We start from the raw sequence: 72,089 nt of genomic DNA on the forward strand, positions 1-72,089 counted from the left end.
TTGGACCTGTACCTCACCATACTTGTGCACATGACAATAAACTCCACTTGACTTGATTAAAACTCCGAGCAATAGCTCCATAGCACTGACCCTTAAAACCTGGATATTAAGACAGCATGAAGATGTTCGGAACCTAGCATGACAGAGGCTTGGAACTTGATACTGTATCGGGAAGGACACTGGTAAGGGGGTATTGGTACCTTGCATTAGATACAATGGGTAGAGGTTTGAGAATTATTCACAAGTGGGTTTGGTGAGTTTGAGCAATGGGGAGGAGCTGTTGAGGGAAACAACTAAGTAATGTCTACTAGTTTTTGGCTTCGGTAGCATCCAATCTTTTGATTTGGAACAACCCACTTTAGAATATGATCCTTGAATGATCTGTGTGCCATGTGGAAAGGAACCTCTTTTCACTGGTGGGATGAGACTGGAGTTAACAGCTTGGTAGAGGATCTCTGATAGATCATTGCCAAGGTTACAGAAAAAGAAATGAGTGAAATTCTTGGGACTGAATGGCCCAGTTTTCATTCTAACTAAAAGAAATAATTTGCTGAAGTTTGTGATTAAAATGTAAGCATCCTGAAAATCACTGAACGCCTACTTTATTCAAATGAATAGAAAGATTTGCATTTACATGGCATATTTCAAGCTGCAGCTCTCTCAAAGGGCTTTATAAACAGTGAAGCACCTTGAATGTCAGTACTTAACACAGCAGAAAATTTTCTCTTGGTTAAGTTATACAGACAGCAACTTAGTAGTGATGAGATATTGAGCCTGATCTTGCTGGAAAAGCAATTGAATGTAAACAACACACATCTTTGGCAATGTGCAAATTGGCTACTGACTTCAAGGTTTAAGATTAAGCGACTTACTGCGAGTTGTGAATCTCCAGAGTTCTTGGCTGATTATTGCTGTTTCCTACTCTGCAGCTCACCAGTACTCTCCCCATTATTTCCAAAGGTGGCTAGATTTATGTATTCATTTTTCTAACATTAATTCAGCACAAAAAGTTAGGGAAATTAATGGCATGTTTAATGACATTAGCAGTAAATAATACAGGTTCCTTTTTGACAATGCAACAATTGTTGCTGACTCCCATTTAATCTTTGAGACCAAAAAAGGAAATAATTTCAACCAGAGTCTCATTTCTTCAGCTGTGAATTGTTTCAGGAGGTTAAAAAAAGGGTCCTTTCCCATTGTATGGTCTGGCTATGACCTACATGAACTCTATACATGGTCTGGGTAGGATTTTGTATGGTTGTAGCATAATGTCCAACACCCTTGATCTCAAACCTCTAGAGATATAGTTTTCCTTTAGCACTTTTCTGTAACAATCCATAATATTTTATTGATCTAAGAACCTCTTTGGACCTCCACTTTTTCTAGCTTTGAATGAATTAATAAGCACTCTTTTCTGTCCTTAAATCACATTTGCCTTCATTGAAATACAACTTTCCCATTCAATTAATCTTTTTTGTGGTTTAATTCTTCCACCTACAGTGTGTGCTTTGCAATCTGGTTTGTGTCACCAGTAAACTTTGGCTCTTTATTCCCATAAGTCATTAATAAATATGATTTTTTTTTGTTGTGGCCCCAGCATGGAACCTTCAATAGGCCATCTGTCACATCTTGCCAATTATAAGCACCAGCTCTTTATTCCTACACTCTATCTTCTGCCAGTCATACATCTAAGTCAATTGCTTCTGTTCACTTCAGTGAGCTAAGAGTCTCTTCTGAGAGACCTTATCAAATGCCTTCTGGAAATCAATATAAGCAGCAACCATTGATGTTCCCTGTCCATTACTTTCATCACTTCAATGTAGGTCTTCTGACACAATCCACATGAAACCCCAATAATCAGGCACACTTGGATCTTTGGAGGTGCCAAATAGATGCATATACTGGACTACTGGAATTTACTCCTATTGATATCCAAACACACATTTAATTCCCTCTTTACAAATGTTACACAGTGCTATAATAATGATTTTTCCAGTGAATTGGGCGAATTTAAAGGAAGCATGGGAAAGAAGGCCTGGGTTAGTTTCAAGAGAATGCTGAAAATGGGGCCCCAGTGTGTTTAAAAGGGACGTGGGAACAGGGTCCAGAGAGATTAAAAGGAGAGCAAGAAACAGAACAGATGAGGCAGATGCTGAACCATTGGGATTTCCTTTGATGATATTGAGTCCTAAACTTAAGCCAAGACCTTATAGTTATAGGTGTCTATCATTACCCTCACTTTAGGGAGATTATACTGTATCACCCTATAACTCAAAGACTAATTTACTTAACTACTTTAGTCTCTTTTCTGAAGGGGTTTAGCTGTCAATAATCATTATTTTGAGTGGTGAGTCCCCTTTCCCAACCAAGGGGAAGATACTTCCAGCTAACGAAGCAGATTAAACACAGTTATTTTATTTTAATGGAACACATTTATTTTGAGGAGTAATTTCTAACAGAGATTATAATTCTACAAAGGATTTCCAAAAACGAGTACAATTTTTACAAACTAGAAAAATACTAATGAGTTGCAGACGAATAAGTGATCTGTTGCAAAAGGAAGGCTCTGGGAAGAGATCCTTTTCAGCTCGAGGCTGAGGAGTGGACTCTATATCTTCAGCTCTGTAACTCCTTCCCCCTCACCCCCCCCCCCCCACCCTCTTACGGCCTTCTAATATTTAGATCTCTTTCTGCCAGTCATCGAGTGATGACCTCATCTGCATGTGATGTTTTCACAACTGCATTGACCAGGTCAGATGGCAGAAGCCTTAGGTTAACCTGGACAATGTTGCTTCTTCTGATTAGGTTGCAGTCTCAGTTAAAGTCAACAATAAGCTTCCTGAGCCTGGACAGTAATGTTTCTCAAGAAGATGGGTAAATAGTACTTGTTGAAGATTAACAATAAACGTCTTGAGCCTTAGACAGTTTCTTCTGCTGTGCTAAAAAGCTGAGTTTAGCAAAAAGCCTCCTGACCCTGGATAGTGAATATCCATCACGTTCTGAACAATGGAAGAATGGATTATTGGATGTTTTGTTGTATTTACAAATACATATTGGTTCCTTCTGAGCAGCTGAACATTTTTAAGGTGCTTGGTCTCTCGATACCTAATTGTGGGCTGACAACAGAAAATTTCCTCTTTTCCCTCTCTTGCCTTCTTTAAATAATGGAGTGACATGTCAAACTTTCCAACTTCAAGGAACAGTTTCTGAATCAGGAGAACTTTGGAACATTACAGTTGAGTATCCTTTAAAAATCTGGGATAAACAAGGTCCATATAACATAGCAGTAAATTGATATTCACAGGCATAATAAGCTTACAGCACTTAAACCCAAAGACATGGTCCATTGATCACTTGCTGGTATCTGGACTTGTTTGAAACAACTTCCAAGACTCTGTACCATGTTAGCAGCACTCACAGACAATGGAAAGTGAAAGTTTAAATGTGCATTTCACCTCAGCAGCAGCACATCATTTCCAGATACTTTAAGCTGTCAGTTTTGGGAAAACTTCCTTTGTCACTTTTCCATTGGGTCTCATTTGTATACCAAAGGCACCTTGCAACAAAACCATCAGATCTCACAAGGCATAATATGCAATGATTCAGGAAGTCCTTATCAAACTGAGGTAGGTAATCAATAACAGTACACAATGAACGTTTTTTTTCAGTGAATGCTACTTTGACTTGTGTTGTAATTGATGTTTTTGGATTGATTGTTCTCTACCGATCCACTTTCTCACCAAACAGGATAACATTGTCGACAAGATTGTAGTGTTATTCCAGGTAAGGCAGAGGCTGGAGTTTAATGGACAGAGGAGAAAGGACTTTTATTTTGTATCTTACCTGCACTGTCCCTGACCTTGAACAGCTTTGCAGGGCAATGTAGTAGGATTTTCACTAATCCATACTCCACCTGACCTGAGATAAAGCAAGGCACTTCACTGAAGCCTTATTAAACAGAAATTGACACTGAGCAACACTAACAGATAGAAGGGCAGATGACCAATAGTTTGATTGGAGAGGTAGATATCTTAAATGAGAAAGGAGAGGTACCAAGGTGGGGACAAATTCTGTAGTTTGGGTCCTTGGCATGACTGCCAGTGATGAAGCGATTAAATCTGCAGGTGAGCTCAATGCTAAAACGTCTGGTGCAGATATCTTGGAGGGTTATAGGGAGATTACAGAGATGGGAAGGGGATGAGGGTCACAGAGTGATTTGAAAACAATGAGAATTTCATAACTGAAGCATTGCTTAATTGACGTGACCTTGAATAACACTTTGCAAAGCCAAACCAGTGCAGCACTTTCACAGTGAATGGCAGTGCCCTGGGGACTGTTGTAGAAGAGACAGACCTAGGAGTACAAGTGCATATTTCACTGAAAGTGGTAACACAGGTGGACAGGGTGGTGAAGAAGGTGTTTGGCATGCTGGCCTTCATCAGTCAGTTGCAGTTGTACAACATGACAGTGAGGCCGCACCTAGAGTATTATGTACAGTTTTGGTCACCCTGTTATAGAAAGGACGTCATTAAGCTGGAAAGAATGAAAAGAAGATTTACGAGAATGTTGCCAGGACTCGAGGTCTTGAGTCATAGGTAGAGGTTGGGCAGGCTAGGACTTTATTCCTTGGAGCGTAGAAGACTGAGGAGTGACATAATAGAGGTTTATAAAATCATGAGGCATAGAAAAGGTTAGTACAAAGTGTTTTTCCTAGGGAAAGAGAATCAAAAACTAGAGGGCATAGATTTAAGGTGAGAAGGGAAACATTTAAAAGGAACCTGAGGTGCAACTACTTCATGCAGAGAGTGGTGCGCATGTGGAACGAGCTGCCAGAGGAAGTAGTTGAGGCAGGTTACAACAAACAACATTTAAAGTACATTTGGAGAGGTACATGGATAGGAGGTGTTCAGAGGGATATTGGTCAAATACAGGCAAACGGGACTAGCTTAGATGGGCATCTTGGTCGGCATGGACCAGTTGGGCCGAAGGGCCTGTTTCTTTGCTGTATTACTCTATAACGCTAACACGCACAGTGATGGGTGACAGGATATGGGGCAAATTAGGATATTGGCAGCCGACTTCATGAAAATGGAGATTAGGACAAGGATGGCCAGCCAGGAGTAGTTGGGATAGTCAGTGTAGACAAAAACATGGGTGAGAGTTTCAGCAGTAGATGAGCAGAAGAAGGATAGAGTTGAGCCACGTTGCAGAGGTCTTAGTGGTGATGGAAATATGACATGAAGCTCAATTTTGGCTGTAGTACAACACCGGTGCAGTGAAGTGTCTGGCTTAGTTTTAGGGAGAAGTGTGAAGTTGGTGATCAGGGGATAGGGACCAGAGCCAGTGGCTTTGGTCTTCCCAATAATTAGTTGAAGGGGATTTCTGTGTGTCCAGGACACTGCTCCAGGCAATCTGGAATGAGTGGAAGGAACAAGGTGGGATGGTTTTGAAGCAGAAGTGGATGTCATCAGCGTACGTATCAAGACTGAATCTGTGCTTTTGTATGGCAAGGCAGGGTCATCTTCATTTGAATCTTTTTCTCAAGATTCCCACTTGGATAGAGCAATGGAGAGGAAGGGAAATGAATGTTAAGACCTCAGGCATCAGAGTAGACTTTGAGACCTACTGACAGATGTAGGCAGTCTCAGTTACGCAGCAGTGGTTTATGTGGAAGAAATGAGTTAACCAACTAATGTAAACTTCTGCTGGTCCTTGGCAAAAGTAGGCTTTACAAGTAGGACTTCATGCCAAGCATGCAGAGTTACCTTGATGCTGATGTCATCGTCTCCTATACATCCATCTGGTTTCTGGCTGGAACATTCAAGGTCACATGGTAGAAGTTTGAGGGAATGCCTGCAGTCACTGAAAAGCCGGTAGAACTATCCCCATCCCACAATAAATGAAAATCAGAACAAAAAACTGTGGAGGCTGAAAATCTTAAATAAAAGCAGAAGATGCTGGAGACACTCAGTAGATCAGGCAGCATCTGTGGAGAGAGCCAGTTAATATTTCCAGTCTGTAATGTTCATCATAAATGAGAAGGAGAGAAACAAGCTAGTTTAGATAGCAGAGGTGCAGGAGGGCAATGGGTAGAACAAAGGGAATTTCTCTGATGAGGTGAATTAATGTAACAGTTAAGGGGCAGTAAAGTTCATTTGTCTGTGTAACCTGTTACTAATGCTGTAACTCCCTTCATAACTCCCTGGTCCATTCTTCCATTCCCACCTACTACTTCCCATAGTCTGGCACTTTCCCTTGCAACTGCAGGCGATGCAACACTTGTCCTTTCACCTCTTCCTTTCTCACTATCCAAGGACGTAAACAATGTTTGCAGGTGAAACAGCGATTCACTTGCACCCCTTCCAACCTACTGTACTGCGTTCCGTGTTCACACTGTGGCCTCCCCTACAATGGAGAAACCAAACGCAGGCTGGGTGACTGCTAGGCGGAGCACCTGCACTCAGTCCGTAGGAGTGACCCTGCCACTTCACCATTCCACTCCTAAGGGTGTTAGGGCCCCTGATGGGACAAGGAGACATGCTGGTAGTACTTTGGTAACACACTCTTGAGGTTGGCCTGGTTGAAGTCACCTGCAATAATGGAGAGGGCCTCAGTAGTGACACAGGTAGACAGGATGGTGAAGAAGGCATTTGGCATGCTTCCCTTCATTGGTTAGGGTATTGAGTCCAGGAGTTGGGACATCATGTTGCAACTGTCCAAGCCATTGCTGAGATCACACTTGGAACATTGTACCCAGTTCTGGTCACCAAGCTATAGGAAGGGTGTCATTAAGCTGGAAAAGGTGCAGAAAAGTTTCATATTACCAGGACTAGAGGATTTGAGTTCTAAGGAGAGACTGGATATGCTGGGACTTTTTCCATGGAGTGTAGGAGACTGAGGGGTGCAGGAGGACTAGAAGTATATAAAATCATTAGGGACGTAGTCATTTTCCCCAGGGTAGGGGAGTGTAAAACTAGAGGATTTAAGGTGAGGGGGAAAAATTTAAAAGCAACAAGGGGCAAATCTTTCACACTGAGGGTGGTGGGTATATGGAACGAGCTCCCAGAGGAAGCTATGGAGGTGGGTACAATTACAATGTTTGGACAAGTACATGGATAGAAAAGGCCTAGAGGGATATGGACCAAACACAGGCAAATGGGACTGGCTCAGATAGATACCTTGGTCAGCATGGATGAGTTGGGCCGCAGGGCCTGTTTCCATGCTGTATGACTCTGCCTAAAGTCTCTCTACTCTGACCTTTCTGTCTGTGGCCTCCTGCACTGTTATAACGAGGCCCAGTGCAAACTCAAGGAATGTGACCCCCTCTTCCATCTGGGCACGTTGCAGCCTGCAGGACTCTATCTAATTCTCCTAGATAATTTGCTCTTTCTTTCTGTATGTATCAACACTGGACATTTTTGCCTGCCATCCCCTTCTTTTATCTTTTTCATTCCTTCCTATAATCTGGTTTGCTGAGCAAATCCCAGTAGGCCAGACTATACATTACCCAGATTTTACAACATTATTACACTGACAAAGAAGTTTAACTGCTCCTTTAACTGCCCCATTATTTCACCTTCTCAGAGAAATCCCCTTTGTTCCACCTAACGCCCTCCCCCACCTTCTTTGCGACCTGGACTAGCCCTCTCGCAGTTCCGATGAAGGCTCCCATGAACGTTAACTGTTTCCCTTTCCACGGATGTTGTCTGACCTGCTGAATTTTTCCAACATTTTCTGTTTATAATTTCAAACCCCCTTCCCACACTCACCAACCCATACAAACACTAGTAAATCTCTTCCTCATGTATATCACAATAGTGTAAACCGTTCACAAGATTAGAAGCCAGTGGGGACCCCTTTATGTATCAGAAATGCCTCTGAAGCAAAGAAAATCTTGGAGGGCCTATATTGTGAGAGAGTCAAACCTGCTGTGGTAATGTGCTGTGAACCTTCTCTTGATTGTTAATGGGGACTGTGGAAATAAAAATTCCCATGGCATGACTTCCATCAAGAGCAGTGGAGATGTTCCAGTCTTTTGCCAATATATATCTTCAGTTTCATTAATAGGCAGATTATCTGCTGTTTAGCACACTGTTTTTTTAAAAATTTTACAATGACTGCATTTCATAAGTATTTCATTCACTTTGACAGGTACTATATAAATGCAAGTTCTTGCATCTGAGCTTGGAGGTGCAATTTTATCTTTGCTGGCTCGCTGTACCTCAAACTGACATTGATAGTTTGTGGTCATTTTGCCAAGGATGTACACAGGAATCCAGCTGTCATGTCGTTGTTGAAGTCACTCGGGTGGCGCAGCTGGTAGAGCTGCTGCATCACAGTGCCAGAGAACCGGGTTCAATCCTGGTCTCTGGTGCTGTCCGTGTGGAGTTTGCATGGTCTCCCTATAACTACATTGGTTTCCCCTGGGTGCTCTAGTTTCTTCCCAGATCCCAAAGGCATACTCTTTGTTAGGCTACTGTAAGTTATCTCTGTTGTAGCTGTGTGGCAGGAGAACCAGGGCATGGTAATGCTAATGGGTGTGTGAGGAAGAATAGGGTATAGGGCAATAAGTGGGGTAATTAGAATGGCCTGAGTGCCAGCATGGACTCAAAGGGCTGAATGGTCTACTTCTTGGAAGCATGAGAAAATTGAGCATGCCACAAAGAGGTGGACTGTTTCCAAGCATGGTTGGCAGGCGTGAACCCAAGTCCAGCGTAGGGGGGAAGGGTGCCATTAGAATCCGGTGGACTTCAAATCGATGAGGAGCTGCACTGTACAAGGGCCATGCCTGTCTGCACTGTTACTGAGAGCCTCTGTGAGCACCATGTATCCCGTGTGTCCAGCCTCATCGTTGAAGGATGTTTGTCTAGTCCACTAAGTGGAAGCAACAGGAAAGGCACAGTGTAAACACCTGGAGCTGGTCAAAGCTACTGGGATCTTGCAAGCCAAGGGGCTAATGCATATGGCCCCTGTCATGAACACTTGAACTTGTAGATTGTACTTCCCAAGAATATAGGAGAGCCAGTGGGAAGCAATAAAACATTATGGTGGCACAGTGGCACAACAAGTAGAGCTGCTGCCTCACAACTCCAGTGACCCGGGTTCGATCCTGACTTCAGGTGCTGCCATCCACCACTGCAGGTTCTCCCTGTGACCACCACGGGTGCTCCGGTTTCCTCCCACAGCCCAAACTTGTGAAGTTGGTAGGTTATTTGGCCGCTGTAGATGAGTGGTAGAATCTGGGTGGATAAGTATGTAGAGAGAAGCTACGGTAGGATTAGTGTGATCGAGTACTTGACGGTTGGCACAGACTCAATGGGCTGAAGGACCTGATTCATGTTGTATCTCTCTGACTCTATTACCTCAGGATCAAATTGCCCAAGGGCTTCAGCCCATTTCCTAGGCTTAGCTGGAGTACTGAGTGCATACTTGTTATTGGAGGAGCCACAATTCAGATGAGGTGTTAAACTGAGGTATTTCGAGGAGCTGTGCCTCATCTCTTGGTGGATGTGAAAGATCCCAATACAATACACATAGGGAGTGGAAAGTTTTTCCGCTGTTCTGACCAATATTTCTGCAACCAAAGTCACAAACCAACCATGATTATCAGCAGACAGACAGCCCTTCACCAACGCAGACTGGTGTGCACTTCTTCTAGGGGATGATGACACACAGTAAAGGTCTTTATTTCTCCCTCTGTTTTCCACTGCTCCCTTCTTTCGTTCTCTCTCTGATAACTGTTCCTCTCTCTGGCCTCACCCTCTCTCTATTCTTTCCTTTTCTCTTTACCTCTCTTTCCTTTTTTCTTTCACTTGTCCGTCTCTGCATCTCTCTCTCTCTCTCTCTCTCTTTCTCTTTCTCACTTCCCCTACCCACCTCTCCACACTGAAGGCTGACTGGAAGGAAACAAGTCTTGTCCAGTCTGAACTCAGGCTGGGCTTTCCTGCAATCTACCCAGATAGATTATGATTCAGTGATGGAGTGGGGTCTCCATAGGAAGTACGAACACTCTCAGGCAATACAGTCACAGTGTGTCCTTAAGCACGGCTAATTACCTGTCCTCTTGATAGGTATTAACTGCCTTTCCTAGTTAGTGGCTTCAGTCAAGGATCAGGTGCAGCAGAGGAAATATTCTCTGCTTTCTGCTTCAGGAGCTTTTCTCTTTGTGCTTTCTCATACAGGAAGGATGTGTGGAAAACAAAAGCAAAATTAAATTCCTCCATCTGTCGCAATGCAAAACTCTACTGCTGCTCGATGGACTCAATGCTTCAGTGCTCTTTCTTTGTCTTCCCTCGACGGAGGTGGAAAATGTCCCCTCTTCTCAGCAACTGACCCATTCCTCTTCCTCACCAACCTCCTGAGTGCTACCTGGAACTTCTGTTCACACACACTCTCAGGAAGGAATACAACTGTTAACTCCTGAGTTCCCTTTTAAAGTAATTTATTATCTGTGAACCCATTTGGATAAGCTGCTATGGGTATTCAAGTTTGTTCTTGCCGTTACTGGACGGTAGCAGTCAGAGTGCAGAGTTTGAGGCTCACTGTTCACGGACACTGGTTGTGGGGGTTCTGATAAGGCAAGGCCCTGATTCTGGCGAGGCTCTGGAACTGTTCCCTTCCTCGACCTGTGCCTCTACTGCTCCCTGTTTGAATCTCCCCCAAGCAACTTCCCTTCTCTCTCTCGACAGAACTACCCTAAGCCTAACAAACATAGTTTGTCTTTGGAACAGTCATTATAATGCACTATCCCTCCCCTTGCTTTTGGCACACAGTTATAGAGTCATAGAGTAACACAGCACGGAAACAGGCCCTTCGGCCCAACTCGCCCTTGCTAATGAAAGTGCCCACGTAAGCATTCCTATCCATATATTTATCCAAAAGTCTTTTAAGTGTTGTTATTGTATCTGCCTCAACCAGTTCCTCTGGCAGCTTATTCCACACACGCACCACCATCTATGTGAAGAAGTTGCCCCTCAGGTCCCTTTTAAATCGTTCCCTTCTCACCTTAAACCTATGCTCTCTACTTTTTGATTCACCTTGTCTATGCCCCTCATAGCTTTATACACCTCAGTCTCCTACGTTCCATGGAATGAAGTCTAAGGAATAAAGCTGACCCCACCAGCCCCCTTCCATTGCCCAGTTTGGAGGAGTTCCCCTTGCCTCATTTTAATCATCTTATCGATCTTATCCAGTGCTGTCATGTCATGTTATGTCCAGAGCAGGCACGGTAGTGTAGCGGTTAGCATAATGCTTTACAGCGCCAGCGACCTGGGTTCAATTCCGGCCACTGTCTGTAAGGAGTTTGTACGTTCTCCCCGTGTCTGCGTGGGTTTCCTCCGGGTGCTCCAGTTTCCTCCCACATTCCAAAGATGTACAGATTAGGAAATTGTGGGCATGCTATGTTGGCACTGTAAGTGTGGCGACACTTGCGGGCTGCCCCCAGAACACTACGCAAAAAGATGTATTTCACTGTGTGTTTCGATGTACATGTGACTAATAAAGATATCTATCTACCTACCTAACTACCTACCTACCTACCTACCTTTATGGACCCTGGTTCCAGATTATGCCTCAACCAGTTCCTCTGGCAGCTTATTCCACACATCAATGAATCCAATAAGGAATTCAGGAGAAACTCCTTTATGCAATGTGCTGCCAGGATAACAAGTATGGATAGAGTTAAAAGGAAGCTAGATCAGTACATGAAAGAAGGGCATGAAAGGATATATTACCAGGGTGAGACGGAGATGTGAATAACTAACGGAAGGGTGGAAGGGTATTTAGATGGACCTGGGTCTTTTTTGGTCTGTTGGTGCAGGATTGGGCTCTTCCTTCATCAGAACCCCCACAACAGTTATCCATGAATAGTGTGCCTCCTAAGCTCATCACTCTGACTGCTACTGTCCAGTAAAAGCAAGAACAAACTAGCATATATATAGCAGCTTATCCAATATTTCAATGGGGTTCACAGATAATGAATTACTTTAAAAATGAATCTCTAATGTGGGCAAAATTTAGCAACCATTTTGTGCATTACTCAATACAATAACAGTGGGATATATAATCAATGGATAATTTTAGTTGAATGACAAATGTTGACCTGGGCATCAGGGGAACTCTTTGTTCCTCTTCAGAGTGCCTTGAGAAGCCAGACAGTGTCTTGGCCAACGGATTCTTCAGTAGGACAGGACATCCAAGATTGTGGCACCGTGTCCAAGCCTAGTTAATGCCTCTGGTTTTCAGAGCGGAGTTTGAACCCAGGGCCTTCTGCCTCACTGCCAGCAGGTGAACCATGCTGCAAAAGAAAACCCTGAACTCCCTGAGCCAGCAATGGATGTGAAGGGAGAACTAGCGGGGAAAAGGGAGAAGTATTGTGAGCCCTGCAGCCCATGTGGCTGCCACAACGTGCTGCTTTTAGCTGTGTTTATGTTAATATTGTGAGGCAGGAAGGCAGAATCTCAGGCTGAGGATACACACCTAGGATTTGTTGCATGGTGACAGCTCAGATTACTATGCATAATTGGCGACCAGAATCAAATGGAAATCTTTTGTTTTCCTACATTAAATGTCTGCTTTATAAATTGACGGCATAAGGCAGTGGCTTAAAGGACATCAGCAATGCACTGACAATGAAATCAAAATACAATGGGAAGGTTTATTGAAAATAGCAGCATACCAAAGACTTGCTACAGCCTGTGGTGCTGATAAACATCCTGCATTGCAAAGCAGTTCTTAATCTTCTCCAGCAAAAGGAATGTCAGAACACACTGGTGCTAAGTCATTGAATGTGACAAGGATGACATGTTCTCTTATCTCTGCGAATGTAGCTAGGTCGATGCTTCAAACCATTTCATGTCCAGAGTTGCAAACCTCAACTTCAAGCTAAAACTTGTCCCCCCTCCAACCTCCCCCCCCCATGTTCTAACTTGCTAGTTCAGTGCTGATGTTGCTGACCTATAAGACTAGTGATCTAGAATGCCTTGATATATAAAATGACTGCCCGTTTTCTTATGACTTACCAAGCCCTGGTGACTTCTATCACCCCCAGATCTCCAGGCCTCACCAATTCTCTGCTGTCCCCAGTTTCTTGGCTTAGCAGTTGCCATGAAGGATGTGGCTGTTAGCTCACGCTCATTCCAAATCCCCTGGTGCATGCAATGCAGGATGGTAAATGGAAGTAAAATGGAGGCACAAGAGACTGCAGATGCTGGAATCTGGAGCAACAAACAATCTGCTGGAGGAACTCAGCGGGTCACGCAGCATCTGTGGGGGTGGGGGTGGGGTGGGGGAGGGGAGGAATTGTCAACATTTCGGGTCGAAACCCTGCACCTGGACGTCACTCACCACTGCTCCCCTAATGGCTGCATCTGTCCTTGACTCCTTGACAAAGCCCCAACCTTATTGCAAGCTCCAGGCCCATGTGAATAGAACCAGTGACAGATTATGGCCCTTCTTCAATGACTCTGCATGGATGGAACACATAGGTCTCTCTAACAAGCTTCCGTTAGCACTGTCTTGATGCAAGCCCCACCTTAGTAACTCAGCCCCAAGGTGAGAGAGTTAACAATGCCAGCCATGTGACCTCCAGGGTGTGGAGCTCGCTCTCATTGTTCATGAAGAAGCCAAGAGCAAACTCAAATTCAGGTTCAAGTTCAAGCTGGATTTATTGTCATATGCACAAGTACATGCATGTATGGGTGTAATGAAAAACTTATTTGCAACAGCATCATAGGCACATAGCATCAGATACACAACATTCAAAAGAAAAACATAAACATAAATGATACAAAAGCCATACCAGAAAGAACACAATTAGAGCAAAAAATAAACAAAGTCCATTGTAGTACAAAGTGGTCATTGTTTACTCCACCGAGTTAGTGATTAGGGTTGTGTAGGTTGGTACAAGAACCAGAGGCTTGAAGGGAAGTAGCTGTTCTTGAACCTGGTGGTGTGGGACTTCAGGCTTCTGTACCTCCTGCCTCTGTTCCTGTCCCTGTTTATTAAAATATGTGCCAGTGTACACAACATATGAGACTGTAGTCTTACATAGATAAAATATACGTGTGAAAGTATACCAGCTGTACGTAAATGAATAATCTAAGAGAACACCCCTCAAAAAGAAGGCAATACGGGTGTTCCCAAACAGGAAACCATGGATAAACCGGGAGATCCACTCCCTACTGAAGGAGGGGACTGCTGCAGACATCTGGTGATCCTGATCTGTACAAGAAATCGAGGTATGATCTTCGGAAAGCTATCAGGGATGCCAAGAGGCAATACCGACTCAAAATAAAGTCCCTATTGAGCCGCCAGTTATGCCATAACAGGCTACAAGACGAAGTCAGGCTGCATAGCTAACAACAGCGCATCCCTTCCTGATGAATTTAACGCATTCTATGCGCATTTTGAACAAAAGGGAAGTGGATTGTCACCATCCACCCTGACAGCCACCAACGCAGCTGAACCTATGATCACAGTGGAGGATGTAAGGTCAGTCTTCCGGAGAGTGAACACGCGGGAAGCATCTGGCCCAGATGGTGTCCTGGGCCGTGTGCTCAGATCTTGTGCTGATCAGCTGGCATAAGTATTTGCGGACATATTCAACCTCTCCCTGCTTCAATCTCAAGTTTCCTCCTGTTTTAAGAAGACCACTATCATCCCGGTGCGAAAGAAAAGCAAGGTAACATGCCTCAATGACTACCGACCAGTGGCTCTGACATCCACCATCATGAAGTGCTTTGAGAGGTTGGTCATGGCACGCATCAACTCCAGCCTACCAGAAAACCTGGACCCATTGCAATTTGCCTATCGCCAAAACAGGTCTACAGCGGATGCCATCTCCCTGGCCCTACACTCAGCTCTGGAGCATCTGGACAGTGAAGACACATACGTTAGACTATTGTTTATTGACTACAGCTCTGCCTTCAATACAATAATCCCAAGCAAGCTTGTCACCAAACTCTGAGACCTAGGACTCAACACCTCCCTCTGTAACTGGATCCTTGACTTTCCAACCAACAGACCGCAATCAGTGAGGATAGGCAGCGATACCTCCGGCACGATTATTGTCAATACTGGTGCCCCACAAGGCTGCGTCCTCAGCCCTCTACTCTACTCCCTAAACACTCATGACTGTATGGCCAGATTCTGCTCTAACTCCATCTACAAGTTTGCAGATGATACCATTGTTGTAGGCCGTATCTCAAACAGCAATGAGTCGGAGTACAGGAAGGAGATAGAGAGCTTAGTGGAATGATGTCATGACAACAACCTTTCCCTCAATGTCAACAAAACAAAAGAGCTGGTCATTGACTTCAGGAAAGGGGGTGCTGTACATCGACGGTGCTGAGGTCGAGAGGGTTGAGAGCTTCAAGCTCCTGGGAGTGAACATCACCAACAGCCTGTCCTGGTCAAATCACGTAGGAGCCACAGCCAAGAAAGCTCACCAGCGCCTCTACTTCCTCAGGAGGCTAAAGAAATTTGGTTTGTCCCCTTTGACTCTCACCAACTTTTACTGATGCACCACAGAAAGCATCCTATCTGGTTGTATCACAGCTTGGTATAGCAACTGCTGTGCCCAGGACCGCAACAAACTGCAGAGAGTTGTGGACACAGCCCAGCGCATCACAGACACCAGCCTCCCCTTCTTGGACTCTGTCTTTACCTCTCATTGTCTTGGTGAAGCAGCCAGCATAATCAAAGACCCCAACCACCCGGGACATTCTCTCTTCTCTCCTCTTCCATCGGGTAGAAGATACAGGAGTCTGAGGGCCGTACCACCAGACTTAAGGACAGCTTCTACCCCTCTGTGATAAGACTATTGAATGGTTCCCTTATACAATGAGATGGACTCAGACCTCACGATCTACCTTGTTGTGACCTTGCACCTTATTGCACTGCACTTTCTCTGTAGCTGTGACAATTTACTCTGTACTGTTATTGTTTTTACCTGTACTACATCAATGCACTCTGTACTCACTCAATGTAACTGCACTGTGTAATGAATTGACCTGTACGATCGGTTTGTAAGACAAGCTTTTCACTGTACCTCGGTGCAATAATAAACCAATACCAATACCAATACCAAAATCTAACATAGCCAAGGCATCCTAAAGAGCCAATTTTACAATGAGCTGCTCCATTGTATATGGTCATGGCTGATCTCTGCTGGCCTCTTCTGTGCCTCCATACCCCTCTATTGGGATTCAAATTAGTTTATTGTCATATACATCAGGGTGCAATGAAGTTCCTTGCTCACATGAAGCTCACAAAGTAAACAATATACATGGTAATAACAAATGCAACAATAAATACAATGACGAGCAGAATGGTATTGGTTGGTATTGGTTTATTATTGTCACTTGTATCGAGATACAGTGACAGACTTGTCTCGCATACCGATCGTACAGGTCAATTCATTACACAATGCATTTACATTGAGTTAGTACAGAGTGCATTGAGGTAGTACAGGTAAAAACAATAACAGTACAGAGTAAGGTGTCACAGCTACAGAGAAAGTGCAGTGCAGGTAGACAATAAGGTGCAACATCACAAGGTAGATCGTGAGGTCATAGTCCATCTCATTGTATAAGGGAACCGTTCAATAGTCTTATCACAGTGGGATAGAGCAGTCCTTGAGCCTGGTGCCCTCAGGCTCCTGTATCTTCTACCTGGTGGAAGAGGAGAGAAGAGAGAATGACCCAGGTGGGTGGGGTCTTTGATTATGCTGGCTGCTACACCAAGGCAGCGAGAGGTAAAGACAGAGTCCAAGGAGGGGAGGCTGGTTTCTGTGTGCAATCTAAAATAGTGCAAAAGGAAATGCTAAAATGATAATAATGGAATAACTGAGAGATGTAGAATTAAGAGTACAGGAATGTAGCAGCACCACTAGGAAGGGGGTGTGAAAAAGTGATTGATTCAGAAGTCTGATAGCAGTGGGGAAGAAAATGTTCTTAAGTCTGGCCATCCAGGCTTTCAAGCTCCTGTATCTTTTCGCAGAATGTAGAAGAAAAGGGAATGGTCAGGGTGGCCAGCATCCTTGATGATAATCTTCCTGAAGCAACTCACTGTGAAGATTCCTCAATCTATCAAATGACTAAATATTTCTAATGATCCAGCTTCCACCACCTGCCGGGGCAGAGAATTCCAGAGATTCACCACCACAGCGAGATGTGTAAAGGTGAACATAAATGCGGGTGCTTTGTAAAGAAATAGAGATTTTTTCTAGAAAAGTTAGAATTTAATTATTTGGTGAGCAAATTCTTGCTATGTTTCAGTTTCCTGTGGTTGCATTTGAAAGTCAGTCAGGGCAATAGACTCGGTCTTTGGTTAACCTACGTCGTATTTTGCAGTGGTTGCTGGAAGTGATAGGAGAATATGCTTCCATCCTATGAATTCTGCAGTGAACAGTAACTCCATGCAGAGTTATTTGTTAGACCTGGGGCTCATTAATCCAAGCAGAACAGAGAATAAGGCTGCAATGCTCAGTAGAATTGATCTGCCTGAAGAAGCCAGCAATCCAAACCAGAGGTTGCATCGAGGTCAGAACTGAGTTAATCTCAGTTGACCTTGGTATTGGAAGAGAAATGAACTGGAGTTTCTGCTCTCAATCATCATCCATTGAAAGTGTGCTGATGTATCAGAGGAGAACTAGATTGCGTAGGGCTGACACATCCTGAGGGGGGGTTAAGTAGCATTGTAACACTCTTGTGAAGAAACAGCTTCCCAAAGGATGGCAGGGTGGTGCAGCAGTTAGTGCCCCAGGAAGCTGGGTTTCATTCGGATCTGTGCTGCCTTTGTGGAGTTTGCACGTTCTCTCCATGGGTGTCTGGGTTTCTTCCAGGTTCTCTGCATTCCTCCCATGTTTCAAAGAGGTGCTGGTAATTTAATTGCCCTTTTGTGTAGGTTAGTGACAAAGGAACTGGCACTAGCATTTGGGGTTGAGGAGTTTTAGAGGAACGTGTAAAAACCAACATGACCCAGAGTTCAGAACCAGCCAGAGATCTTGCTGTTTACAAAGCTACCTGACAAAATAATTTGCATCACACATTATCTGCATACATATGCACTCTGCATGTCCTTATGAATATTCTGAGGCAGAAGTAACAGCCAAAGATTTTATTGAACAGATGGTCTCTGAAACAACACATGAATTATCATTTAGAAGGGAAAATGACGTTTGGATAATAATAATCTGCAACATTACCTTTCACCTGTCTGAGACAGTATGGGCCAACTGGTGGCTGGCAGACAATGCTCTCCTGGGGTTAGCTGCTATCAACAGGCTGGGAACAGCCACTAATGTGTGTGGAAGGGCAAGCCTGGCATCAAGCCACCTTGCAGTGGGGAAAAGCTTGGTCGCCTTTTGGTGTTCCCAAAATAATCCTTCTGCGAGGTTCAGCACGGATCTGGATTGTGGCGGTAAGTTGGTATGTCATCCTTCGCTTATTGGAAATTACTGATCGTAACCAATCCCCTCTGCTGAAATGCGCCAGGATTCTGTACCACCCTTCCACAGTGAATTGCACTGGGAATCCTTCCCACTATACCCCTCCATTCCCTGCTGTATTGTACAGGGAATCCTTCCCACTCTCTCCCATGATTCCATGGTGTATTTTACTGAGAGTCTTTCCCACTCTGACTTACCCTTCCATGGTCCATTGGTTTGGAAATTCAACACGTTCTTATCCAGAACAAAAAACTGAATGCTGGAACAACTCAGCAGGTCAAGAGGCATCCATGGAGACAGAAGGTATAAGGATGTTTCGGGTCAAGACCCTGTATCAGGACTGAGAGAGCAGAGGAACAGTATAGTGCTGGTGGACACAAGTCAGTCAGTTTATAACTGGGGGACAAATGTGTCACTGTTTATCACTGGGGTACAGTACTGTGGGGACAGGTCTGTCCTTGTGCAACAAATGTACTGTACTGATCACTATAAGTCTGTCAGTGTTTAACACTGGGTATGGTACCTGTGGGTATAAGATCAGTCACTGTCTAACACTGAGATTTAGTAGTGTAGGGACAGGCCTATGTGTAATATTGGGGTAGCATCCTGGTGGGGCCAGGTCTGTTGGTGTATAACACTGGGGTACAGTACTGGTGGGGATAGGTCTGTCAGTGTATAACACTGGGGTACAGTACTGGCGGGGATAGGTCTGTCAGTGTATAACACTGGGGTACAGTACTGGTGGGGATAGGTCTGTCAGTGTATAACACTGGGGTACAGTACTGGCGGGGATATGTCTGTCAGTGTATAACACTGGGGTACAGTACTGGCGGGGATAGGTCTGTCAGTGGATAACAGTGGGATATAATACTGGTGAGTGCAGGTCTGTTCTTGTGTAATCCTGGGTACGGTACTTGTGATTACAAGATCTGTCGCTGACATTTAACTTGATTTTCAAATAGCTTTGTTGAAGAGCTGGTACAGGCACTCTGGGATCTAAATGTCTTTGAATACCTGCCCATCCTCCCTCCTAGGTTTTACTCTTGTTGGGGATGGTAGCTGTACGCAAGCCGGAAGGATTGCAGATAAAGCTGGTGCTGCAATGTGATGGTAATGGACGGTGGACCAGGTGGTATGTGTGCTGTTCAACTGAGGAAGTGGGTAATGTGCTCCCCTGAAAAGAAGACAAAGGTGTGAACACTTACCTTTTTTGAAAATAAACAGCTTTTAATTACTTTTTGTGAATATCTGAACATATCCTTAAAGTTTACCGTTTAACGTCAGACCCTTTATGGATTGCAATGCTTTCAAAAAAATAGTCAAAGTTCAGAACCTGAACTTCTGTACTTTTTGCCTGTCGTTGATTTAAGATAATTTTCTCTCTTGTCCTTGGACACAGGAGACACTTTGGCCCTTTGATTTTGTTCCCAATCTATGCTTCCAACAGCTAGCCTTCATACTGGCGGCTGATATGTATAAAATTCACCCATTTTTAAAAAAAATTTATTTACAGCGTGGTAACAGGCCCTTCCGGCCCAACGAGTCCGCGCCGCCCATTTTAAACCCCCAAATTAACCTACCCGTATGTCTTTAGAATGTGGGAGGAAACCGGAGCACCCGGAGGAAACCCACGCAGACACGGGAGAATGCACAAACTCCTTACAGAGAGCGATGGGAATCGAACCGATCGCTGGCGCTGTAATAGCATCGCACTAACCGCTACGCTACCGTGCCGCCTTAAATTCTGCTCCCAGGATTTTCCATTATATGTTGGAGGTTAGTACTTCCCTATCCACACATGCCTAGCCCAACAACCTCACCTTTAACTTGCCTTGTAGCTAGCAGTCACACCACGGCACAGAGTATTGGGAATCCTTCACTCTCTATCCCACCCATCCATGCTGCATTTGGAAATCTTTCATGCTGAACTCATTTGAAGCAGATGGCTTCGATGCATTTGAAAGGATATTTGGTGAGAGTGAGTAGGAAGTCAGGGGGGCTGACTGTAAGAGGCAATATCAATGTGGTGTGGAAATACAGTGACCAGTAGATTCCTGCAGCTCCTGCTTTCTACTTCATTTGTTCCTGCTACACCAATGGACTCTTTCTCCACAATCAATAATGTCCCTAAAAATGTTAAGCAGTTTCTGTTTTTTGTTCCAAGGACCATCAAAATCTCTGAGCTTTGTTTAAAGGGGACTGGTGTATGCATCGACTGCCACATCTGGCTACCAAGCAAGGACCTGAAGTAAAGGAGATTTACGAGAATGTTGTCAGGACTCGAGAGCCTGGGTTATAGGGAGAGGTTGGGCAGGCTAGGACTTGATTCCTTGGAGCATAGGAGACCAAGGGGTGACCTTATAGAGGTGTATAAGATCATGAGAGGCATAGACAGGGTGAATGCACACAGTCTTTTTCCAAGGGAAAGGGAATTAAAAATTAAAAGTCATAGGTCAAAGTCGAGTTTATTGTCATATGCACAAGTACATGTATGCATGAAAAACTTACTTGCAGCAGCTTTACAGACACGTAGGCTCAGATTTCCATATAGGTTTAAGGTGAGAGGGAAAAGATTTAAAAGGGACCCGAGGGGCAACTTCTTCACACAGAGGGTATTGTGTTTATGGAATGAGCTGCCAGAGAAGTAGTTGAGGCAGGTACAATAACGATATTTAAAAGATATTTGGACAGGTACATGGATAGGAAAGGTTCAGAGCGATATGGGTCAAACGCAGGCAAATGGGACTAGATTAGATGGGCATCTTGGTCGGCATGGACCATTTGGGCTGAAGGCTCGTTTCCATGCTGTATGACTCTGTGATTCTAATGCATAGGTCTCAGGTTTCCTCACAGAGGGGTGACAAGCCAATTTGTGAAGTCAAAACCTACTCTCAGTGAGCTGTAAGTCACCTGCCTTTCTTCATAGTGAGGTGAGGGAGTGCCCAATAAAGGTGGAAGTGATAATACAATGCCCACCTTTCCAGTTCCATTAATATTGAGTTGAAAGGGTACCCTTTGCAGCCTCTGTCACAGAAGTGTTAACAGCGCATTAACAGGTTAACTTTGCACATCTGTGCTGCCCGTAGGACGGCCAGCTGTGAAGGCATAGACTGGCAATGTAATGAAGATTATTGGGGCCTTGTGATTTGCCAGATGTTAAAAGTTTGCTCTGCTTAGTTAGCAATGAAATTAGGGGAAGAGCATCGGCTTCATCGATTGGCTAAAGCTTGCAAGTACATCATTACAGGCAGCTGTTTACATACAGGATCTACATCCTTGTTCTTTATATATCCCGTCCTTTACTTATGTGACTGCAGGGTTTTTAACCATGATTATCCTACATAGAAGTCCATTCCTCATGCCAGTCACTATGTAAGTGAAGAGTATAGGCCATCCCCAGGTAACAAACAGGTTCCGTTTTTACAGATGTCCTTGTCAAATTTGTCTGTACTTCAAAAAATGCACAAACATCACTCAATATGGTAACCATACCTCCACTGTATTGTAATGAATAGTATCAAAAACACATAAGACTGATATGAAAGAACAGTTCCCAAAAGTGGAGAGAGAGGGGAGATGGATGTATGTTCATATGTCAAAGTTTGAATTTAATAATATTATGAGAGTTCATTTGCATGTAGAGGTGTCTATAAATCAGGCGTTCATAACCTCGGGTCTGCCTGTATATGCTAGACATCTATCTTACTCTAGCCTGAATCTAAGTCTAATTAGTCTGGCAATGTGCCTGGTTTGTATACCTTTTACTGTTTTGCCTCCATTTTTAGGTGACCTCTCAGCCATAAAATATAAACAGGCCCACCCTGATATAACTGCACCAACATGTACACAATGCTCATCAAATACCTTATCCATTCCTAAACTTTACCTGAATCTCCTTCGTTATTAAAAGAATCAGACTTCCTAATTTAGATTCCAGTTTATTCCCAATTGTCCATTACTCTCTGTAAACACCCATTAAAACCCCTTTCCACCTCCCCTCTATTAGTTTCACTGTGGAGCTCAGTCCTGTGGATCCATTGATTCAGCTCATGATTTTTAACAACCTTGGCCAAAGTACCGGAAAGCTGTGGTAATCTGGCATGATCGGGATTATGGTGATACCGGACTTGGAGACTTTCCAGACAATTGGATGTTATTAATGTGCCAACACAATTTTAATGCACTTTCTTTTAAATGTTACATGGTGTTATAATAAATTTTCTAGTGAACCAGTTAAGTTGAAAGGGAGTATGGGAGGTGGGTCCCTGGTGAATGGGAAGGATGTGTGGGAGCCAGAGCCCCGGTGACTGGGAAGGCAGCTTGGAAAACATTGCATGGTGATCCAGATGCTGAACCAATGGGATTTTCAAATTGGATTATTGGACTTTTACTATGATTTGCTGCTCTTCTTTACTAAATATTCCAGTCAAATAGGGAATCAGAGGTTGGAATCCATATTTTTGCCATGCCATACATTATATTCAGGTTAAGTCCTTGATGTTTCTGCCTTCCAATAACTAGAGATGTTTTACCTGGAATTATTTGAGCCCTGACTGAAATGATCAAAATTGGCAATTGATCCAAGAAAGCCACTCACATTCACTAAAAGATCATATTTAACCAGCTCCAGTTTGCCCTGGTCTTGCTGATTTTCCTGTCTAGACAGAGGTCTGGTTGGATTCCTTTCTCCAGGTCATTGCTTATCAAAACATGGTCAGGGTAGGAGTGGAAGGCAGTGGAAAATGAGCTGATATGTTGGCTACTGTGGCCCCATGGAGCTCTCAGGCACCACACAGGGTGCCTGCTATCTCCTTTAGTGGAAGGGTACAAAGTTCCAGTGAAAGAAAGCTAGGAGCAGGTTTACACAGCTGCCCCCTCAACTAGCACGTCAGATTCAGGCATTGCGATGTGGGATCAGCCCAAAATGATTGAGGGTCAATGGTTATTGGGAAAGTAGATGAGGTGGATAATACTACCCATGTGATAGGAAAAGAAATAAAATGAAAACTGTTGGGAAAAACTCAGCAGGTCAGACAGCATCTGTGGAAAGAGAAACAGTTCATGTTTCAGAGCAGGGACGCTTTATCAGACCAGAGAAAAAGAGAAATTAGTTTGTCTGGGTAGCAGTGAAATGTGAATGAGACCAAGGGAATTTCTTGATAGAGCAAGTGCATGTGGCAGATGGGATAAGGTACAATGGTTGTGTACTTTGTGGTTGATGTGAACACTTGACTTGCCTTGGGATTTGTATGATTTGTTATCTACCATGCAGTTAACATACTGAGGTATCCTTAAAGCAGCTGGTTATCCCCTGAAACTATGAACCTGACTAGTCTTGGGCTGTTCAAGGCATATTTGTCAAAAAGCATTGAACAGCTGAGGTTTGGGTTTCTTTGTTTCAATTTAAGGTCTGTCCTGATTTAGCTGATCTCAAGTTGGCTGAAAGGCATAAGTTTACTTCCAAATTGGAACTATTTTTCAGGCTGCTCTGTTCCAGAACTGAATGAAAGAGAGCACATTTAGTTAATGTCTCATATAACACAGTGGACATCCTGTCTTGCTGGCAGATCTCAACCAGCTCTTGGGCTGAGCTAGGCAGAATCAAAGTTTTCACTGAAAATGCCTCTATATCAGATTTTCTCTTTTCTCTTTTGTCAACATTTGACTCATTTCCAAATGCGCCCAAGAGCAGTGATTGTTTTCGCTATTGTCACAGAGTCATAGAGAGAGTCAGCATAGAAACATGCCCTTCAGCCCACCGAGTTCATGCCGACCATCAACAATCCATTAACACTTATCCTATCCCATGTTATTCTCCCCACATGCCCATCAGTGCCTGCAGCTTTTACCACTTATGCACTGGAGGCAATTGACAGTGGCCAATTATCCTACCAATCCGCATGTTTGGGATTTGGGAGGAAACTGGAACATCTAGAGTAAATCAACAGTCACAGGAACAACAGGCAAACTTTACACAGACAGCACCCGAGGTTGGATTGAACCTGGGTTGCTGGAGCTACCATAAAGAGTGCCGCCTTCATGGTTGCAGCTATGTGCTGGGCCCAGGATAGGTCCTCCGAGATGATGACACCCGGGAACTTGAAGCTGCTCACCTTTTCCACTGTAGTGAGGACTGGTGCTAGTTCGTCTGACGTCCCCTTCCAAAGTCCACAATCAGTTCCTTGATTTTGCTGACATTGAGCACAAGGTTGTTGTTACAGCACCATTCAACCAGCTGACCTATTGTCAACTTCCTCTTTAAATACCCCCAATGATCCAGCCTCACAGTCCTCTAGGATGGAGAGTTCCAGAGATTCACCACCCTCTGCGAGAACAGCATTGACTATTTTTAAAATTCATCCTCGGGATGAGGCTATTGCTAGCGGGGCAGCATTCATTGAGCTTCCCTTGTTGTCCTTGCAAAGGTGGCAATGAACTGCCTTCTTGAATTGCTGCAGCTCTCGTTGTGAAGGTACTCCCACATTGCAGTAAGTAGGGAGCTACTGGATTTTGACCCAACACAGATAGAGGATATAATTCCAAGTCAGGATGAGTTTGGATATTAAGGGAATTGAGAGATATGAGGTTAATGCAGCAAAGTATTGGTATTGGTTTATTATTGTCACTTGTACCGAGGTACAGTGAAAAGCTTGTCTTGCATACCGATGGTACAGGTCAATTCATTACACAGTGCAGTTACATTGAGTTAGTACAGAGCGCAAAGTGGCACTGAGGTTAAAGATCAGACATGATCAGATTGAATGGGTGGAATAGCCAAATGCTGCTCCTAAATCTTATGTTGTTCTGCCCCTATGTGACTGGTTCTCCTGCCCTTCTGGGTGGTAAAGGTTGTCTGTTTGGGAAGTGCTTCAAAGCCTGGGTGGTTTGCTACAGGGCTCCTTAGAGTCATACAATGCAGATACAGGCCCTTCAGCCCACCCTGTCCATTCCAACTCTCAACTACCCATAATATACTAATCCCATTTGCCAGCATTTTATATAGATGGTATTGGTCTAGATATTGGTTTATTATTGTCACCTGTACTGACATACAGTGAAAAGCTTTTTCTTGCATGCCATCCAGACAGATTATTCATACATAAGTAAACAACACAGCTACAGTGTGCCAACTACTGTGGGAGTAGTTACCCTCACCTCTTATAAACTCTGCCAATACCCTTTAGTGTCAGACAGTGCTACTACTTCTAGTTTTCTGCTTGTCATTCCAGATTACAGCATCTGCAGTCTCTGTCATCTCTCTCCTTTTTCCAAGGCAGGTTCTACAGCAGTAACTTCTCCTTTACAACAAAGGCTCATTCTTTCCCATCTCAGTTTTTATCACCATTATTTTTCCTTTGGATGCAGATACCCTCCAGTTATTTTTTTCCATTGAAACTTATATTCTGATTTGACACATCTATGGTCTCCTTGACAATTATTGGTTGTATTTCTGCAGTTTGGCTGTTGTATTTGCAAAGGTATCAGCTGTGGCTCAGTTGGTAGCATCTCATTCCGAAATGATGAGATTTTAGGTTCAAATCCCACACCAGACAGTCGAGCACTTACTCAGTGCCAGTACTGTAGGAGTGCTGCACAATCTCACAGGCTGGATATTTAAATGGGAGGAGAGACTGGATAGGCTGGGTTGGTTTTCCTTGGAGAGGAAAGGGAGACCTTACAGAAGTATGTAAGATTATGAGGGAAATCAGTAAGGTAGATAGTAGGAACTTTTTTCCCATAGCAGAGGCATCAACAACTAAAAGGCATAGGGTTAGGGTAAAGGGTAAGAGGTTTAGAGAGGATATGAAGAAAACCTCTTCACCCAGTGAGTGTTTTGAATCTGGATGCACTGCTTGAGGCAGTGGTGGAGGCAGGTACTCTCACAACAGTTAAGAATCTAGATGACCACTTGAATCACCAAGGAAGAGAGGCTACGGACTAGAACATAGAACATTACAGCACAGCACAGTACAGGCCTTTCAGCCCACGATGTTGTGCCAACATTTTACCCTGCTCCAAAATCTATCTAACCCTTCCCTTCCACATAGCCCTCCATTTTTATATCATTTATGTGGCTATCTAAGAGCTCTTAAATGTCTCTAATGTATCTGCCCCCACAAACTCTGCAGGCAGTGCGTTCCATGCACCCACCACTCTCTGTAAAAAAAATTACCTCTGACATCCCCCCTACACCTTCCTCCAGTCGCCTTAAAACTATGCCCCTCATGATAGCCATTTCCGCCCAGGGAAAAAGTCTCTGGCAGTCCACTCGATCTATGCCTCTTATCATCTTGTACACCTCTATCAAGTCACCTTTCATCCTCCTTCACTCCAAAGAGAAAAGGCCCTAGCTCGCTCAACCTAGCCTCATAAGACATGATCTCCAATCCAGGCAGCATCTTGGTAAATCTCCTCTGCACTGTCTCTAAAACTTCCACATCCTTCCTACATTAAGGCGACCAGACTGAACACAATACTAACCAGAGTTTTATAGAGCTGCAACATGAACTCAATACCCCGACTAATGAACGCCAACACACCATACGCCTTTTTAACAACTTATCAACCATGAGGGATCAATGGACGTGGACCCCAAGGTCCCTCTGTTCCTCCATACTGCTAAGAGTCCTGCCATTGACCTTATATTCTGCCTTCAGATTCTATCTGACAAAGTGTATCACTTCACACTTTTCTGGGTTGAACTCCATCTGCCACTTCTCAGCCCGGCTCTGCATCCTATCAATGTCCTATTGTAACCTACAGCAACCTTCTACACTATCCACAACACCACCAACCTTCATGTCATCTGCCAACTTACTAACCCACCCTTCCACATCCTCATCCAAGTCATTTATAAAAATCACAAAGAGCAGGGGTCCCAGAACAGATCCCTGCAGAACACCACTGGTCATCGACCTCCGTGCGGAATATACTTACCACCACCCTCTGTCTTCTATGGGCGAGCCAATTCTGAATTCACACATCCATGTTTCCCTGGATCCCATGCCTCCTGACTTTCTGAATGAGCCTTCCATGAGGAACCTTATCAAATGCCTTAATAAAATCCATGTACACCACATCCACTGCTCTATCTTCATCAATGTGCTTTGTCACATCCTCAAAGAATTCAATCAGGCTCATGAAGCACAACCTACCCCTCACAGAGCCATGTTGACTGTCCCTAATCAGTCTATGCTTCTCCAAATGCCCATAAATCCTGTCTCTAAGAATCTTCTCCAGTAATTTGCCCACCACTGAAGTAATACTCACTGGTCTGTAATTCCCGGGGTTATCCCTACTCCCTTTCTTGAACAAAGGAACAACATTTGCCACCCTCCATTCATCTGGCAGTGTTTCTGTGGCCAGGGAGGAAGCAAAAATCATCGCCAAGGGTGCAGAAATCTCTTCCCTTGCTTCCCGTAATAACCTTGGATATATCCCGTCTGGCCCTGGTGACTAATCTATCCTAATACTTTTCAAAAGTTCCAGTATATCCTCTTTCTTCACGTCGACATGACCTAGTGTATCAGCCTGTCATACACCATCCTCACAAACGTCAAGGTCTCTCTCACTGGTGAATTTTGAAGCAAAGTATTCATTAAGGACCTCCCCTACCTTTTCTGACTCCAGGCACATGTTTGCTTTTTTATCCCTGATTGGTGCTACATTCACTCTAGTCATACTCGTATTCTTCACATACATGTAGAACGGCTTAGGGTTTTCCTTAATCTTACTCGCCAAGGACTTCTCATGCCCCCTTCTAGCTCTCCTAAGTCAGTTCTTAAGCTCCCTCTTGGCTACCTTGTAACTCTCCAGAGCCCCATCTGATCCTTGCTTCCTAAACCTTAGGTAGTCTTCGTTCTTTCTCTTGACAAGATATTCTACATCTCTTGTCAACCATGGTTCCTTCACTCTACCATCCTTACCCTGCCTTAATGGGGCAAACTTACCCAGAGCCCCATGCAAGTACTCCCTAAACAACCTCCACATTTCTGCTGTGCACTTCCCCAAGAACATCTGCTCCCAATTTATGCTCCTAAGTCCCTGCCTAATAGCATCATAATTCCCCCTTCCCCAATTAAATACTTTCCCATATCGTCTGCTCCTATCCCTCTCCAAGGCTGTGGTAAAGGTCAAGAAGTTATGGTCACTATCTATAAAATGCTCTCCCACCGAGAGATCTGAAACCTGATCAGGCTCATCGCCTAGTACCAGGTCCAGTATGGCCTCTCCTCTCGTCAGCCTGTCCACATACTGTGTCAGGAATCCTTCCTGTACACACCTAACAAACTCTGCCCCATCTATCCCCTTTACACTAAGGAGGTGCCAATCAATATTAGGGAAGTTGAAATCACCCATGACAACAACCCTGTTATTTTTGCACCTCTCCAAAATCTGCCTCCTGATCTGCTCTTCAGTGTCTCTGCTGCTGTTGGGGGTTCTGTAGAATACTCCCAATATTGGTATTGGTATTGGTTTATTATTGTCACTTGTACTGAGGTACAGTGAAAAACTTGTCTTACAAACCGATCTTACAGGTCAATTCATTACACAGTGCAGTTACATCAAGTTAGTACAGAGTGCATTGATGTAGTACAGGTAAAAACAATAACAGTACAGAGTAAAGTGTCACAGCTACAGAGAAAGTGCAGTGCAATAAGGTGCAAAGTCACAACAAGGTAGATCGTGAGGTCATGAGGTCATAGGTCATAGTCCATTTCATTGTATAAGGGAACTGTTCAATAGTCTTATCACAGTGGGGTAGAAGCTGTCCTTAAGTCTGGTGGTACGTGCCCTCAGGCTCCTGTATCTTCTACCCAATGGAAGAGTAGAGAAGAGAGAATGTTCTGGGTGGGTGGGGTCTTTGATTATGCTGGCTGCTTCACCAAGACAACGAGAGGTAAAGACAGAGTCCAAGGAGGGTAGACTGGTGTCCATGATGTGCTGGGCAATAGAGTGATCGCTCCCTTCCTGTTTCTGACTTCCACCCACACTGACTCAGAAGATGATCCCTCCAGGATGCTGTCCCTTTCTACAGATGTTATACTGTCCCTGATTAGCAAAGCCACTCCCCCACCTCTTTTACCTCTGTCCCTGTTCCTTTTGAAACATCTAACCCTCGGAATATCCAGCAGCCATTCCTGCCCTAATGACAGCCAAGTCTCTGTAATGGCCACCATGTCACAGTTCCATGTACTTACCCATGCTCTAAGTTCATCACCCTTGTTCCTGATACTTCTCACATTAAAGTAGACACACTTCAGCCCATCTAACTGACTGCAATTTTGCCCTTTCAACTGCCTATCCTTCTTCACAGTCTTTCTACACTCTGCATCTACTTGTACACTAAATGCACCAACCTCTGACCCATCACTTGGGTTCCTATCCCCCTGCCAAACTAGTTTAAACCTTCCCCAACAGTTCTAGCAAACCTCCCCACAAGAATATTGGTCCCCCTCCAGTTCAGGTGTAACCCATCCCTTTTGTACAGGTCATACCTTCCCCACAAATCTGAAACCCTGCCCCCTGCACCAATTTCTCAGCCACACATTCATCTGCCAAATCAACCTATTCTTATCCTCACTGGCGTGTGGCATAGGCAGGAATCCAGAGATTACTACTAAGTGCCGTAACTTGGATTCATGTAGATGGGTGCTTGATGGTTGGCATGGACATGATGGGCTGAAGGGCCTGTTTCTCTGGTGTGTGACTCCATGACTCATTATCCATCTAAGAATCTCATGACTCTATTCCTCTCACGTTTCTTGGTTCATTGTTTACTGTTTAACCAACATCAGGGAAAACAGATGATATGGTCATTATCACAGAGCTGTTTGTCGCATCGTGCTGCACACAAACTGGCTGTGTGTCCCCAAAGCAGTGCCTACACTTGCAGAATTTTATGGCTATAAAGCATTTTGGTAAGTCCTGAACATTTGAACAATGCTGCATAAATCCAGTTCTCCTCATAAAGAATAGTTTCACCAAATGAAGCTTTTAACAGATTGTAGTCTTTTTCCCTCCCAGCTCGCACAGTCCCACTGAAACTGATTGGGCTTGCACCTTTAATCAGCAAACACAGTTTTCCCCTTGATTCCTCTGCATTTCTTGTCAGTGCATCAGTCGATGAATGCCTTGCAGGTTTGATGGGCTGTCATCAATCATTATCATATTGCAACTGCACCGGCTCTAATCTCGTCTGTGATGCATCAGCTGAAAATTTCATTCACCCGAGTCTTGTCAGACTGTTTATTTGGCTTCTAATCATGGATGAGTCACAACCTCCTCCAGTTCATTCAGGTACAGAGAAAGCCAGATCTTGTATTTATAGCTTGCCTCTCAATATCTCTGGACTGCCCAAGGTTCTTTACAGACAATTAAATACTTGTGAGCAACAAACAATCTGCTGGAGGAACTCAGAGGGTCGAGTGACATCTGTGGGGGGGGGGGGGGGGTGTGGGGGGAGAGGAATTGTCGACGTTTTGGGTCGAAGCCCTGCATCGGGACTGAGAGGGGAGATGGCCAGTAGAAAGGCAGGTACTGGAGGGTGATAGGCGAGGACACAAAGGGTTACCAGTGTTGGAATCTGATAAGTAAAGGAGCTGATAATTGGAGGCGAGGTCTACTGCACTCGGGTGCTCTCCATGTGGCCTCCTCTACATCAGCAATACCAAGCACAGACTGGGTGACCATTTTGCCGAGCACCTACACTCTGTCTGCGGTGGCCATCCCAAACTCCCAGTTGGATGCCATTTCAATTCCCCTTTCCATTCCCACACAGATCTGCCCATCCTTAGCCTTCTCCACTGCCAGGATGAGGCCCAACACAAACTAGAGGAACAACACCTCATCTTCCGCCTGGGTAGTCTACAACCCAATGACATGACCGTTGAGTTTTCCAAATTTAGGTAACCCCCACTCACCCCCCCCCCCCCGTAGGTTTTTCCCACTCTTACCCCCCCTCATCTTTCTTCTTCCAAACCTCCTCTTGTCCTCCCATTTTTGTCCACTTTCCCAACCCCCCGCCCCTCAGCTCCCACTCACCCATCTTTGTCCCCCTCCCCTTCCCAGTTCCATCCAGTCACACAGTTCACCCACAGGTTTCCTTCCTCGCCTCCTTTACTTATCAGATTCCAGCACTGGAAACCCTTTGTGTTCCTGCTTATCTCCCTCCAGCAACTGTGTCCAACCTTCACTCTCCACTCCCCCCCACCTCAATCCATCTGCCTCTCCATTTTTTTTGTCTCCATCTGTCATCCACCTGCCACTTGTCTCCCAACTCTGTCCCCTTCCCCTGCCCTCCTGGCACAACCTGCCTGTCATCTTTCACCCTTCCTCAGTCCACCAGTCACTTCAGACTCCTGTCCCACTGCCCCGCCTCTCCTCTTTATACTGGACATCTCCCCTCTCCACACTGCAGGGTTTTGACCTGAAACATCGACGATTCCTTCCCCCCTTCCCCCCCGCCCCACAGATGCTGCTCAGTCTGCTGAGTTCCTTCAGCAGATTGTTGTTCCAGATTCCTGCATCTGCAGTCTCTTGTCTCCATCAGGACGTGCTGCCAACCTGCTGAGTACCCCAGCATTTACTCTTTTATTTCAAATTTCCAGCATCTGCAGTTTTATTTATTTTTTGATAAATAATCAAATCAAGTGAAGTTGGTTGCAGGCTAAAGTTTAGCCCGGGCAGTAGGACAGCTTCCTGGATCTGTGAATAGTGCTGTGGGATCTTTTTATGTCTCCATGTAGAAAAGGTACCTTACACAAACCCTTAAGTATTGCACTGAAATGTCGGTCTCCCTCGTGGGGTCAGCTTCTTTGTCTTGAAATTATAACCTTATAATTCAGAGTGGTACCATTTGTGACATTTGCCAGTACTTCACATCCAGTCACCAGCTCAACAGCTGTCAATGCTTCAATTCATATCTGCATTTAACCAGTGAATCGACCTTTCTCTCAGTCAGTGTGAATATATTAGATCAGCCAGGACTGCAATTGGTCAGAGCTAATCAGATTGAAATTGGAACCTATTTACTATCTCCCACTTTGAGCCAGGAAATTCTAAGATATGCTGATTGCTTCTGAAATATATGTGTAATATTTAATAACTGTATACTATATATAAAGATCCTCAAAGATAAATAGGCTTGGTTTTATGCAGTGGAAAATTTCCTTCAAAGCTGCATTGCATTTGCAGTTTTAAAATGTAGCTTGCATGCATTAAATAACTTAATTTAAGTATTCGAAACTATGTATTTGTGGAGCTTTCAGGATTTTGAAATATGGTGATTTGAGCTTGGAATGGTGATAAATTTTGCTTAATTAAGAATAGGTTATATTATAAACATTGCAATTACTAAGGGTTTTACCGCAGTGATGTTTGAGATACATTACTGAGTGCTGTGTGCTGTAATTCCAAAAATCAGTTTTATAGACCTGTGGTGGACTTTCCTTTGTGATAACTGGGAAGCGAGGCCGCTCCATTTGTAATTAAGCAGACACCAGCCATGGGGAAATGGGAGGAATGACAATAAACTGTCAAACAGATTAGAAAGCCCAGACTAGAGGCAATATTAAATCTTACTAAGAGAACAACATTTAGCTCCTGGTGCCTGTTCCTGCAAATTATAGTTTCATGCATGTTAGTGCTCTTTTTTATGATGATTGTGGTGCATAATAAATGTTACATCTTGTAGACGAAAGTTAATAGCTGAGCACCCCAGAAGCAGAGAGAAATTTCCTGCAGTTGTGTTAAATATTTCTCCACTGTTAATACTAACAGTAGTTTCCAGCCTCAAATGTTTCAAGAGGAGAACCTAGTTGAACTGCACAGCAGTCTGGCTAGCACCTAAGAGAGAAAATGCCTGATTCATGGTCCAGTAAAGTTTGTATTGTCGTTGGAATTGGAATTAGTTTATTATTGCTACATCTACTGAGATACAGTGAAAAACTTTTGTTTGCATGCCATCCAGACAGATTATTCCATAAGTACGACAAGGTGGTTTAAGGGAATACAGAATGCAGGGCATAGTGTTACAGTTACAGGGAAAGTGCAGTGCAGGTGGACAAATAAAGTGCTAGGGCCACATCAGGGTAAATTGGGAAATCACGAGTTCACCTTTAGGCATTGCTGCCATACTTTTATTTTTGTATTCAAGAAAGTTGGGCTGATGAATACGCAGGGAGTGCTGCACTATTGGTGATATCACCCATTCGGAGAAGGCATCAAGCTGAGCTCTTGTCTGCTCTTTCACGTGGGTGTGATGTCCCAGCGGAGTGTTTTGAAGAAGGACAGTGGAGTTATCTCTAGTAACTGGCTAATACCTACTCCTCAATTAACTTCTCTATGAATGGAAGTATCTTGGATGTTTTTTAGGAGAACTTGCTGTGCGCAATTTGGCTGCTTTGTTTTCTATACAACAACAGTGGCTACACTTCCTTGGTTGCAAATCACATTTGGATATCCTGAAAGGGAAATGAAAGGTGCTATTTAAATACAACTAAAACAGAAAATGCTAGAAAACTCATCAGGCCACGCAGCGTCCATGGATTTGGGTCTGCAACAGTTCTGGCAAAGGGTTGCAGACCCAAAACGCCAACTGTTTCTCTTTCCACAGATGCTGCCCAACCTGCTGAGTTTTTCCAGCATTTTCTGTTTTTAAGATTTCCAACATCTGCAGCTTTTTTTGATTTTCATTTAAGTGCAACTGTTTTCTTTCATTCAGTGTAACTGATCCCTCTGAGAGAGAAATGCTTTAAAGGAACAAATATATTTAATGTTATGCTTCACATGAGTTTTATCTTATTCCATCAGCGTAACCTTTGATTCCTCTCTCTATTATTCTCTGCTCTTCAATGGAAATATGAAAGTAAATAAGATCCCTTAGAAAAAAGTTCTCTGATCCTGGTAAGTACCTTTTTGACAAGTAACATGGCACTATGCAAGTGCCAGACAATGACAAGAGTGCTTAACCACCTATCCTTGATATTCAGTGACATTACTTTCTCTGAATCCCCCACCATCTGCATACTGGGGATAACCATTGACAGAAACACAATTGGATCAGCTGCCAATAGTACCATGACTACAAAAGCAGGTCAGAGGTTGAGAATCCTGCATTGAGTAACTCATCTCCTGACTCTCCAAAGCCATCCCACAAGGGACAAGTCAGGAATGTTATGGAATACTCTCCTCATACCTGGAGTGTAGCTCCAACAATACACAAGAAGCTTGACACCATCCAGAATAAAGCATCTGTTTAAATGACACTGCATCAACCACCCTAAACATTCATTCTCTCCACCACCAGTGCACTAGTGTGCCAACTACAAAATGGACTGTCATTAGTCCACTTGGCTACACCAATACCACCTCTCAAACTGGCACCCTCTACTACCAAGAAGGATCAGGGCATTAGGTGCATGGAAACACCACCACCTGCAGGTTCTCCTCCAAGTCATTGCACCATACTATCTTATTGCCAGTCCATCAGCGTTGCTGGGTTCAAATCCCAGGGATCCCTACACCAACCCCAACACAGATTGCAGCAGTTCAAAGTGGCTCACCACCACTTCCCCAAGGGCGATTATGGTTGGGCAATAAATGATGGCCTTGCAAGCAACAAGCACACCCCCTAAATGAACAAAGAAACTATAGAGTGGTGATGATGGGGGACCAGCTATAGCTGAATGTGGATTGGGTGTCGATAGTGTAAAGGGCAGCAAGGGGAAGGATTTGTGAGGCATGTTCAAGAGAAGGCGGCATTGCTGGATCTAGTTGTGGTGAACAAGGAGGGTCAAGTAGGTCAAGTGCCAGATGGAGAATATTTAAGGAACAGTGATCTTAGCAACATCAGATTTTGGTCAACTATTGCAAAGGGCAAGCAGCAATCTAGAGTGAATTACTCAACTGGAATAATGTCACTATAAGTGGATTGAAAATGAAACTGGTCAGGGCAAATCGGAATTCAAAAATTGGTAGACAAAATTGTAGTTGAATAATGGGCGGCCTTTGGAGATAAAATGGTTTGGTTACAGCTTAGAAACAATCCCACTGGGGTAACTAAAGCAGAGGTCTCTGGATGATGGAGTAAAAGGGAGAGTAAGAGGAAGCAGAAGAAGGGTGTGTATGACTGGTCAGGACAGTAATATGTGACATTAGCCAAAAATAAAAGGAGCAGAGGGGATATCTCAAAAAGAAATATAGAGATAAAGAGAAAATGAGAGTGGGCTGGCAGCTAAACATGGAAAGGAATCAAAAAGTGTTTAAAGATAAATAAGCTCTAAATGAGTTATGTAAGGAAATGTGGAGGAATTGGGGAATAAAAAAGAACCCCCCCCCCACCATGCTTCTTCTCTTCTTACCTTTCCTAGCCTCTTTTTTTCCTCTCTCTTCTTACCTTTGACCCATCCCCCGGTGGATCTGCTCTCCCCTCCTCCCCCACACCTGCCTATCACTATCTCTTACCTCCATCTACCTATCACCTCCCTGTGCCCACTCCGTCTCCCCTCTTTTGTCCACCTATCACTGCTCTGCTTTTCCCTCCTATATATTGGGCTTCCCCTTTTCCTATCTTTGGTCCTGAAGAAGGGTCCTGACCTGAAACGTTGACCGCCTGCTTTTCTCCACGGATGCTGCCTGGCCTGCTGAGTTCCTCCAGCATCATCGTGTTTTTCATCTGGATTCCAGCATCTGCAGTCCTTTGTCCCTCTAACAAGAAATAAATGTTTACACTAAGCTAGAGGGAATAGCAGAGAAAATAAGTGAGACTTTTTGACTTTCCCAGAGTCATAGTGAAAGAGGAGATAGATGATATACTAGGTAGGCTAAACATTGAAAAAAGGAGGGATTAGAAAAGTTGACTATAATTATGGCAAATAAATGACCCAAACTGGGTGGGATAAATCATTGCTGGGGGAACATAGGGTGGAAATTACATAGGTACTGTGATATACCTCATATTTCTTTACAACATAGAAGGAAGCCATTTAGCACACTGAGTATATGCTGGCATCCAACAATCCTGTTCCCCCTCACTAATTTTCCCTGTAACCTATTCTCCCCATGAATTCTACATGAATTCTACCACTCATCTACATATAATGAGCAACATTCAGTGGCCAATTAACCCACTGGCCTGCACGTTTTTGGGATGTGGAAACTGGAGCACCTGGGAGAAACCCACATGGTCACAGGGAGAACATGCCAGAGTGTTGGAGAACTGTGAACGTTGCAGCTTTGTTCCTGAAAGGAGGTAAAGATAAACCCCAAAGTACAGGTCAGTCAGTTTATCCTTGGCGATGGGCTAGCCACTGGAAGCTATAATCACAGACAACATCTGGGGCAAATTCCAGGATAGATTTGTCAACTACACTGAAGTAACTTGAGTGAGTTTCTTCCTGAGGTATCAGAGATGATTGATAGAGAAGATCATGATATTGTGAAAGTAGAGTTTCCAATACCACATGGAAAAGTATGACATCCTACTAAGTGTGTCAGCAGAATTGTAGCTGATGGAATGAAAGGGATAAAGTGGGTATAAGAACAGAGTCACGGTAACCATCTGTTTTTTGGGCTGGAGGAAGGTATCAGTGGTGTTTGCCAAGAAGCAGTGGTACTAAGACCATTGCTTTTAATAGAATGTAGAACAGTATGGCACCGGAACAGGTCCTTCGGCCCACAGTGTCTGTGCTGACCATGATGCCAAATGAATTTAATCCTACCTGTCTGCGTGTGATCCATATCCCTCCTTTCACTGCCTGTTCATGTGAATCATGTATCAATGATTTTTGTCAATGACTTGAACTTGGGTGTACAGGATACTCTTTCAAAATTTAAAGATGATGCAGAGCTCAAACATGGGATAAGCAGTGGGAAGTGTGGCGATACAGTAAGGGTGGAAGAAACTTAACGTGGAGAAGTGTGAAAGACTCAAAGTCTAGTAAAACTCCGATAATCTGGCATCCAGTTGTTCAGAAATCCTAAGAGTTCGGTATCCGATTCACTCATTAGTGTGGAGTGAGAGCCAAGAGTGTGAGCAGGCTGTGTGGCTGGAGGTAAGGGCCTGCAGTGCAGCTGGGGCCCATGTCCAGGCTGTGGGTTGGGTGTGTAGCCAGAGCTGGGAATGGGGTCTGGAACATCAGGGTCTGGAATGTCAGGGTCAGCTCCTTTTAGACTCATTGGGTTCACTGAAAAAAATTATTAAATTACTGTGTAACAAGTAAAAAGAATGAAATAAAAGTATGTTGGGGTATTAATAGGAGTGACATCCAATCATCTGGGATAATCTGCCAGTCCAGCACTATCAAAGTCCTGAGCGTGCTAGGTCGTTGGAGTTTTATCGTAAAAAGAACAAAAGTGCAGTGGGTCAGGAAGCATCTGTGGAGAGAAAAACAGAGGTAATGACATGAGTTGTCTTTCATCAAAATTGACAAAAGTTAGAAATCAAGCACTTGTTAGAAGTTGTAGAGAAGGGGGAAGGGTGCGGGTAACAAAGGGGATATCTGTAGTAGGCAGGGGAACAAGACTGAATGCCGCAAGTGGTGGTGGTGTGTGAGGCTTGCTGCTTGTGATCTGTCTAGAGAAGTGCAATTGATCAGAGATGAACTAGAAAAGAAAAGAGAGGAAGAAGAATAAAATACAGCCCGTCCCCGGGTTACAAACACCTGACTTATGGACACCCCGACCAACGAACAAGCTCCCACAGTATTATTAAATTCAAAAGTCTGATGTATGTACATATCTGCATTTCTACAAATGGCAGCACTGGCTTCCTCTCTCTCTCCACTGTTAGTAATTATTCTTTCTTATCAGCCTTATATGCCATTCATTACAATACTGTGGAGGTATTGAGTGATTTTTGTGTATTTTCCGACTTATGGACAAAATCGACTTACAGACATCTGTAAAAACAGAACCCATTTCTCACCCAGGAATGGCCTGTACTGCTGGAACTGTAAGATGTAAAAACACCGCAAGTGTCAGAAATCTGAAATCAGTTCTGACCCATTGAGTATTTCAGGCATTTGTTTTTATTTTAGATTTCCAGCATCTGCAGTGAAGTGGCACATTTTGTTCACAAGATCACAAGATCACAAGACAAGGGAGCAGAAGTAGGCCATTCGGCCCATCGAGTCTGCTCCAAAGAAAAGGAAAAAAGAAAAAGAAATGAGAAATTGGGGGGGAGGGGCAAAAAAAAGGAAGAACAAGGAATTCAAATACAAATAAAAAGTAGAATTCAAAAGGGTGTGCAGGAACAGAAGGACTTAAGATTATACGAGCACAAGTCTTTGACAGTGGAAAGACAGGTGGAGAGAGTGATTTTATGTAAACAAATCTTTCACAGACTGATATCTCTGCTGAATAAAGTTAAATGGAATCCTGGGCTTTGTGTGTTGAGGCATAAAGTACAAAAGCAAAGAGATTACGTTGAGCTTGTATTGAAAGACTAGAATGTAGCATCTAAGACTAGGGACAGCTTTTTCAGGAAGAATGTGAAGGCCCTAGAGAGGGTGAAGAAAAGATTTACTAAAGTGGTCCATAGGTGAGGAACTTCAGTTTGTGGAAAGACTGCAGGATCTGGGATGGTTCTCCTTCAGACAGAAGTTTGATTTGATGGAGTTGTTGAAGATCATGAAGGACAAAGTGTGAAAAGGAGAAGCTGTTCCCATTGGCAGAAGAATAGATTGATAAAAGAGCAAGGGTTACCTGAGGAAGAAGCTTTCTCACACTGCAAGTAGTCATGGTCTGAAAGGGATGATGGAAGGAGATTCAGTTATCATCAGAAGGGAAATGAAATTCAAAAAAACTGCGGATGCTGGAAATCTGAAATAGAAACAAGAAATGCCGGAAACGTTCAGCAATTCAAGCAGCATCTGTGGTAGGAGAAACAGTTACCATCTCAGATTGGACGCCCCTTGTCAGAACTGCTTGAGGGAGAAATAGTTACAAGAGAATGGGGAAAGAACTGAAGATTGAGACTGACTGGGCTGGAGTGCAAGCACAGGCTTGATGAGCTGAATGATCTCCTCCCATGCAGTTAGCATAATGCTACTTCAGCTCCAGCGACCCGAGTTCAATTTTGGCCATTGCCTGTAAGGAGTTTGTACGTTTGCTCCCCGTGTCTGCGTGAGGTTTCCTCCGGATGCTCTGGTTTCCTCCCACATTACAAAGATGTACTGGTTAGGAGGTTGTGGGCGGGTTATGTCGGTGCCGGAAGCATGACGACACTTGCAGGCTGCCCCCAGAACACCCTACGTGAAGGATGTATTTCACTGTATATTTCGACGTATATGTGACTAATAAAGCAATCTTATCTTATGATTCATGGTCTCATTCCATCCTGAATCTCCACATGAACCCACATGGCTGCTGCAACAGGAAAAATGAAGCATCATACTTAACATTTTAGAACCTGGAGGAAACTGGTCATTTGACTTTAATAAATAAAGAAGGGCACAAATGAGACAGGACCACTCTCTCGTGTGGATCAGTGGTAGCTCTTTATCCCCCTGGTTGGAATGTTCAGGGTTTGAGACTTCAGTGTATAATCTTGGTTGACAATCCCAGTGCAGTAATGAGGGATCCCTGCTTTGTCAGAGGTCCATTGTTAGTATTTAAAAATATGGTAAATACTTCACTTTCTTTGATAAGATGGGTGCACATCATTGGTTTTCATTTACTTCAATTATGATGCAGTTTGTGCAGAAGTGAATTTGCAATTTATGCTAATCTGCTTCCACAGAGTTCCCTCTGCCAATCAAGAAAAATACTAGACCAATTGGCAGTTCTACTATAACACTTATTTCCTTGACGCAAATTGATGATGACGTGATTGATGGATTAGGGAACACTATTTGCATTACGCAGGTCACATTGGTTTTCGTACAATTGCAATCGGAAAAACCTGCTTAAATCTGTGCTTTGAAGGCAACTACAATCTGTTCTGCTATAATGCAACTTTCTGTAACATGAGGTTCCTTAGGAAGGTAACTATCATGTTATGGCAGAACTACCTGTATTATTGACTTTAAAACTGAAGGCTGTGAGCTAACTCCCAGTGAGTACGTTATTCAAGCCAACACTCCAAGTGAAGTACAGATGGAGTGCCACCTTTCAGTTACAGGGAGTATCTCATCTGCCCACTTGGTTGATGTAAAAGATCCCATGCCAATATTTGGGGATGAGTGGGTGAGTTCTCCCTGATGTCCTGGCCAATATTTACCCCCCAGTATTTATCTGGTCATTGTCACATTACCATTTGTAGAAACATTCTGTGCACTAATTAGTGGCATTTTTTTAACAAAGCAATATTTCATTTGCTGTGTAATGTTTTTCATTGCACCTGTGCATACATGTACTTGTGCATCTGACAATAAACTCAACTTTGACTCTGCCTTTGGAAGAGATCATCATGCAAATTAGTGAATGCAGATTTTTTCTTCATTTTCTATTGCACTCTCCTGCAGTTGTCTACTGTTGGGACTGTTTCAGTCAAGCCTTCTTGCTCACTACTGTACTCTCTCACCCTCAGTTATCCTCATGGTATTTTCTCATGCATCTCCCAAAGAAAAGTAGAGTTACTGCTTCACAGTTTCAGTGTCACAGGTTCATTCCTGATCTTAGGAGCTGTGTGTCTCCCGATCACCACGTGGTGTTCTGATTTCCTCCCACGTCCCAAAAACATGCAGGCTGGTAGATTAATTGCCCCTAGTGTGTAGTGTGGGGGAGTTGATGGAACTGTGGGGAGAATAAAATGGGATTAGTGTAGGATTGGTTTAAATGGGTAGTTAATGATTGGTACGTACTGAGGGGCCTGTTTCTATAGTGTATGATTCAATGGCTCTATAAAAATGACCTTAGGGTTTTCAGGTCAAAACTGAAGCTGCCTCAGTTTTACTTGTTGCTGATACTGCTTCTACACTTAAGCTAAACGTCCAGCGTCGGTGCCTAGTGTGAATTGAATTATTGCTGTTATTAAATAAATCTGAAACTTGGTAGATATGTGGTCAATTGAAGGCTCTTTACTGGTAATTCCATTTGTATGGGCTCTTAATACACAACAATGACACTGCTTCTGGCTGAAGAGTGAAAAGAAATTATGTTTTATTTTTGCAATTTTGTCATCCATCACATCTGAAAGTAAGAAGTTTCCTTCTCAACTAGGAGTTATACATATCAGGATTCACTTGCTCAGTTCACTATGCTGAATACCTACAAGCTTCCAGTGCAAGATAAGAGAATGCTTCCTGATTTTAAATAAATAAATTCTCAAGACCAGTGAAACAATTCACTGGCTTTAATTTATAGTCATGTTCTTGGACAAGCAAGTGATACCCTGTTACATTAACATGGAAGAGGTCCTTTGGGTCAGAGGTGCAACATAAATATTCCATGGAACCAGAGCTCATGATTTGGTTACGGTTTCTGGAATAGAAAGGATGGTTGGCGGAAAGCATATGGTTTGAAGTCAACCTTCCTGAGAACCTCAGGTTCAGCGATATTATATGGCTTCAGAAATGATGAGATGTGCAGCAAATGGGATTAGCTTGAGTGGGCAACTTTGTCAGTGTGGTTGGGTTGGGCTGAAGGGCCTGTTTCCATGCTATAATTATATTTGGTCCAAATGCGTGTCAGTGGGGCAAAATCTAAGGCTGGAATTTGATCCTTTTCATACACACCAGTGTTTCCCTCACCCTTCAGTTCCAATGATTTTTTCATTGCTCATTGCCAGAAGAGCTCGCGGAGAGAAGTTGACAACAGGTCACCTGCAAGACAGCCAACCAACAGGGTCTCTCCTGCACCTGTGCAATCGAGATCAAATGGTGAAGAAAGGGTGAAAGACAGAAAGGAACCAGGGTCGGGAGGTGAAATTAGCAAATGAAGAGAACAAAAGAAATGGAAAAGTTGGAGAGAGAAGGAAACAGGCAAATATTAATATGCTTCTATGAACAAATTGCCATTTACAGCAACAAACTCAAACAGATTGAAAAAGATCACAACAGTTGTCAAATAGAAAATATTTAAGAATTACTTAAGTCCAAGACAAAAAAAAGTTAGATTAAAATTTTACATTTTTCACAGCATATTCAACCTCCCTTATAAGATATACTCTTGACTAATTGAACAGGTTTCACTGTTTTACTCCTCTAAAGTCAAGTAGCGTGACAGAAGTCCAGATACCATGTTAACCACGACAAGTGACAACTTTCTTTCTTTTGCCTCGGAAAGTTGTCGTCTTGTTCCCCTCCAGAGACCTGAGCACTAAGTGTAGGCACGACTGGAGATCCACTATTTTGGAAGAAGTATTAAATCAAGATTACTGGTTGTCCTCTCATGCAGATGTAAAGGATCCAGTGCCACTATTTTGAAGAACCGCAGAAGGAGATGTCCTTTTGGTGACCAGAACAGTGCTTGGATTGCAACTAATGTCACTAAACTATCTAATCTGATCATCATTGCAAAGTTCTAAACAATTGCTTGCTGTAGAGAATTGGTTGCCTTTTTTTTCCCACTCTACTGATACACTTAAACTACTTAGTCACCAGTAAAGCTATTCATTAGATCCTGAGTCACAGAAAAATGCTGTCTGAATAAAATTTTTTAAAAGGATAGTTTCACCAAATCGAGAATTTAACTTGTGGTTGGTTTAAAACTAAATGCAGGTCCAACACAAAATCAATATCAAATGCAAGGCCCAACACAAAATGATTGGATTGTACTTTTCAGCAACAAACACAATTCTAGTTTGATGCTGAATGTGTTATAGAAGTGATAGATTGTCATCAGTCACCAATGTGCAGCTACAGCAGGGTCAGTGATGTTCAGCCAGTATTCAGGGAGTAGTTACCCTTTAATCAAATCACAAAATTGTAATACGGTTCACTTGAATATTGTTGTTTGTGGGGGTTGTTGTTCACAAATAACCTGCCCTGTTTTTGACATTAAACTTCAGAAGTGGTTCTCTATTTGTTACCTTTGAAAATATTTTGTCAATTATTATTATGAAGTTAATAATAGATCGCAGGAGGATGTAGACTGATGAAATTGCAGACGTGATAGGTGATAGAGATTAATTGGAAGAATGAGAGACAATATAGAACAATTTTACAACAGGGGAAGGGATAGAGGCACAGCAATTCATGGACACAAAGTTTAGAAGAAGGCAGGACAAATTGAGAAAGCACTTTGAAAGGACACAGGCAATTTGTGCCTTTACATATAATTATCAGTGGATGGTACAAAAGCAAAGTCATTGTACTAAACCTTCATGAAACACTGGCTCAGCCCAGCGGAAATACTGGGTTCAATTCTGGCATTCGGAATGATGCCAAGGCCTTGGAGAGATTGTAGAGGGGCTTCACAGGAAGGTTCCAGGGATGAGGGGAGGGACTGGAGGAACTGGGGGTATTCTTGGAAAGGAGCGGGGAGATTTGATGGAGGGGTCCAAAATATGAATAGAGTAGGTAGGGAGAAAATTTTTATTAGTGGTCGATGTGTTAGAAAGGAAAGGAGATATATTTAAGATATTTGGTCAAAGATGCAATATGAAGGAAATAAGTATTGGGTTGTGGGTTGTTTTGATTCAGAATGAACTTTCAGAGGAACTTAGATAAACACTTGGAAGGACTGTAGGGAAAGAGTGGGACAAACTGGGTAGCTCTGTTGAAGAGCTGGAGTTGACATGATGGAGTTGCTGTCTTGTGAGAGGCACAGTGGCATAGCAGCTAGTACTCCTTCCTCACAGCTTGAAGGATGCAGGTTCAATACTGACCTGGGGAGTCGCTTTTGCGGAGATGGTGTGTTCTACCTGTGACAGTATGGGCTTCCCTCAGTTGCTCAGGCTACCTCCCACAAAGGTGTGCTGGTAGGTACTGTATATTACTCCTATGTAGGTAAGTGACAAAAGAATATAACAAAAGAGAGTTAATGGGCATGAGAGAGAAAGTTGCAGAGAAGTAAGGAGAGGTGTAATGGGCTAATGGGATTGCTCTACTGGAACCCAGCCTTGGCTTGATGGGCCAAATGGCTTCATCCTGTATTCCAGTAAGTAAGTATGATTACATTATAGAGACAGACCAAGGTGATAAGGGATGTACAGGTCAGCAATCACGGTAATTTCTTCCAAGTCAAAACATGTTCTACAATATGTATGAGCATCAGGCCCAATACAGCGTAAACAGAGATGCAGAGATTCCACTTGTATTGGACTGATCCCTTTTATTAAACTCAGCCGGATAACTGGAATTTGTAATGGAATACAAAGCATGACTGATAACATCTCATTTTTATCAAAAGAGAAATTTGTGGAAGGGAGCGGCAGAGATCCGAGCCCCTGGGCTGTTCACGGTTTCAGAGTAATAACATTTCTGTTGGTCTCATTCACTGGCTTCAACTCAATCATATAAATTGCATTGATACAAATAACAATTAAACATGGCCGGCCAGCTGTGAAAATGAAACAAATGTTGTTCCACTAGAGCAGGGGTGGGGGGGAATCCATACAGAATTCACCCCTGGAGACCAATAAATAAGTTAACTATTGATTTGTGTGAAGTTACTGTTTATTTCTGAATGTTGCTGTGTAATTTACAGGCAATGATATGGTGAAAACTGTTTTTGACATTTTCATCTTTTTGCGAGCTCCACGACAAGGTTAGTGCTGAAAACTGGCAAACTATACATCCTAATGGCTGTTATCAGCTTGCAAGTAATAAAAATAACCCACTGCCAAGGTCATGTGATTCAGTAAAGCTGAGCTGGACAAGGCTCTCCTCAATCGCAGTCACTCCTCGCCATGTTATTCTCCATCCAGTTATCCCTCACAAAGTTGCCTTCAATGCTTTTTCATCCCCACAGTGCCTCTGTTACTACTTGAGTTTCCTGCCATTGCTTTGCACACCCCTTGCATATATTGTTCTCCTTCACTCTTGCCTTTTGAGTAGAGTGTGTTTGATGTTGCTGTGGTCATAAGGTGCTGTGTTTCAGGGATGTTCTCGGTTTGCTGATTTCCAATGTATGTTAAGGACCCAAGACTCTATTCAGAGTGGGGAGTTTTCCCACTCCCTCTCCAACATTTGTCCCTCACCCTACGCACACAGACTTTCAAACACTCACACATGCACACACACTTGCTCAAACACTCTCAAACACTCCCTCACACACACACACACAAACTCACTAGCACACACTCACTCTCAATACATATGCATGCACACACTCTCCCACACTACAACACACACTGATTTGCACATACTCTCTCACACACACGTGCACACACATACACACGTGCATACACACACACAGACTCTCTCTCTTACACACAACCTCTCTATCTTATACAGACACAGACTCACACATAAAAAGACCTTGCTTCTAATCTTTAAAAGTAGTCAGAAAAGTACTCAAGCAGCTCAGCACTTTGATGTGGGGGTGAATTCTCAGGGTTATCAATGCACTCGCCACTGGTTCATTCAGGCATTCATAATTAATGTCACAGGACATTTCAATTAATGAAGGCCACCAGCCTGCAGATACTTTGCTGGGAGTTTTATTATTCAGCAGCTGCAGTGTTTAAACCATGTGATAAGGTGCACTTTGCTGTTAGATATAAGCAGAATAGCTTGGGTACATGGTTAAGGGGTCACATGGTGACCTCTCTGGCAAGCAAGACCTGAATTCTTCATTGTTTCATTGAATTAATTTTGAACTTCAGCCTTATTTTAATTTTTTTGTGTTTTAAAGTTAACTTTGCCTGTAATATTCTTGAAGTACATGTATCGTCTGCCTGCAGTTGGGAATGGTTCAGGGTGACATTTTCTCCTCAGAAGCAGCAGGTAATGGGTTCAAATCCCAATCTAGAAAGTTAAGCACAAAATGGCATAAAATACACAATGCCAAATATGTTTACTCAGACTTCCTCTGTGATTTAACCATGCGCTGCACTGCCTGAGGTACCTTCTTTTGCTCAGAATGTTAATCTGAGACCTCATGTTCTCTCTCGGGTAAGTTAATTTGCCACTGTAAATTACCCCCAGTGTATTTGTGAGTGGTAGAATCTGGGGGAGTTGATGGGAAGCTGGGGAAAATAAAATGAGATGAGTGTAGGATTAGTGTAACTGGGTGCTCGATGGACAGTGTGGACTCATTAGGCCAAAGGGCCTATTGCTGTGCTCTCTGGCTCAATGACTGTATGACTCTAGTTGCAAGGAATTTCTTCCTGGTATTTTGGGCCATTATTTATCTCTTAAGCAACAACACTGGAAGAGCAGATTATCTGCTCGTTGTTTTATTATCGATTGTGGAGTCTCGCAATGCTTCATCTGATTGGTGCATTCATATCTTCTTAGACAGTCCCTTGAGATTGAGGAAGTGCTTCTGCTCCAGTTCTGTGGGAATGAGGTGGCCAATAAGGCCACTGTGGGAGACAGGAGGTGCTTGATGGGATGGGTGGGTGGGTGCACACTCCAACCACCATTTATGCTGGACATGCAGTTCCTGACACCTGGACTCAAGGTTCTCAAAACCAACCTGAATGTTTCTCCTTCATTTTGATTAGTCCTTCATCCCAACTCATCTATGCATTGGACGAGTGTTTCCCTGCTGTATAACTATGTGTCTAAGACACCAGTGCTAAGCTAACTGGTCTGCAATTGCAAGAGAGGAAATTGCAGAGGCTCTGACCATCACTTTTCAATCCTCTCTGGCCACAAGAGCTGTGCCAGAGTCTTAGAAGACTGTTAATGTTGCTTGAACAGGGAGGAATGAATAAACTGGATAATTACAGGCTATTTAATTTAACTTTGGTAGATAAGTTATTTCAATCTATTCTAAGGGGCTGTATCAACCTGCATTTAAAAAGGAGTTGATTACTCGGGTAGTCAGCATGGATTTGTTAAAGGAAGGCCAGGTTTAACTAATCTGATTGAATTTCTTGAGAAGATAATGAGTAGGGTCAAAGAGGGCAACATGGGTGATGTAATCTAAATGGATTTTAGCAAGGCTTTTGACAAGGTCATAGATTCATAGAGTAATACAGCATAGAAATAGGCCTTTTGGCCCAACTCATTGTTGAGCTGAACGTCCCACATTGCAAATTGGCCAAAAAGGTTAAAAGCCCATGAAATCCAACGATGGGACAGGTTGGATCCAAAATTAGCTCAAAGGCAGGAAGCAAAGAGTAATGATTGACGGGTGCCTTTGTAACCAGAAGGCTGTTACCAGTGGAGTTCCACAGGTCTCAGTACTCAGTCCCTTGTTTTTTGTAATATATATTGATGATATAAATGTTGGGGACAAGATTGCAGATGGTACAACAGAGGGCCATGTGATTAATAGTAAGGAGGACTGCTTTAGACTGCAGGAAGCTATAGATGGTCTGGTCAGTTGGCTGAATAATGGCAATTTAATCCAGAGAAGTGTGAAGTAATGCAGTTAGGGAAGTGCAACCCGGTAGAAATATACAATAAATGGAAGGATATTGAAGAATCTGGAGGAAACAAAGGACTTGGAGAGTTTGTCCACACATCCTTAAAGATGGCAGGATAGGTCAGTTTGGTGATTAGAATGGCAGACAAGATGTTCTTCTTTGTTAGTTGAGGCATAGAATACAAGAGCGGGGAGGTTATCCTGGAACTGTGTACACCACTAGTTAGACCACAGCTTGAATACTATGTACAGTTTTGGTCAACACATTATAGGAAAGATTGCACTGGATAGCGTGCAGAGGAGATTTATAAGGATGTTGCTGGGATTGGAAATTGTAGCTATGAGGAAAGATTGGATGGGCTGGGTTTGTTTCCTTTGGAACAGAGGAGGCTGAAGGGGAAGTTAATGAGGTGTATAAGGCTATAAGGAGTTGAGACAGAGTGGATAAGGAAACACCTAGTTTCCTTGGCCAGGGGTGTAGATTTAAAGTGATTGATAGGATTAGAGGGGAGAGGAGCAAAAATCCTTTCACCCAAGGGATGGTGGGGCTCTGGGACTCACGGCCTGAAGAATGCTGGAGGCAGAAACACTCACCACATTTAAACAATGCTTGGTTTTATACTTGATAAGCTGTGATCTGCAGGTCTATGGATCAATTATTGGAAGGTGGGTTTAGCCGGGTAACCTTATCCATTGCCATGGACACAATGGATCAAATAACCTCCGTTGGTGTTGACAATTTTCTTTGATTCTTTGGCACATTAGAGTGTTGTTAACTATAAATTGTCCATAGTGTATTAAAAGTACACTAGCTGTTGGTTTGAGGTGGAACACCAAATATTTTGGTCAAGGCTCTGCCACTAGGAAGTTCTATAGCATGAGTCAATGACTCAAGAACCTTCCACTGCAGAAATAGTGCTGGTCCAGCTCTAGTGCAAGGTTTCAGAAGCCTGATGCAACTGGTGGTAGGGGAGGGGAAGAGTTGAGTGGTAGGTAGGGGATGGGGTCAGTACAGTTGGTGGGGTGGAGAGAGAAATTGATTGCAAGCTGAGGTGGTGGTGGGTGAGTCGTGCGGTGGTGGGTTGCTTCAAGTGTGGGAAGGGAGAAGTTGTTGGGTTGTCCTGAAGGAGAGTCAGGTAAGTGTCTACCTTAACAGGCATCTGCCCATCGGGTTCTGTGTCGACCTGGGATCTGCTCACAAGCCTACTTTTGCATTGAATCACCTGTCACTAAAGCTTCAATAATTTGCTATCTGGCTGTTGGTAAATCTAGATGGCTTGGCATTTGGTTAAATAGGTGACGTTTCCTGCATTCCCTTGAAACTCATGCGGCACTCGTTCTCTTGCTCCCTTTAAGGTCAACAGGGCCCCATTTCCTGTGCTCTCTTTAAACTCACCGGGGCTTCAGTCCCAGCACTCCCTTTAAACTCACCGTGTTCACTGGAAAATTTTTTTATAATACTGTATAACATCTTAAAAATAATGAATTAGATGTGTGTTGTAGTATTAATAAGAGTAACATCCAATAGGCCAGAATACCTGCTGGGCTGGCACTATCAAGGTCATGAACTTGCTGGATCCAAAATGCGAACTGAGATGGAGCTCACATGACATCCCTTGTTTTCAATTATGTTTAATTTTTCATCTAAACAGGACTGTGTAGCAAGCAAAATATGGAGCTTTGCAGTATTAATTTACAGATGGACAAACACTAACATCAGGGCACAGACAAGCTAGTGGAATTGGTGGAGGCACAACAGATGGAGACACAAGAGACTGCAGATGTGGGAATCCAGAGCAAAAAAACAAACTGCTGGAGGAACTCAGTGGGTCAGGCAGCATCCGTGCAGCCAGAGGGATGGTTGACATTTCAGGTCGAGACCTTGCATCAGGACCTGGAATCAGGATGGACTTCCTTGTTGGTGATTGTGAGGCTATCTGTTTTGGTTGAAGAACGAGGAATCACCACATGGATCATTTGATGCCTTCATTTGTATAATGGCCTTTACGCCCTTGGGGGGGCCAGTGGTGTATTTTTGGAAAGAAATACACAGTAAACTCCCACACACAACGAGATGAAAATTACCAGGTAATCTGTTTTCTAGTGCTATTGACTGAGGAATAATATTGGCCAGGACACTGGAGAGAACTCCCCTCTTCTTAAAATAAAGTCATGGGATCTTTTATATCAGCTGGGGCCTCAACTTAGCGTCTCTTCTGAAAGACAACTCTTCCAACAGTGCAGCAGTCTGTCAGCGCCGTGCTGATGAGACAGTGTGGCACTGAATGTGCTGGTGTCTGGAATGGGACTTGAATTAGGGACCAACTAAATCAGAGGCAAGAGTATTATCAACTGAGCCACCGTTGTTACAAAGAGGATGGGAGAGAGGAGAAAAAGGGCCGTGGGCGTTTCTGCACAAATCTTTGAGGTGTAGAACGAGTTAACAAAGCAGTTAACAATGGTGATGGGAGTCTAACTCCTACTTTATACACACTGGGACTACCACATGGATTGCTATGGTCTCCATCATCTTCTCAAGGGCAGTTAAAGTTGGTAATACATACTGGCCATGCCAGTAATGCCCATATCCCATGATTCTTGGATTTGTAATAGAGTGCAGAAGTTATACCAGATCTAAATAACATACTAGTGGGACTCCGGCTGTATTGTTTGGGCACCACTTGTTAAAAAGCATGAGGCTTTGGGGGGGGGGGGGGTGGTTTCAGAATGGATCGGCTCCAGGGTTCCAGTGATGAGGGATTACTGATACAGGAGAAGTTGAAAATCAACTGCTGGAGGAACTCAGCCCGTCAGGCAGCATCTGTGGAGGCAGAGGCATGGCCGATGTTTTGGGTCAAAACCCTGCATTCGGACCCTCTCGATCCCTCTGCCTCCACAGATGCTGCCTGACCGGCTGAGTTTCTCCAGCAGTTTGTTTTTCTGCTCCAGATTCCAGCATCTGCTGACCCTTGTGTCTCCAGAAGAAGTTGACTTGGGTTCTCCTTGGGATGGGAAACTGAGAGGAATTTACTAAAGGTAGTTAAAATAATGAAGAGTTTAGATAAAGACCATTCCCAGTGGCTTGATAACCAGAAGGCACAGATATAAGTTAATCAGTGAGGGCAACATTAGAAAACACTTCTTTACACAGTGAATGATTGATTTAGATTTGCAATCTTCTGCCTGATATGTTGGTGGTTACAAACTCAATAGAAGCCTCAATAGAAGAAATAAACAGTAAAATGGGAAAAGAGTGGGGGACTAACTGGACTATTGTTGAAAGGGCCAGTACAGATCTGATGGGCCAAACCTTTTTGTGATTCAATGATTCACAGGTGCTCATCGTGGCACTGGCTCCTGTGCCCACCCTAGTGGTCACCCTGAGAATGATAGGCTGAAACCCAGAAGCAAAGATATCTCCGATGCCCCTCAGGTGGATGTAGTAAACTAGGAGGGGCTAAAAAATGGTGGGTGCTGCAAGGAAAATTAGTTCTTTTGCTTAACTGAAATGAAAAACTTGTTTAATAATCCTGAAGTTTCTCAAAAAATGCAAGTAATTTGCATACTGTCAAAGTAAACTTGCAAATGTGCTATTTACAAAGGAGCTGGCTAAACGGCTTGATGGTAAGATGGGTTGAATTGTAATTTGTTAGCCCCTGAAATATGAGGTCCGGCCACGTAATGCACATATAATGCTTATTCAATTCAATTCTTTCTAAGCAACAGATCTTACAGAAGCAAGCATTATTATTTATTTTAGATAGATGAATTAGCAGTATAAAATGACGTTACATTTTTCTATGGCAGGCACGGTAGTGTAGCGGTTAGCGTAATGCTTTACAGCGCCAGCGACGCAGGTTCAAATCCGGCAACTATCTGTAAGGAGTTTGTACGTTCTCCCCGTGTCTGTGTGGGTTTCCTCCGGGTGCTCCAGTTTCCTCCCACATTCCAAAGACGTACAGGTTAGGAAGTTGTAAGCATGCTATGTTGGTGCCGGAAGCGTGGTGACACTTGCGGGCTGCCCCCTGAACATTCTATGCAAAAGATGTATTTCACTGTGTGTTTCGATGTACAAGTGACTAATAAAGATATCCTATCCTATCCTATATATTCTATCAGCATTGGGTGGTGAAACTTTGTAACATGGGAACCTAAGAATTATGTTTGATCTGGTCCATTATTCATCATACCTCAGTGCCTTTTTCCAGCACTATCCCCATATTCCTTAATTCCCATAATACCCAGAAATCTATTTAATCACTGTTCCGAATCAATGATTGAGCCTTTCAGCCTTCTGTGGTAGAGAATTCCAAAGATTCATCATCCTCTGAGTGAAGAAACTTCTCCTCATTTCAGTCTGAAACAGATCACCCCTTATTTTGTGACTGTGATTCTGACTCTAGACTCCTCAGTTAGGGGAAACATCCTCCCTTCATCCAGCCCGTCAAGTCCTTTAAGAGTTTCAATAAAATCTTCTCTCATTCTTGTAAGAATACAGGTCTCATCTACTCAATATCTCCTTGTATGGCAAACCCACCAACTGTAGAATCAGTCTAGTTAATCTTTGCTGCACTCCCCCTATAGCAAGTCAATTGTTTCAAGTGAGGGGACCAAAACTGCTTATAGTACTCCAGATGTGGCCTCACCAAGGCCCTGTTTAACTGCAGCAAGACCTCTTTACTCCTGTACTTAAATCCTCTAGTAATAAAGGCCAACGTACTGCTTGCCTTCCTAATTGCTTGTTGTACCTACATGGGCAATGATGGAGTAGTTATATATTGCTGGTCTAGTAATCCAAAGGGCTGGATTCAGTGATAAATCCTACCCGAGGAGGTTTGGGAATTTGTAATCATTTTTTTAAAAGAATATGGAAATAAAAAGTTAGTGTGAGGAAAAGTGCCCATTAATCTGTTAGGTAGGTCATTAAACCCGTGGGGAAGGTTGGTCAGGAAGCAGTGGACACAAAGCTGGAAGCAAAATAAATCCAAACAAATCCAATGCCTCAGAAATAAGTCCTAGCCTCATACAGTAAAGTGACATTAAAGACCTTTCTGTTGATGTTGTGACTGAGCATTGGGACTCAGCAGCAAACTACTCAAAGCTATATTTTAGTTTGTTAGTCATATCATACACCCTCAAGTAATCCTTTGTGACATTGCGTGGTGCTGGATTAGACCATGGCTCTGGCTATAAACATCCTAACAGATTTATGACCAATAAATGGATAAGTGAACCGGTGCACTGTAGATTTATCATTTTAACTATCCATCCTGCGTGATAGAAATTAACATGAATGTCTGCTGTCCTGAATTTCAATGCGAACCAGACGTGCAAGCTCCGGTTCCTTCTCTCCTGTGGGCCCTCCAGCATCCCCCTGTGAATATTGATGCTGCATCAGCTTAACATCTTGTTGGAGAAGCAGGACCTCTGACAGTGGAACTGGACTGAACCATTGACATAAAGTTTCTCAGCTGGGCTTTAGCTTCCAACCTCCTAATCTGGAGGTGACATTGGAACCACAAAGCATCCCCTGACCTTACTCCAACAGTTCTCTAGTTGAAGCAACAGACAGTCTGCTGGAGGAACTCAGTGGGTCGAGCAGCATCTCTGGGGGAGAAAGGAATTGTCAACGTTTGGGGTTGAAACTTTGCATCAAGCTGAAACATTGACAGTTTCTTTCCCCCCACAGATACTGCTCCATCAGTTGAGTTCTTCCAGCAGGTTGAGCGTTGCTCAAGATTCCAGCATCTGCAGTCCCTTGTGTTTCCAGTTCTGTTGCTGAGTTCTGTCTCCCAGGCTTGCACTGTGCTCTGCTGCCCATCTTATCAGAGGTCAGTTGGCAGTGGAATGCAAGCAGGGGAATGACTGGGTATCTTCCTTTTACAATGACAGCTGATGTCCAGTGAGAGTGTGCCACAATGGCATAGCTGATAGAGCCATTGCCTCACAGTTCCAGCGACTTAGGTTCGATCCTGACCTTGGGTGCTGTTTCTGTGGAATTTGCACGTTCTCCCTATGACCGTGTGGGTTTCACCCACATCCCAAAGACGGTCTGGCTGGTTAATTGGTCTCTGTAAATTGCCCCTGGTGTAGGTGGGTGACAGATGAATTAGGGGTTATTGGTTATAGGGAAAGAAGTAGGAGGAATGGCTAAATTCTGAGAGCTGGCATAGGTTCACTGGGCTGAATGGCCTCCTCCTCTGTGATAAAGTATATGAGATCATGAGTGGAGTTTTACCAACATTGCTATGGTTACTGGCTGATCCTGTCGTGTAACTGAGCAGAATGTTAGCCTTGGCTACGTTGATAGAACTCCTGCTCCTGGATTCAGTTTCCACAGTGAACTCTTGTGCCATGCAACAGGTGAGGTGCTGTCTTTCATAAGACCATAAGACAAAGGAGCAGAATTAGGCCATTCGGCCCTTCGAGTCTGCTCTGCCATTCGATCATGGCTGATTTATTTTTCCCTCTCAACTGCATTCTCCTGCCTTTTCCCCGTAACCTTTGACGCCCTTACTAATCAAGAATCTATCAACCTCTGCTTTAAATATACCCAATGACTTGGCCTCCACAACCATAGAACCATAAAAAACTACAGCACAGAAAACAGGCCCTTCTAGTCTGTGCCGATGAATTCTGTGGCAACCGTCTGTGGCAATGAATTCCGCAGATTCACCACCCTCTTGCTAAAGAAATTCCTTCTCATCTCTGTTCTAAAAGGGTGTCCTTCTATTCTGAGGCTGTGCCCTCTGTTCCTAGACTCTCCCACTATTGGAAACATTCTCTCCACATCCACTATATCCAGGCCTTTCAATATTCGGTAGGTTTCAATGAGATCCCCCCTCATCCTTCTAAACTCCAGTGAGTACAGGCCTAAAGCCATCAAACACTCCTCATATGTTAACCCTTTCATCCTCAGGATATTTCTTGTAAACCTCCTCTGGACCCTCTCCAATGCCAGCACATCCTTCCTTAGATATGGGGCCCAAAACTGCTCACAATACTTCAAATGTGGTCTGACCAACATCTTATAAAGTCTCAGCATTACATTCAGGGTTCATGTTCAGCCACTCTGGACTTTTAAGGTTGCCATAGTACCATCAAAAAACAAAAGTAGAGCAGCTCTCCATTGCCTGGTCTAACATTCAGTCCTCAAGCAGCGCAACCAGAAACATGTTATCTGAGTACATGTGAGAGCTTGGTATATGTAAATTATTCATCACTAGGAGCTAGAATTAAGACCATTTGGCGTGTCAAACCTGTGCTATCAGCTAATAAGGTCAAGGCTGATCCCGATGTAGCCTCAACTCCCAATTACCATCTATGGGCCGTCCCTGGTTTACAAACAGGTTCCGTTTTTATGGACGTCCATAAGTTGATTTTGTCAGAAAATACACAGAAGTCACTCAATGTAGTAACCACACACCCACAGTATTGTAATGAATGGCATCAAAAGTGCATAAGACTGATAAGAAAGAACAATTACTAAAAGTGGAAAGAGCTGTTTATAGGAATGAATGTATGTATGTATGTTGGACTTTTGAATTTAGTAATATTATAGGAGCTCGTTCGTATGTAGGGGTGTCCATAAGTTGGGTGTTCATACCCGGGGATGGGCTGTACCTGTGATAACCTTTCAATCCCTCTTGGTTATCAAGAATCTATCTATGTTTACATTAAAAATATTTAATGACTCTGCTTCCACTGCCCTTTGTGAAAGAGTTCCAAGGACTCACAACCTTCCAAGAAAAAGAAATTTGCCTTATCTCTATATTCGCTGTTATCTTTCTGACAAAGGATGTTCATATGTTGTAAAGTGTCCTGGGGCATCCTGATGTTGTGAAAGGCACTATAATTCTTTACAATCTTCTTGCCCTCCCTCTCTCCCATCTGTTGCTCTGAAGTGTGGTAGTTACGGCTGCTAATACACACCCATCGTGAGCACACTTCCTCCAGCAAGCTGCATCCAGTTATGGTGCAGGAGCAGGAGTAGGCTCAGGGCCCGAACAGTGAGTAGACACCTCATTGTGGTGTTTTAGCAACATAACATACAAAGTATGCTGTAAACCACATGCAGCCTTTTATACGCAGCCTGAGGTGTGAATAGCAAAGCATTGCTGCAAGTGGTGGTGTCCAAAATTGTTGATATTTTGCATACCGTGTGTGGGACTGAGATGAAAAGAAATTGTTTCTCTGATCGATGGAAGCGGAGAATAGGAAAGCTGGTTCACTTTTTCCTTATAGCTTCCCTCAAAGAGAAGTGGAATAGATTGATAAAAAAGATCTGTCCTGATGCAGGGTTTAGACCTGAAACATCAACAATTCCTTTCCCCCCACAGATGCTGCTCGACCTGCTGAGTTCCTCCAGCAGATTGTTTGTTTCTCCAGATTCCGGCACCTGCAGTCTCTTGTGCCTCCATTGTGATTAAAAAAAACACTGCTTTTGTTTGAGCTGTGAAGCACATATCCAAAGATGACAAATTTACAAATCCTAAATAGAGATTTGGCCCAACCTATCTTTATATATCCACACAAGCTTCCTTCCACCATACCGCATGTCAGCATATCAATGTACCGTACTCCTTTATCCCTCGTAATCCTGCTGAGCCCCCCTCCCTCCCTTACTGCTGTTCAGTGAGTTCCACATTCTGAAAGCTCTCAGTAAAACTTTCTCTCCCAAGTTCTTCTTTGGAAAGGATAATTATGCTTCTTTGTATCATCCATCCATAGCCCCTGGGTATCCTATGTTCTTCACCGCCACTTGAGGTTCTTTGGAGTGCAATCAGTGTTGTATTGTTGGAAACACAGCAGGCTCCCAACAACAATGTGAAAATGACAATGCGATCTGCTTCTGTGATGATGTGGGGAAAAAAATCTTGGTGCATTTCAGATAATTTCACTACTTCTTCCATCTTTTATGACTGCATTAACTCAGTTTTATATCTCATCTGAAAAACCAGCATCTCTGACAGTGCAGTACTCTCCCACTAATACACTGGAGAACCAACATAAATATTTGTCAGCAATTCTCTACACCTACAACCTTCTGGTTCAGAGTTGAGAGTCCTACCTCCTGAGCCACAGCTGACACTTCTTGGTGACTATTATATTTATAGCCTTGCATTTTGGACTTTCCATAAATGAAAACCTTTCCCTGCTTACCCTATCAATCCTTCTCATGATTTAAAAGATCTTATAGGTCCCATGCCTCCTTCTACACTCACTCCTCCTTGAGTTCTCTTTGTTTACCACCCCATAATCAGTAACTAGGATTACTCTGTGGACATATGCTCACTGTCTAACATTATAGTAATACCTGAAACAGAATAGTATCAACAGTGGGCTTGTGAACCATTGAGAATGTAGATCCCCTGCTACAGAACATTGAGCCAAATCCACAAGAACTTGGCTGAAGAACTTTATCACAACTAATAGGACCTCCTGCAGTTTAGCTTCAGCTGTAAGTTGTGCTGGTTGCCCTGGAGTTAATCATGAACTGTCAGGCCAACTCCAGGACACCAGAATCCATACTTTCTGGCCCATAGTGAGTGATGCTTTTGAATTAATTTTGGACTCTCTGGGTTCAAGCTGAATGACCAAATCAGCCAGAGAATGTTAATGGCAATCTTCCAACACCAAACATCCCACCTGGGAACTAAGTTAGTTGCCAAGGCACCCAGCCTGTATTCTTACTCTCCATCCTGGAAGTTTAGTCATGCATTGGCTATTAGGTAACTGAGATGTGTGGATCCATGCCCTTGCTGGAAGGATAGTAAAAACTAGCTAGCCTACAGCTCAATATTGATTGCTCCAACTTTAGATCACTCGCTCTCTTTCTGCTTGTATCAGGACCGCCCATTTTTGCTGCCATCTCTCTTTCATTTTTTTCTTTCATTTGTATATTCTGGCTTGCTGGATGCAGTGCAACATCACACTGACTTCACAACATCAGCAACACAAAGTCAAACAGACAAAGTCAAGTTGAATTTATCAAGTCAAGTCGAGTTTATTGTCATGTGCACAAATATGAAAAGGTACAGGTACAATGAAAAACTTACTCGCAGCAGTATCACCGGCACATAGATTCAGACAACGTACAGAATGTAAATTATACATAAATTATACAGAAAAAGACTGCAAAGCAAAACATTAGTGCAAAAAAAACACAATCAGAGACAAGTCCATGGCAGTGAAAGAGGTGTTCTGTTGCTGAGATGAGATTAGGGTTGTGCAGGTCGGTTCAAGAACCCGATGGTTGTAGCAGTGCAGCTCTTCCTGAACCTGGTTCAGGAGCTTAGCTGCCCATTTAATGACTGCACAAGGGACTGTAGATGCTGGAATTTGGAGCAACACACAAAACACTGGAGGAACTCAGTAGGCCAGGCAGCATCTGTGGAGGGAAATGGAATGGAAATCTGGAAATGAAGGGTCTCGACCTGAAACGTCAACTGTTTATTTCCCTCCATAGATGCTGCCTGACTTACTGAGTTCCTCAAGCATTTTGTGTGTTGCTCCATTTAATGACTACATTCTTTCATCCTATCACAGGGATTTGCTTTGTCCCTCCCATTGCCCTCCCCCACCCTTCTCTGCTACCTAGACGAACTTGTTTTCTCTCTTACTCAGTTCTGATGAAGGATCTTTGACCCGAAATGGTGACTGTTTCTCTTTCCACAGATGCTACCTGACCTGCTGAATTATTATCGGTCCTTTTTGTTTTATTTCTGTTTTTTAAAAACCGACCACCTCTCTTGAGCACCACAATGAACAGCTCAAGTTGCCATACAAGGACCGAGTGCATTGCCACCATTGTCCTTGATCAGAACAGACCCACACACTCTGCCCACTCAAAAGATGTTCTCCCAGTTGGCCCGGTCTCAGCAACAGTTACTTCCCACTCTGCGAGTCAGTTGTGAGCAGGCACTGCGCTCTGAAAACACAAAATCATACCCAGCCTTTGTGTAACGGCTTCTGCTTAATAATCCTTGCTTTCTCCAAGGCAGCTTGAGCATATTGATCAGTACAACATTCAGATGAACATGCATCCTATTCGCATACAAGTTTCAATGGAAACATTTAATCCTTGTCACAATTTATCTCTGAATAAGAAGCCTCACTGAAATATGTTTTTGCTTATCTTCAAAGCCCACTTAAAGGGTGATTGTGAACGCCACAGGCTATGACTAATATCTACATGGCGTGTCAGTTTGGCTTAGTTTGTCAGGTTGTAGGTTTAATCTGCACTGTGGATTTAACTATGCAATCTAAGTTAACACTTCAGTGCAGTGTTAAGGCAGCACAGCATTGTTGGAACCGGTGTGTTTCAACTGAAAGCATTAAACCTGAACAGAATCCATGAGAAAGGACAGGAAGTTTTCCTTTTGCCCTGGCCAACCTTCAATCTTCAGTCAACACAACAAAAAACAAGGCTACCTTGTCCACAAATTGCTTCTTTGTTTCTATAACAGAGATTGCATCCCTGGAGGAATCCCTTGGTTGTTCGGTTAGTGGGGAGATCAAAATAAAGTGCTTATATAGATGTTGCTTCTTTCCCTTTTGTATGATATTTTTACACATGCACATCCTGTCGTCGCACTTGAGACATCTGTCATGTTGCCAGATGCAAAATCTCTGTTGCATTTCAAAGGCAAATATAAATCAACAAAGGCACTCTCTCAGGAATGCATACAATTCTGGAGTCAGAATCTTAAGTGACATCCACAGGAATTGTTCCTTGTTTACTTCATTGAACTTAGAGCCCTCCAACAATAGAAACGTTGACTTTGTATTATATGCACGACCTTATGAAACAATGTCTCTGCAACTCCTTTCTGAGATTTATGAAGTACAAATCTGCTCTCTAATTGTATGTGTAGAGATGAAGTCCTAGCGACTAATTGCTGCGATTTTTCATCTCTTGCTCTTCTCCAGCCCATTATAGTCACATATTATGTGTGGACCAGAACAATTCTTAATGTTCAGTATGCCAGTTCTTGCCATGAAACTTTTAGAACACAGAACAGTCCAGCACAGGAAGAGGCAGTTTGTCCCATGATACCTGTGCCAAGCATGATGCTAAATTAAACTAATCCTTTCTGCCTGCCCATGGTCCCTATCCCCCTCTATTCTCTGCATATTCATGTGCCTATCTAAGAGCCTCTTGAACGCCATTATCGTGTCTGCTTCCACTACCAACCCTGCCAGCGTGTTCCAGGCACCCACCACTCTCTGTGTAGAAAAAAAACTTGCCCCACACACCCCCTTTAAACTTTCTCCCCTCACCTTAAAGCTATGCCCTCTAGTATTCAACATTTCTACTCTGGGGAAAAAAGATTCTAGCTGTCTGCCTTCTCTATGCCTCTCATAATTTTATAAACTCCTATCAGGTTAGCCTCTGACACTCCAGAGAGAACAATCTGAGTTTGACCAACCTCTCCTTATAGGTCATACCCTCTAATCCATGCAGCATCCTGGTAAACCTCTTCTGAACCCTCTCTAAAGCCTCCACATGTTTCCTGTAATGGGGCGACCGGAAGTGCACACAATACCCCATTAACGTGCATTCACTTCATTGAACCATGCTATCTGTTGTACATTAACCACTGTGTACAGTCGACGTTTATCAAGACCCTTTACCTGGACCAGAAAGAAAGGGGGAGGGAGCTGGTATAAAAAGGTGGAGGGAATGGGTGGAGCAGATCTGGCAGGTGATAAATGGATCCAGGTGAGGGGGGTGATAGGCAGATGAGGGGAGCAACTTACCCAACTTACCAACCTGCCAACTCTTGCTCCACCCCTTCCCTGCACCTTTTTTCACTGGCCATCTACTCCTTTTTTTCCAGTTCAGATGAAGGGTCTCGACCCAAAACGTCTACTGTCCATTTCCCTCCATAGATGCTGCCTGACCCGCTGAGTTCCTCCAGCGCCTTTTGTGTTGCTCCAGATTCCAGCATCTGCAGTCTCTTGTGTCTCCACTTATAGGATAGCTCAAATTTCCTCCCTCAGAGGACACAAGTCAACTAGATGAGGTTTTACAACAACTTAGTGGTTTTTCCAGAATATTAACTAAATTAAAATTCCACAGAATCCACAGCGGGATGTGAACCCGGTACCTCTAAATTATCAGCCTGGTGCATTAACCACTGTGTTGTTATTGTACCCAAAAGTTATTGTAGGTGTGTACTGTTGTAGGGAAGTGCCAGGTTTGTTCCATGTGTACTGTTACCTGAGTTCATTGTGAGGATGAAAATAGGGTTGGAGGGTGAGGGAGGGTAGTGGGAGTTGGAATGTGGTGGTAGGGTAGCGTGGAACTGATAGTTGCTGTCTATATTTTCACATGGTACGGTCCATTACTATCTAGTCACTGTTCAGTGCTGATCACTATCAGTGTTGAGCAGTTACCGAGCCATTGTGGCAGAGACCCAGTTTCATTCCTGCTCTTGGCTGCTCTCTGTGTGGAGATTGCACATTTTCCCTGTGACTGTGTGGGTTTCTTCTGGGTGCTCCAATTTTCTCCCACGTCACAAAGATGTACGGCTTGCTAGGTTAATTGGCCACTGTGAATTGTCCATAGTGTGTAGGTGAGTGGTAGAATCTGGGCTGAGTTGATGGGAATGTAGGGAAAATAAAACATGGGATTAATTTAATGTTATCCCAGAATTGATATCTCACAAGATTGAACAGCACTCTCATGCAATTTTGGCAGGGTCCCAGAAATGATACCACTGAAGTTGTACCATTGAATAAAGCAATGCCTTTTGGAGAGGAGAGTGAAAAGATCATTAATTAACAAATAAAATGGGAAGGTTTACCTCCTGGTTTATAAAACATTAATTCTAAAATATGCTTTTGCCCCTTGGTGAAATTAACATTGGAGCACCTGCACTTACTATCATCCTGAGTATTAAAACCAAATAATTATGTGATAGTTGATGGTTGCATCAGAAATTCTGCAAATGGCAAGTGAGCAAGAGTTGAAGAGAGTACGAAAGGCGGATAATTCAGGATTGGTTATGTGATGTAAAGGGTGTTTTGGTCTTTTCGAGGCCCTGCTCAAATTGTAGAGTGTTCTAGTTGGCCACACATTGAGTATTGTACCTTGTTGAGTTAGCGAGGGAGCAAATTCAGTCTGAAAGATGGTTTGTAGAAGAACCATGAGATTAAATCAAGGCAAGAGAAAGTTCAGATCCTGCCAAAGCGGCCATGAGTGTGCTGTTCAGTCTTGGGAGATTACCCGAACTGGTATGCAGAATAGTAATCGGTGTAAAGAAGATATAGCTGGAGTACTACTTCAATCCATAGCACAAGGTCAAGGGGAGGAAATAAAATCAGTATTGGGCAAGCTTAATACCAACTTTGAAAGTTCTTTCTTACACAGTTGGGGATCAATACAATAGATTACTGGGTGGATTAGGGAGGCATAAGGATGATAAAGTAGTGAGGGGGAGGAGTAATAGGGTCTTTTAGATTGCACCAACTGAGTCAAGTCAAAAGATTCTCCCCTTTATCTATCACATGATTTGTTGAAAATGGTGCAACACACAAAGTGCTGGAGGAACTCAGCAGGTCAGGCAGCATCTATGGAAGGAAATAAACAGTCAACGTTTTGGGTCGAGACCCTTCATTGGCACTCTAAAGAAGGGTTAATGTTAGTCCTGATGAAGGTCTTGACTTGAAACGTCGACTGTTTATTTCCCTCCATAGATGCTGTCTGACCTGCTGAGTTCCTCCAGCATTTTGTGTGTGTTGCTCCAGATTCCAGCATCAGCAGAATCTCTTGTGTCTTCGTTGAAAATGGTGGTTGGTCCATTGGAAGTGTTCTCAATAGGAGGGAAGGGGCAGAAATTTGGGACTGCAAAGAGATCTATTTTACTTGAGTTTTACAGTGGAAAGTGTGCATTTGTTCTGTAATAGATGATTTGCAAAATTTATCCTTATCTGTAAGTTCTGGAGCAAAATGGATTCTATTTTTGTCCTCACACCAGATGGCAATATTTTGTGCCAGATCTCGGTTTTAAGTGCCAGTGGAATAAATTGCTGTGCAGGATGACAGTGTGTGGAAGCTTGTTTCAGAGTTTGGTTGTTCTTTAGTGAGGGAAATTGGGCTGTACAATCCAAGTGTACGAATGGGTTAACAAACCCCCTCCTTAACATATCAGACACAGGGACATGCTAAGCTTTCATACACTAATTTTGCACAAAGCTGTTTCATGGCATTAGTGTTTAACAGTATATGAAGAGTATCTGTATTTGGTGTGGAAAGCTGACATCTTGTGGGTTCTAGTAGAGAAAAAACAGAGAGTAATTCGTTTTTATTTTGCAATTCACCTTGTCTGTTCTAATCATTTGAAGAGATGGTGATGGTTGCATAGATTGGAATAGATTTCCTTTAATGAAGTATGAGACAAGTCACCTATGCTTCTGTGAAACAGTATTTCATAACGCTTAATGTATAGGGAATGTTTCTCTGTAATCGAAAATGAAGGGGACATGAAAAGGCATTGGCTAGTAAGGTTAGGGAAAATCCCAAGGCCCTTTTCACCTACGTGAAGGGTAGGAGGATGGCTAGGGTAAAGGTAGGTCCGATTAAAGACAAAGGTGGGAGAATGTGCCTGGAAGCGGCGGAAGTGGGAGAAGTTCTCAATGAATACTTCTCTTCGGTATTCACTAAGGAGAGGGGTCTTGATGATGTGGAAGGGAGTGCTGGTAAGGGTAATGTTCTCGAGGTTGTAGATATCAAGAGAGAGGATGTGTTGAAGTTGTTAAATAATATCAAGACAGATAAATCTCCGGGGCCTGACGGGATTCTCCCCAGGCTGCTTCGAGAGGCGAGGGAGGAGATTGCTGAACCGCTGGTAAGGATCTTTGAGTCCTCGTTGTCCACGGGGATGGTGCCGGAGGATTGGAGGGTGACAAATATTGTCCCCTTGTTCAAAAAAGGTAGTAGGGATAGTCCAGGGAACTACAGACTGGTGAGCCTTACGTCTGTGGTGGGTAAGCTGTTAGAAAGGATTCTAAGGGATAGGATCTATGAACACCTGGAGAATCATGGACTGATTAGGGACAGCCAGCATGGATTTGTGAAGGGAAGATCTTGCCTCACAAGCCTGATAGAGTTCTTTGAGGAGGTGACCAGGAAGATTGATGAGGGTAGTGCGGTGGATGTGGTCTATATGGATTTTAGTAAGGCGTTTGATAAGGTACCTCATGGTAGGCTTCTTCAGAAGGTCAGAGGCCAAGGGATCCAGGGAAGCTTGGCTGTGTGGATTAGGAATTGGCTTGCCTGTAGAAAGCAGAGGGTTGTGGTGGAAGGAGTGCCCTCGGATTGGAGGGCAGTGACTAGTGGTGTCCCGCAGGGATCGGTTCTGGGACCTCTACTTTTTGTGATATTTATAGATGACTTAGATGAGGGGGTGGAAGGCTGGGTTAGTAAGTTTGCGGAAGACACTAAGATCGGCGGTGTTGTGGATAGTGTGGAGGGCTGTCGGAACTTACAGAGGGATATTGATAGGATGCAGAGCTGGGCTGACAAGTGGCAGATGGAATTCAATCCGGAGAAGTGTGAGGTGGTACACTTTGGAAGGACAAACTCCAGGGCAGAGTACAGGGTAAATGGCAAGGTACTTGGCAGTGTAGAGGAGCAGAGGGAACTGGGGGTTCATATTCACAGTTCACTGAAAGTTGCCTCACAGGTGGATAGAGCAGTTAAGAAGACCTATGGGATGTTAGCTTTCATAAATCGTGGGATTGAGTTTAAGAGCCGCGAAGTGATGATGTAGCTTTACAAAACTCTAGTTAGACCACACTTAGAGTACTGTGTTCAGTTTTGGTCGCAGCATTATAAGAAGGATGTGGAGGCATTGGAGAGGGTGCAGAGGAGATTTACCAGGATGCTGCCTGGATTAGAGAGTATTGAATATGAGGAGAGGCTTAAGGTGCTAGGGCTTTATTCACTGGAAAGGAGGAGGATGAGGGGAGACATGATAGAGGTATATAAAATATTGAGAAGAATAGATAGAGTAGACAGCCAGCGCCTCCTTCCCAGGGCACCAATGCTCAAGACGAGAGGGCATGGCTTTAAGGTTATGGGTGGGAGGTTCAGGGGAGATGTCAGGGGGAGGTTTTTCACCCAGAGAGTGGTTGGTGCATGAAATGCACTGCCTGGGGTGGTGGTGGAGGCAGATACATTGGACAGGTTCAAGAGTTTGTTGGATAGGCACATGGAGGAATGTGAGATAGGGGGATATGTGGGAGGAAAGGTTTAGATAGTGTGAGGGTGGTTTGATGGACGGCACAACACGGTGGGCGAAGGGCCTGTTTTGTGCTGTATGGTTCTATGGTTCTATGTTTCTATGGTTTGAAATGTAGTGTCAATTCGGTTCCTACTGGGCACAGACTGAGCAAGTAAAACTTGCCTAGGTTTCATTTCAAGTGGCACAAAGCAGGTTGTGCAGCTGCAAGGTTGATGCTGTTTTTAAAAGGGGTTAACGTTTCAAATTGGCAGACGGGCAAAATTGTAGCGTTAGAGAAGGGACAGACGCACCAGAGCCGTCGGTAAAATGGCCTTGCCTCTTCGTGTGTTCGATAAACTCATCTCAGAAAGGTTGCTGGTGCTCGACAAGTTTTGTGGAGTCTCTGTGGAAGGAAAAGGTATCTCTGCACGCCTAGAAGTCTGTGTGTTACTGGCCCAGGTGTTCCTGGAATCCGAACACCCTAGAAAAAAATGACCATGCTTATCATCAGTCAGAATTAATTAGCTGTAGAATTCTTCGGGATGTCCATAAGCTCGCTTAAGGTGTTATAAAAATGCACATTCTTTCTTTAACAGATGAAACCATCTGATGACTAGGGAACTGCAATGGAATGAAGTTTAGAGAAGGAACTTTAGGTTTTTAACATGGTTTTAATTCAGTTAATGTACCTCACTCAGTGGCACAGCACCGTTTGCTTTCAAGCAGCAATTAATTGATGCTCATCCCAAACTAATCATCTATGAGTAAGCAATTAATAGGTCCTGTAATACTTGTCAATTTAGTTTTTGAAAATTTAAAGTGGAGTGGACAGATTTGATCGATATTCATTTGTAGCTTCCAATGCTTCCACATTTCCTTCCACAGATTCACAAGAACGTTCTCCCAAAGTTAGGTGGAATTAGTGAGTATCTGAAATTGTAAGTTTTTGCCTCAGTCAGGATTTGTTAAAGATCTTATGAGCAAATTTAATGAACTTCTTTTTTGGAGAATTGACCAATAAGATTGAACATGAATATAATCCAAAGATTCTTTGCAGATGTTTGATAACATGATGCACAAGAGGTTTGTGGCCAAAGAGGGAATTGCGTAGCAAAATAGTTGTGAGGAAGTGGAGAGGATGAGTTGGAGAAAGCCTGGAAGTAATGTACCTGAGAAGTGTTGCAGAGGTACAGATCAAGTTACTTTGTATATAATGTCCCCAGGAGATCATTTAAGCCTAGTTACCCCTTAACAATCTGCAAGATCTTCCTCCTACTCTATCAACCACATTAAAATAGATTCCTAAAGCTCTGAAGAAAGGTCATTGACCTGAAACAGTAACTTCACGTTTCTCCCTCCACAGATGCTGCCTAACCTGCTGAGTATTTCCGGCTTGTTCTTTTTCTTCTCTCTGCTATCCCTTTCTCCCCTGTGTGCTTATCTTACCATTATTTAAATTTGTGTGTTATTTCCATATTCTTACAAGTCCTTGGATAATATTTTCTCCTGAAGTTTCTATTGGCTTGATTTTTACCTAAAACTCTAATTTTGGACTCCCTTGAAATTGAACAGATTTCTCCATGGATGTATCAAATCTTTCCAGAACTTTAAAGACCTTCATCAAGTCTTCCCTCAGCATTTTTAGGGAAAAGTACTTCGCCTGTTCATTTTTTCCAGCCCCTCAGTCCTAGTATCTCCTTGTGAATTTTTTAGTGCTTTCTCCTCTATCTTAATATCCCTTTAATAATATGGATACCAAAACTGTTTATGCTACCTCAACTGCCCACTTATTCTGCAAGTTTGTTATTGGCTCCCTGTAATTTGTTAACCATGCCGCCCCATAAATTTTGAGATTATGCTTTCGATTCACAATCAAAATCATTAATGTGAAGTGTGAACAAATGGTGTCCAACTGTCTTGTGTGACAGCATTTTCCCACTATCTTGTGTAATAGCACTTGCTGACAAAGGATCACTGACCTGAAAAGTTAACTGCTTCTCTTTCCACAGATGCTGCCTGACCTGCTGAGTATTTCCAGCATTTTATGATTTTATTTCAGATTTCTGTCATCTGCGGTTCTTTTTAAAATTTTCTTTCTACTTTTTTTGCCAGTTTAATCTCTCCTCTGCTTTCCTTCTCTATTATAGTCAGCTTTCTATCTATATTGCTATCTGTCCCCCGGCGCTGTGTGGTCTGACCCTGATCTTGAGTTACTAAGTAGGACCTTATTAAAGCTTCTTTGAAAATCTGTATGTATTATATTTGCTGTGATGGTTTGTCCTTTCTGTGACCTCTTCAAAGAGTTGAGTAAGCTTGGCAAAGCTTAACATTCCCACTTGAAATCTGCGCTGAGTATTCTTCAGTTTGTGAATGTTTTTCTACTACATCTTTAAGAGTCAATCTGTCAGCTTCCCTGGAACCAATATTAGGCTAATTGATCGATAGATTCAAGGCCTCCTCTTTAAATAAATGATTGAAGTGATTTGTGTGGGCCTAGGAAAGTTGGGCTATGAAATCAATTTTCAGGTTCATCAAACACTTTCACTAAGAGGGAGGAGAGCGAATAGGAGAAATATATTTTAACCCAAAGACGTTTGCAAAATGGAATGCTTTGTCATGAAGAAAAGATGCCCTTTTAAGTGGCAGCTGGACAAAGATTTGGGCTGTGGCCATGGATCAACACAGTGAGAGTTTCGAAGAGTCAGAATATAGTCTGGGTTGACTGAAACCTTCTGCACTGTATAGTACTCCCTCTGAAATGCTATTGTGATTTTAATTCATCCAAACCCATTGACTAGATTCAATCATGTAACTCACTCCCAGGCATCCATTTCTCCATGCACAAACTAAGTCCCTCAATTAGATTCCAGTCCATTACTCGCTCCAGGTACCCGCTGTTCTTTAATTAGCTTACTTTGATTTCACTCTTCTTTCCCAGTGTGATTACTGGGGAAGGTAAGGGTTTTGCTTGTATTTTGAGTGCAAGCTGAAATGGAACAGCAGATGCTGTTCTGGATGAGTTGGCTCAGCATGTGTGGGGAGTGCAAAGGTAAGGGGTGTAGGGGGTTGCATTTGCGTCTGCAGCTATCTCTGGCTGCACATTCCTGATGGACTTGGATAAGTCAGCTTGTGAATCTGGAGAATGCGGATATCGCACTGGTGATGTAACCTTTCCAATTTGCCCGGAACTGCTAAATGAGTATGGATTCCAATTATTGGGAAGGATGGCGAGGAAACCTTCTGTATCCTTGGGAGCTGCCCCAGGGAAGAAGATACTTCCTGGGTGAAAATTTAAAAAAAACTGCAGATACTGGAAATCTAAAATAAAAAAAGAAAATGCTGGAAATACTCAGCAGATCAGGCTGTATCTGTGGGAGGAGAAACATGGTTAATGTTTCAGGTCGAAGACCCTTGATTAGAACTGGGCAGGAGGCAAAAGAAGACACAAGAGGCTGCAGATGCTGGAATCTGGAGCAATACACAAGATGCTGGAGGAATTCAGCGGGTCAGGCAGCGTCTATGGAGGGAAATAGACAATCAATGTTTCAGGTTGAGACCCTTCATTCGAGACCCTTTGAATTAGGGAGAGGAGTCAGAGTCACAGAATCCTAATACACCAAAATAGGACCTTCAGCCCGATCTGTCCATGCTGATTATCAAGTACCCATCTGTACTAACCACATTTACCAGCAGTTTGTCTGTAGCCTTCCATGCCTTGGCGATTTAAGTGCTGTTCTAGATACTTTTTAAATGTAAGAATGTCTTCCTCTACCACTCTCTCAGGCAGTGCATTCCAGATTCCAACCACCCTCTGTTTGGGAAATCTTTCTTATACCCTCTCTAAACATCTTACTCCTTACCTTAAACTTATGCCTTCCTGTTCTAGACAGTTTTTCTGTGGGGAAAATTTTACAACTATCCACCATATCTATGCTTCTTTTTGTTTGATGTACCTCTGTCAGACCCTCCCTCAGCCTTCTCCACTCCAAGACTGATTACTGTTCTCAATTGTGTAAACAAGACCATATTGACTTTGGATAAGGGCAGCATTGAATTCAACTGCAGGAACCATTCTGCTAAGTCCAATAGTTTGCCAGCTATTCCAGTCTGGGCTGATAGGTGGAGAGTGCCAACTCATGGATGAATGGAACTGGTTAATTTGTACCTCAGTACGTCCAGGAGAGCAGGGGCGAAGAAAATCAGTTGTATTGTTGGTGCTGACCAAGCAAACATGAAACCTTCCAGAGATTCAACGGGCAGGTAGGCAGCCTGGAAAATAGATGTACAGGAGACAATAATTCTCCCAGGGTCTTCTCTTGTATGGGCATATAAAAATAAACATGTATATTTCTCTGCTTTCCATCAGAAAGAATTTATCAGGTGCAATTTAATTTAAATGCAAAACTGTGATATTGCCTGAGGTCAAAGCTGGGAAGATGTCACCACAGGATTTTAAAAAAATCTGTTTAGAAGGTTACAAGTTTTTGTGAAACTGCTTTTTTTCCCAGACTATGTTTCTTAATGGAGCTATGATAAATATAGATTCCAGGGGTGAACAGTGGCCCTATTTATCAAGAGCTGTGGGGTTGTTGTATGTCTATTACAGTCACCTTGTGTGAGAGATTGTTTTCTTTTGCAAGCCTTGTGTGCTGATGTGAGGGTAGATCTGGCATTGAGAAGTGATGAGTTTCAAGGCTTCAGATGGCCTGTTGAGAGGGGCTGCAGAGATCAGTGGGAATAATAATTCGCAAGTGATATTACAGTGCCCCTACTTGGCGGTGGCAGAGCTGCCTGGCTGGTTGATCCATATGCATGCTTTTGAAAGAAGCTGGAATTATTTAACATGCCAATAATGCATGATCTTGGCAAGGGATGGATCAATGGGGCCAGTATAAATATGGCATTCCAACCTAGCAGTAAAACTCCAACTATCTGCTATCTGACTATTTGTAAATCTCGATGGTTTGGCATCTGGCTCACTGTAATGTTTGCCATGATCCTTTTCAACTCACCAAGGCCCTGGTTCCTGTGCTCCCTTCCCACCTACTGGAGCCCCGGTTCCCATGCTCCCTTCCCACTCTCTGGAGCCCTGGTTCTTGCGCTCCCTTCCCACTCACTGGAGCCCCAGTTCCTGCGCTCCCTTCCCACCTACTGGAGCCCTGGTTCCTGCGCTCCCTTCCCACCTACTGGAGCCTTGGTTCCTGTGCTCCCTTCCCACTCACTGGAGCCCTGCTTCTCATGCTCCCTCCAAACCCACCTGTTTCAGTGGAAAATTTATTCTAATATTGTGTAAGATCTTTGAAAAAAAGTGAATTAAAAGTGTGTTCGGGGATCAATAGAAACATTACCCAATAGTCTGGAAAATCTGCTAGTCCTCTACCACCAGAGTCCTGAGTGTGTTTGATTGTATGAGATTTACTGTATATCTCCTGCACTACAGATGTAGACAGCCAGACGGTCCCCTTTGCCAACACCAGAATGAGCACATCAATAACACATCAACCAGTACTCCCATTCCTGGGACCTCCTACCCCACTCAATAGGCCTGATCATGTGTCAGGATCATGCCCGAGCTCCCTTAGATGAAAGACTCCTCACTTACTTCCTTGCTATGATATAGAATGAGGCCAGTCATCTCATCACGTCCATACTGGCTCCCAGCAGAAGAATCCCATCAGCCCCTTTTCCCCCTTCCTTGTAGCCCTGCAACTTGTTCCCTCTCCTCCATCTTGGTTCTTCTGGTAAATTAAATTGGTAAATTGGTTTATTATTGTCACATGTACCAAGGCACATGAAAAACTTTGCTTTGCATGCCATCCATACAGATCATTTCATTACATCAGTGCATTGAGGTAGTACAAAGTGAAAATCAATGACAGAATGCAGAATAAAGTGTTACAGTTACAGAGAAAGTGCAGTGCATGCAGACAATAAGGTGCAAGGCCATAATGAGATAGATTTTGAGGTCAAAAGTCCATCTCAATGTACCAGGGGACTGTTCAATAATCTTAGAACAGCGGATAGAAGCTGTCCTTGAGCCTGGTGGTATGTGATTTCAGGCTTTTGTATCTTCTGCCTGACAGGAGGCGGGAAAAGAGAGGAATATCTGGAGTGGGTGGGATCTTTGATTATGTTGGCTGCTGTACCGAGGCAGCGAGAAGTGTAGACAGAGTCGGGGGGGGGGGGGGGGGGGGGGGGAGGCTGGTTTCCGTGATGTGCTGAGCTGTGTCCACAATTCTCTGCAGTTTCTTGTGGTCACGGGCGGAGCAGTTGCCATACCAAGCTGTGATGCATCCGGGTAGGATGCTTTCTGTGGTGCATTGATAAAAGTTAGTGAGTATCAAAGGGGATGTACCAAATTTCTTCAGCTTCCTGAGGAAGTGGAGGCGCTGGTGAGCTTTCTTGGCCATGGCATCTACGTGGTTGGACCAGGACAGGCTATTGGTAATGTTCTCTCCCAGGAACTTGAAGCTTTCAACCCTCTCGATCTCAGCATCGTTGATGTAGGAGTTTGTGCACTGTCCCCCTTCCTGAAATCAATGACCAACTCTTTTGTTTTGCTGACATTGAGTAGCCAGTTAACCTCCCAGCATGTCTCTGGGGATGCGGGGGAAAGTGGAGCACCCAGCAGAAACTCACAACATGCACACTCCACACATACAGTGCCGGAGGACAGGATTGAATTTAGGCCCCTGGATTTGTGAAGCAGCTGTACTACCTGCTGTGCCACTGTGCCACTTCACACACTACAATACATCAGTGTAAAAGCCTGGTGTAATCTGTGCGTATTTAGTCAGAGAAAAATTAATTACAAATCTTGTTATTGCTTAGCACCCTTGCTGTTTAAACAGAACACACATTTTTCACACTTTATGCATCAAATGTATCTTTAGATTGCTGAGATAGCAGGACATTAGAGAAACCACTATATTCATAGTTCAGTTCATACAATCAATCAACCTATAATAAAATAAAGTATACTCTAG

This window comes from Pristis pectinata, chromosome 6 (assembly GCF_009764475.1).
Source record: "Pristis pectinata isolate sPriPec2 chromosome 6, sPriPec2.1.pri, whole genome shotgun sequence".
Taxonomy (NCBI): Eukaryota; Metazoa; Chordata; class Chondrichthyes; order Rhinopristiformes; family Pristidae; genus Pristis; species Pristis pectinata.